General features: G+C 44.7%; 3 protein-coding genes across 4 annotated transcripts; 2 read left to right on the top strand and 1 right to left on the bottom strand.

Annotated features, from left to right (window-relative positions):
* Positions 1 to 35,234: 35,234 nt before the first annotated feature.
* LOC130118187 (Krueppel-like factor 10) lies at positions 35,235 to 39,677 on the top strand. Its single transcript, XM_056286571.1, has 4 exons — positions 35,235 to 35,360; positions 36,513 to 36,743; positions 37,138 to 38,149; positions 38,278 to 39,677. Exons 2-4 carry the CDS (start codon positions 36,522 to 36,524, stop codon positions 38,517 to 38,519), a joined length of 1,476 nt encoding a protein of 491 aa, XP_056142546.1. The 5' UTR covers positions 35,235 to 35,360; positions 36,513 to 36,521; the 3' UTR covers positions 38,520 to 39,677.
* A 959-nt stretch (positions 39,678 to 40,636) lies between these two features.
* On the bottom strand, positions 40,637 to 54,129 carry LOC130117707 (antizyme inhibitor 1-like). Of its 2 annotated transcripts, none has more exons than XM_056285871.1 (12): positions 53,864 to 54,129; positions 52,223 to 52,345; positions 50,384 to 50,594; positions 49,419 to 49,592; positions 48,819 to 48,991; positions 48,415 to 48,549; positions 48,002 to 48,083; positions 47,766 to 47,840; positions 47,389 to 47,554; positions 44,619 to 44,734; positions 42,857 to 43,074; positions 40,637 to 41,978 (listed from the first exon to the last, which is right to left on the bottom strand). In XM_056285871.1, exons 3-12 carry the CDS (start codon positions 50,483 to 50,485, stop codon positions 41,864 to 41,866), a joined length of 1,356 nt encoding a protein of 451 aa, XP_056141846.1. In that variant the 5' UTR covers positions 50,486 to 50,594; positions 52,223 to 52,345; positions 53,864 to 54,129; the 3' UTR covers positions 40,637 to 41,863. The 2 variants fall into 2 exon arrangements, with proteins under 2 accessions (XP_056141846.1, XP_056141847.1); XM_056285872.1 differs by lacking the exon at positions 53,864 to 54,129 and adding an exon at positions 52,998 to 53,159.
* Positions 54,130 to 59,614: 5,485 nt separating this feature from the next.
* atp6v1c1a (ATPase H+ transporting V1 subunit C1a) lies at positions 59,615 to 69,790 on the top strand. The gene is made up of 13 exons (XM_056286238.1): positions 59,615 to 59,743; positions 60,861 to 61,023; positions 61,994 to 62,061; positions 63,262 to 63,347; positions 63,610 to 63,704; positions 63,962 to 64,053; positions 64,591 to 64,689; positions 64,868 to 64,936; positions 67,046 to 67,138; positions 67,430 to 67,523; positions 67,658 to 67,755; positions 68,342 to 68,468; positions 68,925 to 69,790. The coding sequence occupies exons 2-13, from the start codon at positions 60,892 to 60,894 to the stop codon at positions 69,021 to 69,023; spliced, it is 1,152 nt and encodes a 383-aa protein (XP_056142213.1). The 5' UTR covers positions 59,615 to 59,743; positions 60,861 to 60,891; the 3' UTR covers positions 69,024 to 69,790.
* The last annotated feature ends 1,723 nt before the right edge of the window (positions 69,791 to 71,513 follow it).

Genomic DNA, 71,513 nt, shown 5'->3' with positions numbered 1-71,513 from the left:
GCTGCCAGGGAAGAGGAAAAGAGAAAGGCCAAAGAGGAGGTTTATGGATGTGGTGAGGGAGGACATGCAGGTGGCTAATGTGACAGAGGAAGATGCAGAGGACAGGAAGAGATGAAAATGGGTGATCCGCTTTGGCAACCCCTAATGGGAGCAGCCAAAAGTGGTAGTAGTAGTAGTAGTAGTAGTAATGGTGGTAATAGATTAGACTGAAATTTATGTAACAGGTATTTTTTTCATTTTATTTGGATTTTGATATACTTTAATGATCCCCATAGGGAAATCACGCTCTGCATTTAACCCGTCCTAGCTATGTAGGAACCACTAGATCCTCCTCTCTACCCTTGAGGGGCTGGGTGTCACAGGCTCTGCACTCTCAGTGTTTGCATCCTACCTGAACGGTCGCTCCTACCAGGTGACATGGAGGGGATCTGTGTCGGCGCCTCGCAGACTGACTACAGGCATTTCACAGGGTTCGGTTCTGGGTCCTCTCCTTTTCTCCATGTACACGACATCCCTGGGTTCTGTTATTCGCTCGCATGACTTCTCTTACCATTGTTATGCCGATGACACCCAGCTGATCTTGTCCTTTCCTCCCTCTGACACACAAGTAGAGACACTTATTGCTGCGTGCTTGACTGACATCTCGGAGTGGATGGTGACACACCACCTGAAGCTCAATCTGGACAAGACAGAGCTGATGTTCCTCCCGGGGAAAGGTTGCCTGCACCGAGACCTGGCCATCACCATTGACAACACCGTGGTGATGTCAACTCAAACTCCGAGGAATCTGAGTGTGATCCTGGACGACCAACTGTTGTTTGCTGAAAACGTTGCATCAGTTGCTCGCTCCTGCAGATTTTTCCTCTATAACATCAGGAGGATTCACCCATTCCTCACCAACGAGGCGGCACAAGTACTCATCCAGGCTCTGGTCATCTCCCGGCTGGACTACGGCAACTCCCTCCTTGCTGCATCTTGTCTGGTGTTCAACTGCCCTAAGTTCTCCCACACAACTCCCCTTCTCATGTCCCTACACTGGCTCCGTATAGCTGCTCGCATCCAGCTTAAGACTCTGGTGCTATACAGGGCAGTGAAAGGAACAGCTCCTTCCTATCTCCAGGCCATGGTAAAGCCCTACACCTCCGCCCGACCACTTCGCTCTGCCTCCTCGGGACGCCTGATTGCCCCGTCGCTCAGAGGCCCCTGCTGCCGATCTACCCGGTCACGGCTCTTTTCTGCCCTGGCCCCACAGTGGTGGAATGAACTCCCCACTGATGTCAGGACAGCGGAGTTGCTGCCCATCTTTCGGCGCAAGTTGAAAACTCACCTCTTCAAGAACTATTACCCTGTTACATGTTCTTAGCACTTATTGTATCCACTCATTTAAAAAACAAACAAAAAACTCTTTCTTGCGCTTTTACTTTAGCACTGGTTTTGCTCTTAGATGCTTGTTTAGATGCACTTATGACCTCTGATGACTAGTAGTTCTCCTGATTTCCTACATTAAATGCACTTATTGTAAATCGCTTTGGATAAAAGCGTCGGCTAAATGACTGTAATGTAATGTTGCTAGGAGCAGTGGGCAGACACCATGCAGCGCCCAGGGGACCAACTCCAGTTTGTCTTGCCATGCCTCGGTCAAGGGCACAGACAGGAGTATTAATCCTAATGTGGTGGATACGTATTGGGGACAGAATTCAACCCAGGAACTAAGGGTTAAGTCATGGTTGCCCTGGCAGGTTAACGCAGGGTTAAGTTATGGTTGTCCAGCCAGTTTTCTGGGATTCTTGCCACCGCCGCTCAGTCGAGCTGTGGTTTGGTTGTCTCTCTGATTTACCGTGGATTAAAGAAAGTTGCCTACACGGCTAAAGTGTGAACCTACGGTCTTCTCCGTTCCTTCGGCTCTACACTGGTGACCCCGACGTCGGTTTTCGGATAAGTTTTCTGAAACCACACACATTATGGCTACGAACGCCGTTGCAATGAAACTGCCGGAGTTTTGGGAGTCTTCCGCGGCTACATGGTTCGCGCAGGCTGAGGCACAGTTCGCGCTCAGAGACATAACAGCAGACGAGACCAGGTACTACTACGTAGTGGCAGCGCTGGGGTGCGCTACGGCTTCCAGGATAAGCGGTTTCATAACCGACCCACCGGCCGATGGTAAATACGCCGCACTTAAACATATCCTCCTTGAAACTTTTGAACTGTCAACAACGGAGAGAGCACGTCGCCTCTTCGCAATTCAGGGCTTGGGAGATGGCAAACCATCGGAGCTAATGAGCAGGATGTTAAACCTACTGGGTCAAGAAAAGCCATGTTTCCTGTTTATGGAGCTGTTTCTGCGCAACATGCCGCCCCACGTCCAGACTGCGCTCGCTAACTCCACCATCACTGATCCCCGTGAGCTGGCAAAGGAGGCTGACCGATTCTTCGTCGCTACACAACGTTCCTCCCATGCCGGGGTGCTGGCTCCTACCTTCACTGGCCCCCCGCCGACATCGCGGGCGTGGCCCGACGGTGGCGCCACAGCGTCAGACCGCTACAAGCCCTCTGGACTCTGTATGTACCACGCTCGATTTGGTGCGAAAGCTAAACGGTGCCCTTCCCCCTGCAACTACAGGCCGACGGGAAACGAGAGGGCCAACACTCAGTAGTGGCCATGAGTGTTGGCGATATTAGCAGGCTACTCTTCATCCTCGACACCATCTCCGGTCGGCGATTTCTTTGTGACACGGGCGCACAGAGAAGCGTGCTCCCTGCTACTGACGTCGACATCATGGGCGGGGAGCGGGGCCCCCAGTTGGCGACGGCTGACGGCAGCCCTATCCACACCTACGGCGTGCGGTCTGTAGAACTGTGTTTTGGTGGACAACGTTTCACGTGGGAGTTCGTCATGGCCAATGTAACGCTTCCCCTCCTCGGAGCTGATTTTTTGTGCGCTTACGGTTTGCTAGTGGACATTCAGAACAGCCGTCTGGTCGATGCCTTAACCTTCTCCTCCTTCGCATGTACGCGGAGGGAAGCGGCCTATGCAGGTCTAGCCAACTCTCTCTCAGAGGCAGACAAGTTCAACCGCCTCCTCGCTGAGTTCCCTGACCTCACCCAGCCTACCTTCTCTGCACCTACCGCTAAGCATGGGGTGGAGCATCACATTGCTACGAAGGGGCCCCCGGTCTACGCCAGAGCCAGGCGTCTCGACCCCGCCAAACTCGCCATTGCCAAGTCTGAGTTTGAGCACCTGGAACGCATGGGGATCATCCGCCGCTCTGACAGCCCGTGGGCGTCCCCACTCCACATCGTCGCTAAGCCTGATGGAGGTTGGCGCCCATGCGGGGACTACCGCCGACTAAATGACGCCACCACGCCCGACCGCTATCCTGTCCCGCATATCCAGGACTTTTCTGCAAACCTGTCTGGCAAATGCATCTTCTCAAAAGTCGACCTGGTCCGTGGTTATCATCAAGTTCCCGTGCACCCCTCAGACATCCCCAAGACAGCGGTGACTACCCCATTTGGCCTATTTGAATTCCTACGAATGCCATTTGGACTCAAAAACGCGGCCCAGTCCTTTCAGCGGCTGATGGATTCAGTGCTCCGTGGCCTTCCTTTCATCTTTGTCTATTTGGACGACATACTCATCGCCAGCGCCTCCGAGGAAGAACACCTGTCCCATCTTCAGGCCCTCTTCACACGCCTCAGCCAGCATGGGCTGATCGTCAACCCGGCGAAGTGCCGGTTCGGGCTGACAGCCATTGATTTCCTCGGGCACCGCATCACTGGGGACGGGGCAGTCCCCCTGCCCTCAAAGGTGGAAGCGGTGGCGGCCTTTCCGCGCCCCCAAACAGCTCGTGCGCTCAGGGAGTTCATCGGGATGGTGACATTCTACCACCGCTTCATTCCCCGAGCCGCCTTTATCATCCGGCCACTGTACGAGGCGCTGAAAGGCATGTCCCCCAACCAGGCGGTCGACTGGACAGCAGAGCGGGACCGTGCGTTCACCGAGACTAAAGCTGCGCTCTCCCAGGCTACCCTGCTAGCGCATCCTTCACCTACAGCGCCTATTTCCATAACCACGGATGCATCGGACTATGCTGTTGGTGCGGTTCACGAACAGTGGGTGGGGGGGGGCTTGGCAGCCTTTGGCCTTTTTCAGTCGCCAGCTTACACCCCGAGAGCGCAAGTATAGTACTTTTGACAGGGAACTCCTCGGTCTCTGGCTCGCCGTCCGGCATTTCCGTTTCCTGCTAGAGGGCCGCGAGTTTACTGCGTACGTGGACCACAAGCCCCTCACGTTTGCCATGTCCAAGACGGCCGAGCCATGGTCCGCTCGCCAGCAGCGACAACTCTCCTACATTTCGGAATTCACTACCGACATCCAGCACGTCGCTGGTAAGTCTAACCAGGTAGCTGACTGCCTCTCTAGGGCAGTGATTGGAGCGGTCCACCTAGGCCTTGACTATGCACAGATGGCCGCTGACCAGGCCACGGACCCGAGCATCCTCCGTCTCCGGGCCTCCGACACAGGGCTCCGCCTGCAGGACGTTCCTTTCAGCGACACAGGTGTCACCCTCCTGTGTGACGTCTCCACAGGACAGCCCAGGCCCATCGTCCCGCACAGCTGGAGACGCCCCGTATTTGAAGCTGTGCACGGCCTCTCTCATCCAGGCGGTAAGCCATCCGTGCGCCTGACCTCTGCTAAGTTTGTGTGGGAGGGACTTAAGAGAGACGTGAAAGCGTGGGCCGACTCGTGTGTTGCCTGTCAGCGGGCTAAGATACACCGCCACATTAAGGCGCCCCTGGAACGCTTCGCAGTGCCGGAGAGACGATTTGACCATGTCCACGTCGACCTGGTTGGTCCCCTACCCCCCTCCCAGGGGTTCACCTACCTCTTCACTGTGGTGGACAGGACTACGCGCTGGCCTGAAGCTGTTCCCCTGGCATCCACGACGTCTGCTGATGTGGCCCGGGCTTTTATTGGGTCGTGGGTCTCACGTTTCGGTACGCCTTCCGACCTTTCATCTGACCGCGGGCCACAGTTTACCTCAGAGCTATGGAATGCTGTGGGTGAGGCTCTGGGCGTCAAGCTTCATCGCACTACCGCCTACCACCCTCAGGCGAACGGCCTATGTGAGCGCTTCCACCGGTCCATGAAGGCTGCGCTTCGGGCTACTCTCAAGGACTGCAACTGGGTCGACAAGCTCCCATGGGTCATGCTGGGCCTGCGGACCGCCCCGAAGGAAGACCTATAAGCCTCCTCTGCGGAGCTGGTGTACGGCACGCCGCTGCGAGTCCCAGGCGATTTCATGCCCAATGCAACGCGTCCCTGGTCAGCTGTGGACCAACGAGCCTCCTTGCTGGACGGGGTCAGAGCTTTCACACCCGTCCCTACCGCCCAACACGGCGCGCCGGTGTCCCAGGTGCCCCCAGGTCTGCAGTCAGCGGACTACGTGTTCATCCGTCACGACGCACACCGCCCCCCTCTGCAACCCCCTTATGACGGCCCCTTCCGCGTCCTGGAACGGGGAACTAAGCACCTGGTGGTGGATTTTGGGGGCACGGCCGAGCATGTTTCAGTGGACCGAGTTAAACCCGCACACCTGGACTTGACGCAGCCGTTGGAGTTAGCCCAACCTCCTCGTCGCGGTCGTCCCCCGGCTCCGCCTCCTCCCCCCGTGGAGGCCCGAGCTGCCTCTTCTGCTCCTCAGGCCGACCTCCACAGGCCCGCGTCAATGCCTCCCGGAGACACTCCGGCCCCTGTTATCCGGAGCCGCCGCGGACGGCCTGTCGTCCCCCCGCGCCTGCCTGACTTCGATTACTAGGGCGAATTCTGGGGGGGCTCATGTGGTGGATACGTTGGGGACAGAATTCAACCCAGGAACTAAGGGTTAAGTCATGGTTGCCCTGGCAGGTTAACGCAGGGTTAAGTTATGGTTGTCCAGCCAGTTTTCTGGGATTCTTGCCACCGCCGCTCAGTCGAGCTGTGGTTTGGTTGTCTCTCTGATTTACCGTGGATTAAAGAAAGTTGCCTACACGGCTAAAGTGTGAACCTACGGTCTTCTCCGTTCCCTCGGCTCTACACTAACATGCATGTCTTTTTGATGGTGGGGGAAACCGGAGCACCCAGAGAAAACCCACTGCAGACACGGGATGAACATGTAAGCTCCACACCAAGGACGACCTGGAGACCGTCGCCACAGCCGGGACGCGAACCCGTGTCTCCCATACCGCAAGCGACCACGTTAACCAGTCAACTAAAGAGTCCGTCCGACCCGTTAGTCAATGACCAACGTGTCTATTTATCCATGCACGTTACACTACCCTACTCCTTCGGGTAGTGCGTCCCCGCGCTTAAGCATATCAGCTCCTTCACGCCTCTGGGCGCATGCGCTTCCAATGACCTCACGGTCTCACCATCCCAATGTAGCGAATTCTGGGGGCAGTCCGGGAACCGCTACATTCGGGACGCGAACCCGTATCTTCCACTCCACAAGCAACAACGTTAACCAGTCGACTAAAGCAGTGGTTCTCAACCTTTTTGGGGTCCTGGACCCCCTGCGTATTTTTGATCTACCCTGAGGACCCCTCCACCTGATCTTGGGGGAGGGGGGTTGCAATTTGATAGAAACAGTAGAAACTGCATTTTAAATTGCATTATAGCATTTATTCACTCTTTGGGGCAAAAATAAGAGCTTTCAGTTGTAACTTAGATATAGTTAACAAAACAGAATTCTTATGCAGTAACTTTCAGATATATGTAACAAAACAGAATACGTATTCAGTAACTTTCAGATATATGTAACAACAGAATTTTTATGCAGTAACTTTTAACAATGCAAACGGGAGCGAGATCTCTTATTAAAATACAATAAATTACACTTGTGAAACAGATGAATTAGAGAAAAAAGTCCTGTTACCCTTTATAGCTTAGGTAGATAAAGGTCTCAGTCACATTTGAGTAAAATAATCCTATTTCTATAAATGTCATAGGATCTTTTTTTTAAAGATATTTTATTTTCACGGACCCCTTGCAATTGCACCACGGACCACTAGGGGTCCGCGGACCCCCGGTTGAGAAACACTGGACTAAAGGATCCGACCCCGTTTGTGGAAGTCACAACACCGTTAATCAAGGACCAACGTGTCTACTTATCCATGCACGTTACAGTACACTCCAGCGGTGTCCCGATGAAGGCGGCCGACCTCGGGCCCTAGTGATCCGTCTGCTTCGCTTTACAGACATAACGAAAATCCTCGACCAGGCACGAACGAAAAAATCATTCATGTATGGTAACTCCGATATTATGATATTCTGAGATATGTCCACTGTTCTCTACAAGAAAAGGAAGGCCTTCATACCGATAAAGAAAAAACTACACGACAAGAACATTTCCTTCAGACTTCTTCATCCTACTAACCTGGTCGTGGATCTACCGGAGGGCAGACGCACCTTTTCCTCTCCGGTGTCGGCAAAGCATTACTTGGAGAAACACCAGCCGAAAGTGCAGACTTTGTACCACGATTGTCACGGACTCCTTGTGATCAGGAAAATGAACGTCCACATACGTCCTTTGGGCATCATGGACGCATTTGTAAATGTTTCTTAACTGGCTGTTCCTTTGTTGTAGTTTGCTTGTTAAGTTATCCCTACTTGGTTAATAAATACTCCGATTTAGTTTCGGCAGCTTGGTTTCACCTGCTAGGGTAGTGTATGTTGTTACTACACATGACATTGGGAAGAAATATAGGCCAGTTTCCGTTCTTATGGGGTGGGGGGTAGCAGACTGGGCAATTCTTTTATTTGAACTTGACTCGCCAATATTTTTGTACTTATTTGTTTTTTTTTTAAAATTTATTGTCATTCCTCCTTTTTTTTACTCAAGCTACCCCTCATGGTACAGCCAAACCATGTTTTCAGTTATGCTATAATTCAAGTTGCTGTGCTCTACCAACTGTATCCATAACAACCAAATGTGCGCAGCCATAACATATACGTTTTTAAGCTGGAACACTAACGGACTTAATCAACCAACCAAGCAACCTAAAATCCTCTGCTTCCTCAGAAGGCATAACATTGATGTGGTTTATCTAGAGTCTCACGAGTCTCACCTAAATGACATAGAGCATTGCAAACTGGGGAAACAATGGCAAGGCCATTTATTTTATTCCTCTGTTACCTCTCTTGCAAGGGGGGTGGCTATGCTGATAAGGAAAGGGGTTCCCTTCCAAGCAGAACAGGTTGAGAAAGATAGGGAGGGCAGATATATTTTAGTCAGGGAGCATATTGGAGATCAATTGATCGCTATGCTTAACATGTATGGCCCAAACCAAGACGACCCCAAGCTCTATGTGAATCTCTTCCTTAAAGTTAAAGGATCATGCACCCCCTCGGAGTTTATAATTAGTGGCAATCTCAATCTGGTAATAGACCCCATTATGGACAGGTCCTCCTCCACTCCTAGACCTTTAACTTCAGTAGCTAAAGCCCTTAAAAAAGAAATTTTAGACTATCTTTACTTGATATTTGGCGGGAAGGACATAAATCTCAGTGTAAATATACGTAGCTTCTACTCGCATATGCACAACAGCTACTCTAGGATTGATACTTTCTTTATTCACACAGCAAAAATCCACCTTGTGTCATCCTGTGAATATTTAACCAAGACACACTCAGACCATGCACCCCTTTTGCTTCAAATGGCTATTAAGGACCCCCATACAAATTCCAAACGCTGAAGATTCCCCAACCACCTATTCAATGACAGGGCCTTTATCAAAATAATTAATGAACACCTAGACTGGTACTTAACATCAAACAAAAATTCTGCTTCTCCATCTATCATTTGGGAGGCCCTCAAAGCTTAAGAGGTACCATAATTAGTTACTGTTCCTGGAAAAAACCCAATATCAATCCAATCTGAACTCTTTAGAGAGGGACATCAAATAACTTGAAAAGCAGCACTTTCGGTCACAATCAAAGGCAATTTTAGATCAGTTGATTACCAAAAAGGCAGAATACAATGCTATTACTACACGGGAGGTGGAGAACGCGATGGCTCGGTTGAAACAACACTATTATAAACAAGGCGATAAAGCAGGGGAATTGTTAGCATGGCAGATAAGAAGGGATGAATCAGCTAGATATATCCCTGCCATTAAGCGGTGTGATGGCAAGGCTTTGGTCCAAAACCCAATGCTCGTAAATCAAATCTTCTTAGACTTCTACAAATCTCTTTACTCCTCGCAGGGTGAGAAGACAGGACATGTCTGAATTTCTAGACAATCTAGATATCCCTAAACTATTAGAAACAATGAAAGGAGATCTCGATCATGAGATAACAAAACAAGAGGTATTAGACGCTATGGCGCAATTGCCCTCGGGTAAAGCTCCAGGGCCTGATGGATTCTCAATAGATTTCTTCAAAACACTTGCCAATAAATTTATAGACCCTCTTTTAGACAAGTTTAATCATTCCATAGTAAATAACTGGCCCTTATTATGGTTTTACAAAAATCAGGGAAGGACCCTAATCTGTGCAAATCATATAGGCCGGTCTCACTTTCGTCATCTGAATATAAAATATTAACCAAAATTATAGCCACTCGGTTTGTGAGAGTAATTCCTGCACTCGTCAGTACAGACCAGACTGGATTCATACAGAATTGTTCCTTAATAGACAACGTAAGGAGATTCCATAACATACTGCACTGCACCAAATCCATGGAAAAACCGATCATAGCTATCTCACTAGATACGGAGAAGGCTTTTGACCTTGTAGCGTGGCACTGTCTCTTTGCGGTCCTTCGCAGAATGAATTTCGGCCCATATATACTAAGGTTGATACACATGCTATACACATGCTATATTCTGCCATAATATAGACCAATGCTGTTATATCGCCACCTTTCCCCCTATCACATTGCACCAGACAGGGTTGCCACCTCTCCCCCCTACTCTTTGCGCTAGCAATTGAACCTCTTGCTATTGCAGTGAGGTCGCACAACTCTATCCCTGGGGTTGTAGTGGGGAGGGAAAAACATGTCATCTCTCTGTACGCGGATGACATAATTTCGTTTCTTTCCAACTTAGATTCATCCGTACCTGCCCTCACAGATCTCTTGCTTAATTATGGTGTGATTTCCGGACATAAGATTAATGCACAAAAACGTGTGTTCATGCCCCTTAATTCTTTAGCTGAAAAGATCTCTGGGACCAACTTTCCCTTTCAGTGGAACACTCACTTCATAACATATTTGGGCTTAAAGATCCCTAACCAATTAGATGTAATTTTCTCCCTAAGCCATGACTTACTGCTTAAAAAGGTGGAGAACAACCTGGACAGATGGATGCAGTTGCCAATTTATTGCTCAGGTGTAGCGAATTAGGGGGACAGTCTGGAAGACCGTCGCCACATCCGGGACGCGAACCCATGTTTCCCACTCGGCAAGCGACAACGTTAACCAGTCGGACCTGTTAGTCAAGGACCAACGTGTCTACTTATCCATGCACGTTACACTACCCCCCTCCTTCGTGAAGCGCGTCCCCGCGCTTAAGCATATCAGCTCCTTCACGCCTCCGATGGCCTTACGGTCTCACCATCCCACTTTTGACACCAATGTAACGAATTCGGGGGGCAGTCTGGGAGACCGTCGCGACAGCCGGGAAGCGAACCCATGTCTCCCACTCCGGAAGCAACAACGTTAACCACTCGACTAAAGGGCCCGACCCCCAGAAAGTTGAGGCCCTAAAAACCTGGCCAAGTCCAAGAAACCTCAAAGAGCTGCGTTCATTCTTAGGGTTTGCTGGTTACTACCGGCGCTTCATTGAAGGGTACTCCAAGATAGTGAAGCCACTGACCGACCTCACTGCTGGATACCCGCCCCTCAGGAAGAGCGCCAGTGGACCGAAAGAGAACAGTGGGCAGTACTTTCAACCCAAAGAGCCTTTTGGAGGAAGGTGGACAGACAGCTGTCAACAGGCTTTTGAAGCGATCATCGACAACCTCACCACAGCTCCGGTGTTAGTGTTTGCCAACCCAAAGTTGCCATATGTATTACATACAGATGCCAGTACGACTGGTTAGGAGCAGCCCTCTATCAAGAACAGGAAGGGGAAATGCGTATCATCGCATTCGCCAGCCGTGGATTGTCGAAGAGCGAATCTCGCTATCCAGCTCACAAACTTGAGTTTCTGGCGCTCAAGTGGGCTGTGACAGAGAAGTTTTGTGACTATTTGTATGGAGGCTCTTTTACAGTAGTCACAGACAGCAACCCCCTAACTTACCTTCTGACCACAGCTAAGTTAGATGCAACAAGCTACCGCTGGTTGTCTGACCTTTCTACCTTCAAGTTTCAGCTTCAGTATCGAGCAGGAAGACGTAACCTCGACGCTGATGGACTTTCACGACGTCCCCATGCCGAACCTGTCAACGATCTAGTTTCCCAGAAAGAGGAGGAGAGAATTCATCAATTCATTCATCATCACCTTCCTGAGTCTGACGATTTCACTCACATCTCTCGTAACACTGTTAGTGCAGTCTGTGACAAACATCTAGTCTACTCACCTGTGAACACCTACGAGAAGGGTCCCGACATTCCGCTTGTAACATCTCTTGCTATGTCAGCTAACGCTATACCAGATAGCTTTGAGCAATATGACGGGTTCTCTGTGATTCCTAACATATCAGAGGAGGAGTTGAAACAAAAGCAGAGAGCCGATCCTGCCATCTGTGAAGTAATCTGTCAGTTAGTAACTGAGAACACCCCTCCTCCATCCCTGAGGAGAGAACTGTCAGAACTTCCCATCCTTCTGCGAGACCTAAACAGAATGGTATTCTCTACATGAAGAGGCAAGTGGGTGAGGAAACTCACTATCAACTAGTCCTGCCAGAAGAGTTGAGAGACATGGTCATGCGAAGCCTTCACGATGACATGGGTCATTTAGGTATTGAGTGGACACTTGACCTCACATGAGCCAGATTCTTCTCGCCTAGAATAGCTACTGATATAGAGAAAAAGATCAAGAGTTGTAGCCATTGTGTTCGTAGAAAGGCACTGCCAGAGAAGGCAACCCCTCTAGTAAACATACAGGTTACTAGACCTCTAGAGTTAGTCTGTATAGACTTCTTGTCAATAGAGCCAGACCGAAGTAATACAAAGATGTCCTTGTGATCACTGACTTCTTTACTAAGTATGCAGTCGCAATTCCTACTCCTAATCAGAAAGCTAGGACAGTAGCCAAATGCCTCTGGGAAAACTTTCTAGTACATTATGGCTTTCCTGAAAAACTTCATAGTGATCAAGGGGCAGATTTTGAGTCCAAGACGATCAACGAGCTATGTGATTTTGCAGATATCCACAAAGTGAGAACGACTCCGTACCATCCAAGGGGAAACCCTGTGGAAAGGTTCAACAGTACTCTCCTTAGTGTACTCTCGAAAACAAAGACAAAAATCACTGGCGAGATTATGTGAAGCCGTTGGTACACGCATATAACTGTACAAAACACGAGACAACAGGTTTCACACCGTACGAGCTGATGTTTGGGCGCCAGCCCCGGTTGCCTATTGATCTTGCTTTCAATGTTCCACGAAACACAGTCATCAAAAGATCTCATTCCCAGTATGTTCAAGCTCTAAAAACCCGTCTTCAAGAGAGCTACTCCCTAGCTACTGCAAAGGCTGCCAAAGCCAGTGAACAGAACAAAAAGAGGTTTGACAGACATATCACTGAATCCACCTTAGAGGTTGGTGACCGCATATTACTGAGAAACGTGCGTCTAAGAGGAAAACATAAACCGGCTGACAAATGGGAAGCAGTTGTGCATGTTGTTGTCAGTCGGAAAGGTGTTCTTCCAGTTTAAACAGTCAGGCCAGAAAACACAGACGGTCCCCTCAGAACTCTGCACAGAGACCTTGTGTTGCCATGTGGATTCCTACCAACTCTTGAAGAGGAACCTCCTGCTGTGTCAAACAAACCTCAAAGGCTGAGTATGCGTCAACATCCAGACCCTGATCCTGAGGAGCAAGAGCCAGAGTGTAACTCTGATGAAGAGGATGACTATCCGTCATACCCCTGTCCACTCAGGAATCTGAGATAAGGATGTCTCCAAGGGAGCAGTCCAATTCTGATAGCGCTCCAGAGAAATCTGGGGAAAACTCACCTGAGAATGCAATAACTGTGTGTAACCTGCACGACAGGGGAATGGGCCTATGCTTGCGCAGGGACAGTTTACAGTCTAATGTCTAAGTTCAGTGGAGATTGGTGTAGGTTTTTTTCTAGACCAGATTCTAGTACACACACACTCACACAACACACACACACAACCCAACACAAAACACACACACACACACACACACACACACACACACACACACACACACACACACACACACACACACACACACACACACACACACACACACACACATACATGAACGACGGCTACGATGACCGCTGCGTGCAGGGATGGACGCTAGACCGGAGGATCCCCGGTAAGGCTCGCGGACACGGCCGGCTTGTGATCCGACGCCGGCAGGCGGACGGAGACGGCGCCGGCGGGCGGCGGGTGGCATGTGCGCACGTATCGAATAATCGAAGACTGCCGGCAGAGTGGTGACACCATGGCAGATAGAAGACAACTCTTTGTCGAAATGAGGGCTCAAGAGTTGGACTCCATAAGACTTTCAACATACAGAACAGCTTGCAAACTCAGATTTGTGCAGAAGAAATGCAACTTACATTTGGTAGACATTTGGAATGTCATCGAGGCTTTCCGTGAGAACAGCCTCAACGCCATGGACCTCAGCACTGAGTTCACTGTGGCCCGCCTGGAGGCGATACTCTCCACCATCTTCTACCAGCTGAACAAGCGCATGCCCACCACTCACCAGATCAACGTAGAGCACTCCATCAGCCTGCTGCTCAACCTCCTGGCTGGCTCGCCAACTTTCTGTAACCTGCACGACAGGGGAATGGGCCTATGCTTGCGCAGGGACAGTTTACAGTCTAATGTCTAAGTTCAGTGGAGATTGGTGTAGGTTTTTTTCTAGACCAGATTCTAGTACTCACCCCAAAGACAACACACACACTCGTGGGTATAGTTTACAATAAAAAAACAATTTATTTCAACAGTTCAAAGTAAAGTTATTTCAATATCAATACTAAATGAGATGTGTGTAACCCTGTGGTTAAATTATAGGCCTTAGATATATTACATTGCACTATTCGATAAGTGTTTGGCCTATGTTTGTTATTTTGTATACCTTTTGAATATGAATATATTATATTGTTGATATTGTTCTGCAAAACAGCTGTTTACCAATGTGAAATGCATTTGCTTTAGTGTTGAAACTTACCATTGTTGTGGTTGGTTGGCTGTGGAGAGAATATCTTACCTTGAATGTGATTGGTTGAGAGGGCAGCGAAAAAACGTCAGCACGAGCAGACTGGACGGGGAGAAGGAGGTCTCTCGTCCCTGGTGTGAGCAAACGGAGCAGTTTGATGTCGAGTTGTTATATGCTATTTTGCGGTGAGAGAAATGTAATTGAAGTTTAGTGAACAGTGATGTGTGCGGGTGTCTGACCGAGACCCATCCCGGGAACTGTTTGTGTGGATTTGGGAGACAAACTCACTACTCGTCAGTCCCATATGTGGACCCAGCGACGTTACGGAGCGAGCTAGCCAGTCGGTGTCCGTTGTTAGCACAGCAAGACGGGCGAATGGACTGGATGCGGTAAGGGGCTCTCCCCACAGTGAGTCGGGCCGTCTTCTAGTTTAGCGGAGTAACGTTATCAGTTACAGTGTAGTGGTGTGTTCATGCGACCATCGAGGAACGCAGAAGGAGTCGTCTGTTGCCGTGTTGTGCTGCCGAGGCGAGCGCCCGGTTCGACCGTGAGATGGTGCTAACGGCTAACTAGCCAGTTAGCTAGGAGGGCTGCCGGCCTGACGTTCGCTGCTGCGCTGCGGCGGGAAGCGCGAGGCGAAGAGGAGCACTCATTCTTTGTGAGTACAAGCTGGATGTGCGGGCTCCCAAGGGGAGCGAAGAGGGCTGGTTAGGGCCCCAACGTACCCGATAAAGAAACAGGCCTGCAACTGGGGGTTGACTTTGTTTTATTTTATTGCCGGCTTAGTTATAGGGTTATTGAGCTGTATATGCTAATGTGTTAGTCTGATTAAGTTGTGTATATCTGAATGCAGACGCTTGTTAGCCATTGAGGCTTATCACTTTCATTCATTCTAAGAATTATTACTCATAATACATTTGTATATATAATTCTATGTACCTGTGTGAGTGTGGATTATTCATGTGTGTTTATTCCTGTGGTGTCTAGGCTATGGTAAGTGACATGTTGAGACAACCTTAAAGGGCTAGTCCACCATTTTAATATAAGTTACTCGGTGACACATTGAGGTGTCTAGACCATGTTAGATTGCCTTAAAGGAGTCATATGCCATATTTGAGCGCCTTAAAGGGGTAGTCAACCTTTTTAGTTGGAATTACCAGATGACACTGTAAGACATTTAGAGCCTTTAGAACATACTTTAAACACATAAGAAGCGAAGTTAACATACTTCAATAGTTTATTGGATACCGAGTTGTATAGAGAACTCAGGAGCGTTGTCCTTTACAGTTAAAAGGGATAGATAGCGCTACATAAATGGAGGCACCGCTGGGATCTTTTTATGTGTTTAGCTGTATGTAAGACCAGTACATTTAAGTCCAAGTCATTAAATTAGTCATTAGTCAGTTACCTGACTAAGTTACGTGGGCGGGCCACGGCGCGGGGTGCGCGAGCCATAACATTACCCCCCCCCCCTCCACGGGAGCCACCAGGCGAGGATGAGCTGGCGGGAGACCCAGCTACGTTCCTCCGGACCATAGCCCTCCCAGTCCACCAAATACTGGAACCCCCGTCCTCAGCGCCGGACGTCCAGCAGCCGGCGGACCTTCCACTGGGGGTGACCATCCACGATCTCAGGGGGAGGCGGAGCCGGGGCCGGAGGCATTAGAGGACTGTGGGAGGCAGGCTTAACCCGAGACACATGAAACACGGGATGGGTCTTCAAGGAAGCTGGAAGCTTAAGACTCACCGCTGCGGGGCTGAGAACCTTCCTGATCTCAAAGGGCCCGACAAACCGGGGGTTCAGCTTCTTCGCGGTGGACTGAAGCAGGAGATCCTTCGAGGACAGCCACACCCTTTGGCCTGGTTGGTACGTAGGTGCTGGGGACCGGCGTCGGTTGGCTCCCCGACTGGCGCGCTCAGCTGCCTGGAGCAGAGCAGCTCTGGTCACCTCCCAGACGCGACGACACCGGTTCAGATGGGCCTGCACGGAGGGAACCGCCACTTCCGACTCCTGCGCAGCAAAGAGAGGCGGCTGGTAGCCCAGGGACACCTCAAAAGGTGAGAGGCCGGTGGCAGAGCTGACCAGGGAGTTGATGGCATACTCGACCCAGGGGAGGAACCGGCTCCAGGAGCTGGGCTTCTTGGCGGCCACGCACCGGAGGGCAGACTCCACGCTCTGGTTCATCCTCTCTGTCTGTCCGTTAGTCTGTGGGTGATAGCCAGAGGAGAGACTAACAGAGGCACCCAACCCCTTACAAAAGGCCCGCCATACCCGGGAGACGAACTGGGGCCCTCGGTCCGAGACGACGTCCAGGGGAAGGCTGTGAAGACGGAACACGTGGCTCGTCAGGAGGTCCGCCATCTCAGAAGCCAATGGGAGTCTGGGGAAGGCCACCAGGTGCACTCCCTTACTGAAGCGGTCCACCACTGTCAGGATCACAGTGTTACCCTGGGAGGGAGGCAGTCCGGAGACAAAATCCAACGCCACATGGGACCAGGGCCGGCTTGGAGTTGGGAGGGGCTGCAGCAGACCCGCGGGTGCCTGGTGAGAGTCCTTGCTGCGAGCACAGACGGAGCAGGCCCCTACGAAGTCCCTGACGTCGTTCCTCATGGTGGGCCACCAGAAACACCGAGCCAGAAAGGTGAAGGTGCGGTGGACACCCGGGTGGCAAGCAAACTGACTGGCATGGCCCCACTGGAGAACCCGGGGCCGGACTGCGTCCGGGACGAATAGGCGGCGTGGAGGGACGTGGCTCAGGGCGGGATGGGAGCGCAACGCCTGCCTGACCACGGTCTCGATGCCCCAGGTAACCACGCCAACCACCCTGGCCTCAGGAAGGATGGGAGTCGGCTCCTCTGTAGCTGGCTCCCTCCTCGGGTGTTGTCGGGACAGGGAGTCTGCCTTCGTGTTGCGGGACCCGGGGCGATAAGTCAGTGTGAAGTCAAACCGACTGAGGAAGCTGGCCCACCGTGCCTGCCGACCATTGAGGCGCTTGGTTGCCCGGATGAACGTCAAGTTCTTATGATCCGTCCAGATGGTGAACGGCTGTTCCGCCCCCTCCAGCCAATGGCGCCACTCCCCTAGAGCAGCCACCACTGCCAGCAGCTCCCGGTTCCCGACATCGTAGTTCTCCTCGGCGGGGAGGAACCGGCGAGAGAAGAAGGCGCATGGGTGGACCTTCTGGTCAGACGCTGACCGCTGGGAGAGGACAGCCCCCAACCCGGTGCCCGAAGCCTCCACCTCTACGATGAACTGCCTCTTGGGGTCGGGGTGGAGCAGGACCGGGGCGCTGGTGAACCTCTTCTTGAGGGACTGGAACGCAGAGCGGGCAGCCGGGGACCAGATGAACGGGTGGGAGGGGGAGGTCAGCCTGGTGAGAGGTTCTGCCACGCAGCTGTAGTTCCGGATGAACCTCCGATAGAAGTTCGCAAACCCGAGGAAGCTCTGTAATTCCTTCCGTGATGTGGGATCGGGCCAGTCCACCACAGCCTGGATCTTGCGGGGGTCGGCCCGAGTCTGTCCCCTCTCAACGACGAAGCCCAGGTAGTCAACGGAAGGGGAATGGAACTGGCACTTATCTGCCTTGACGAAGAGCCGGTTCCGGAGGAGACGTTCGAGTACCCGGCGGACATGCTGGACATGTTCCTCGAGGGTCCTGGAGAAGATGAGGATGTCATCGAGGTACACCACCACAAACTCGTCGAGCATGTCGCGGAGAATGTCATTCATGAGAGCCTGGAATACCGCCGGGGCATTGGTGAGGCCGAACGGCATGACCAGGTACTCATAATGACCCCGGGGCGTCTTAAAGGCTGTCTTCCACTCGTCCCCCTTCCGGATCCGGACCAAATGATAGGCACACCGGAGGTCCAGCTTAGTGAAGACTGTAGCCTGGGTGAGGGGCTCAAGGGCGGAACTCATGAGAGGAAGGGGGTACTTGTTTTTGACGGTTATCTCATTGAGTTGGCGATAGTCAATGCAGGGTCGGAGGCCCCCGTCCTTCTTCTTCACAAAAAAGAATCCAGCTGCCACCTGAGAGGACGAGGGCCGAATGAGCCCCGCTGCCAAGGACTCGGAGATGTACTCGTCCATCGCAGCTTTCTCGGGGATGGTCAGACTGTACAGACGACTGCTGGGGAGGGGTGCCCCAGAGTGGAGGTCGATAGCACAGTCATAAGTACTCAGGGGTAACAGAGGAGAGGTCGGGAGGCGGGGTACTAGGGGCACGTCGGGGGGATGGGGCGGGAGCCACCTGGAGACATTGGGCATGACAGGAGGAGCTCCACTCCATGATGGTACCGTAGGCCCAGGCGATGTGTGGCTCATGCTGCACGAACCAGGGGCGCCCTGGGATCACAGGGACTAACAGGGACTGGATGATGTAGAAGCGAAGTCTCTCCACATGTTTACCTGCTATGGTGAGAGAGACAGGGTGGGTGCATTGGGTGACGCTGGCCAGGCAGCGCTCGTCCAGTGCGAAGGCCTCCATGGGCTTCTCCAGCGTCTCTAGCGGGATGTTAGCCTGGGCAGCAAACTCCGAGTCCAGGAAACACTCATCAGCCCCCGAGTCGAGGAGTGCACCCACCGTGAGCCGCTGGTCAGCCCAGGCCAGGGTAACGCTAACTAGATGGTTCTGTGGGGCAGGACGGCGGGAACAGGAAAGTCGGCTCACTAGGATCTCCCGGGGCCCCAGTGAGCCTAGTCTTTTGGCCGAGTGGGGCAGCCGCTGATCAGATGTCCCTTCTGGCCACAGTAGAGGCATTGACCCGCCTTGAACCAGGCCTCCTGTTCGGCCGGACTAAGGCGCGTGCGCCCCAGCTGCACAGGTTCCTCCCCCGTCGTGGTCTCGGGCGCGGGGGGAGAAACGGCCACAGGGAAAGTGGGGCAAACAGGAGTAGGGATCCTGTTAGGAGTGCTGGACGACTGGGGAATGGACGGGGATCCACGCAGGGCTCGCTCGCGCCTCCTCTCCCGGAGGCGTCCGACGATGCGGATGGCGAGCTTGATCAGGTCCTCGAGGGAGGTGGGCTCCTCCCGGGTGGCTAGCTGGTCCTTCACAGCCTCGCTGAGACCTCTCCGGAAGGTGACCCGAAGTGACCGGTCGTTCCAGCCGCTCTCAGCTGCGGCCAGCCTGAACCCCACCGAGTAGTCTGTGACACTGCCACTGCCCTGCTGGATACTGCTCAGCCGAGCACCAGGGTCCTGGCCACCGACTGGATGGTGGAAAACCTTCCGTAGTTCCGCCTCAAAGGCCTCGCAGGTGAGGCAGAAACTGGCCTTCATGGACCAGGAAGCAGTGGCCCACTGAGCTGCTCGGCCTGTGAGCAGGTTGGTCACATAAGCGACCCGGGCAGCATCAGACGTGAACATGCTGGGTTGGTGCAGGAAGACCAGCTCACACTGCATGATGAACGTGGCACAGGTCTCAAAGTCGCCATCAAACGGTCGTGGGCTGGAGAGGCAGGGCCCAGGGGGCGGGTTACCCACGACTCCAGGGGCAGGCTGGCCCGGCGGCTGGATGGTGAGAGCCGCCGTGATGGTTTGCAACTGCCGCAGGATCTCTGCTTGTTAGCTCGCCAACGCCACCTGCTGCCTCGTTAGCTTACCTACACAGGCCTGGAGGGGCGGGACCCAAGTCTGAAGATCTCTCACCGCGGCGGAGGCCGCCTCTAGCTGCTGGGTGTGGGAGTTAGTCAGTTGGATCTGTTCGATGAGAGCCGCTCGACGCGGGCTGGCCGGTACGCTTTCTGTGTCGGCTGGGGTCGTCATGGTCAGTTCGTACTGTTAGGGTTTGTGGAAGACCCCAAGCGCACGACACCAGACAGAGATGGGGTTAGCCGAAAACTGGCGTACTTTATTCCTTACGCGTACAAATAGTCAAACATAGGAAGGCAATGAGCGACAAGGAAAAAAACGGAAAGTCCAAGGGGAAAAAGGCTCGCGGGTAATCCAAACGGGAACACGGCAGTATACTTCCACGGGGAAACTTTGCAAGGGAAAAACATGAAGCAAGGGCTGAGATGAGTTCGTAGAGAAAAGGACCGTGAGATGAGAGTGGCCGCTATGGCGGGTGCGGGGAGGTTACAACACGAACTGACAACGGGCACGTGGGAGGCCACCAAACTTAAGCCCAGCCCTGATGACTAAGCCCGGCCCTGACGAGCCGATTGGCTGCCGGCGCGGGTGGGCGGGCCACGGCGCGGGGTGAGCGAGCCATAACAGTGTTATATTATATATATATATAAATATTTTACTCTATTATACTTTTTAAAAGTTCTGCCTAATATTCTATTTATTGTCTATATCTATCTATATTCTATTTTATACCCTTCTAATATATTACTTATGCAGCCATATTCTACACTAACAAATTAAACAAAATAATCCAAAATAAAGTATGAGTGCACTCAAAGAAAATAATAAAGAACAGAAAAGGGGGAATGATTCAGTCTTCCAATCTGTGCAAGGTGCAATGTCCAGATCCTACCACAATCACAGGGGCAAGTTAATGTAGAGGGCTATGATGATGAATCCAAATCCAGGGCGATGATGTGGGCAATCCAAAGGGGGGTATCCAAGGGTTCCAAAAGGTGTAGCAAGGGGGGGTTGTTCGGGGTACTAAAAAAAACCAGTCAGCAGCGTACAAAACACAAGAGACAAGAGTCTTCCTTCTTCTTTCAACAGGAGATCATCTATCAAGGAAGCTTCGTGGGAGGGATCTTTATGTCGTAGTTCAAATGTCCTGTAGTTCAAATATCCGTAGTTCAATTATCAATAATTCAAGTATCTATAGTCAAAGTTGTCCGTATTTCAAAATATCAGTATTTCTCTTCTCTTCCAGTCTTCCTCTCGTCAGATTCATTCTCTCTTTATTGTTGACGGTTGTTTTTATGGTTTAAACTCTGTAGCTCGTGTGCCTCCTAGAGGCTACTAGTGGAACTTACATACGTCACAGGGTACATGTAATCATGTGGGTTACATGTGGAAAGCGAGTACTCACCCGAGGAAGAATCGACACCTACAGGTGACACACCTGAAGAGGAAGACCTACCTGAAAGGGAGAACTTACCGGAACATCTATCGGACGAACCTGTGGAAGAAACAGAAACTGAAACACTTACAACCAATGCTGAAGATGTACCTGCAATTCAGAATGAAAACGCCACAGAGGGATGTAGTGATTATGTGCCTGTGGAAATGGATGACACACACATGGTGAAAGTGAAACCCAATGTGCAGTGAGGAAATCCTCAAGACAAAGAGAAAGGACAAAAGGTTGACCTATCCTGAGCTAGGAAACCCCTTAGTACCTGTCATCCAATCCCTACTGCAAAGCTTGAGTACAGCTATTACTGATTCACTTCTAGAGCCAAGACTTACACCCCTACCTGAACCCGAGATAGTATAGTCTATGTACACTATGCATAGGGACTTGCATAGAGTTAAGAGGGGAGGGTGTAACCCAGGTCAAGATAACACAGGTTGAAATAACCTACATATAATTACAGTTGAATCATAATAAATAAATAAATAAATAATCATAGTCATTCATTTTGCAAATAAATAGTAAACAGTGGATAAGTAAATTATGGTATCAATAAATTAATATTCATATTGTTGGTTCAGATTTCTATTTCTTAAAACGCAGCGCGTGCCGTGCTGATTAGCCAATCAGCTGCCTTGCTCGAGAGGGAGAAGGTTCGAGAACCAGCTAGGATTCAGAACGTCAGGAAAATACTTGAGAGAAGCCACCAGAACGGGAGCTGAAGATAAAAGATTCTACTTTGAAATAGCAGTGAGCTACAATTGTTTCTTTCTTTATCCAAATTGAGTATTTTGTTTGGTTTAATCATCCTCCGGACCCTGGGTTATGTATTGTGTCCGAGCATCATCCAGGACTTGGTGAGTCAATTGCTAACTAGCCAAACTTTTCCGTTTTCAATGTCTGTGTGCATAGGCTAGTTAAAGCTATAAGTAGCTCCTTTTTATGTTGTAGATCATATTTTGTGTAAAGATTATTGAGGAACTACGTTTTTCTTTTGTAAACCGAATTCAGAATGTATTTCTTTTGTGCAAACCGAATTGATAAGCTAGCTACTTCCAGTTAGGCTAGAGCAGCATGGTGTATTAGCACAGAAAATTGACCTGCGTCACAGCTAGCTACATGCAGCCAGGCTGTAGTAGCATCATGCACTAGCATAGGAGATTAAACTGCGTCACGTTTCAGCGGTTGGTAGATTGTGTAGCGGTCTCAGGGCTGTTTTTTTATTTTATTTTATTGATCAATACGTTTTTGCATAAACTAAATAAAATGTTTAAAAATAATATGTTGTTTAACATAACATGTGAACTTTTAATTTGTTGAGTTGGGGTCATGTGACCGGGAATGACAGCTGAGCTTAGAAACGCAGAGGGCAGAGTAACTGGCGCTGTGCAGAGGAAAGGTTGTAAAGAAAATAACTGCAATATTTTGATGAAAAGAAGGTCGTGGCTGCTGCCAGGTTCTTGGACAGAGGGCGAAACGGTATGGGAAAGTTTTGATTATTGTGTATTTACGTTCTAGGGTCTATAATACTGTATATTTTAAGAGTAAATAAATGTTGTACCGTAGCTAGCATGGTCAGTTCATGGCTTATACAGAAAACATGGCTGCCGAGGGAGTTGTTTCATGTTTGATTGTGATTTTGTATGTGAAGTTGAGAATAAGATCAATATCATTTCTATTGCAGTTTTTCACAGTGTCAATAAGTGTTTGGAGTAAGAAGAAGTGAATGAATAAATTGCTAAACATCAGTTGAAGCATCAAGACTAGAAGAAACAACAGGGAGCAGTTACAGTGAAAAACGTTGCCATCGTGGGAGTGACATCACGAGGTTGAAGAACGACGCCATTACGAGAGTGGAAAAGAGAGAAACCTCGCGATAAGTGCCCCGTATGGAAAAAGAAGAAAGCGTCGTCGTCATTCATGCAAGTGAATCAGCGCTTCTGTGAAGATGTTGGCATAAAGAACTGTTGATTACAGACTCCATTAAACATTCTACAGATCAACCTGCATATCCCAACGTTTGCTGCAAGCAAGCTTCAGTCAAGTTCAGTCGGAACTGAAGAGTGATAACCTACTACGGGACAGTACCGCAGTTTCAAGAATAGCCAAGGTGGCAATGTTATGCCGTTTTGGACAATTGAGTAAGAGGTCACCTTTGTGATAACAGGTCAGAGATATCTTTTAAGTTTGAGAATGTATTCTTCTTTCTTGGATGACACGTTTCAGAAGAAAAAAAACGAATTTGAATAATTTGTATGTTTATGGGAAATTTATAACTTGGTTTGATAATTGATGTGTATTTCCGTGGTGATTCTATAGTTTGCCTTTCATTGTACACTGCTCAAAAAAATAAAGGGAACACCTAAAAACACAATATAGACCTCGATGAATGAAATATTTCAGCTGAAAATCTTTATTTATCAGACAGAGGAATGTGTTTAGAGCAAAATAACCTAAGAATGATCAATGGAAATCAAAATCATTAGCCCATTAAGGTCTGGATTCAGAATCATACTCAAAATCAAAGTGGAAAATGAGAACATAGGCTGATCCAACTTCTGTGGAAATTCTTCAAGACGATTCAAAATGAGGCTCAGTAGTGTGTGTGGCCTCCACATGCCTGTATGCACTCCCTACAACGTCTGGGCATGTTCCTGAGGAGACGACGGATGGTCTCCTGAGGGATCTCCTCCCAGACCTGGATCAGGGCATCGGTCAACTCCTGGACAGTCTGTGGTGCGACATCGCGTTGGCGGATGGTACGAGACATGATGTCCCAGAGGTGCTCGATTGGATTCAGGTCTGGGGAACGTGCAGGCCAGTCCATAGCATCAATGCCCTCGACATACAGGAACTGCTGACACACTCTGGCCACATGAGGACGAGCATTGTCATGCATGAGCAGGAACCCAGGGCCCACTGCACCAGCATATGGTCTGACAATGGGTCTGAGGATCTCATCCCGGTACCTAATGGCAGTCATGGTACCTCTGGCTAGCACGTAGAGGTCTGTGCAGCCCTCCAAGGATATGCCTCCCCAGACCATCACTGACCCACCGCCAAACCGGTCATGCTGGAGGATGTTGCAGGCAGCAGAACGTTCTCCACAGCGTCTCCAGACTCTCTCACGTCTGTCACATGTGTTCAGTGTGAACCTGCTCTCATCTGTGAAGAGCACAGGGCGCCAATGGCGAATCTGCCAACCAAGATGTTCTCTGGCAAAGGTCAATCGGGCTGCACGGTGTTGGGCTGTGAGCACAGGCCCCAATTGTGGACGTCGGGCCCTCATACCATCCTCATGTATTCTGTTTCTCACTGTTTGAGCAGAAACCTGCACATTAGTGGCCTGTTGAAGGTCGTTTTGTAGGGCTCCGGCAGTGCTCCTCCTGTTCCTCCTTGCACAAAGGACCAGATAGCGGTCCTGCTGCAGGGTTGTTGTCCTCCTGCGGCCCCCTCCACGTCTCCTGGTGTACTGGCCTGTCTGCTGGTACCTCCTCCATGCTCTGGACACTGTGCTGGGAGACACATCAAATCTTCTTGCCACAGCACGCATTGATGTGCCATCCTGGATGAGCTGCACTACCTGAGCAACTTCTGTAGGTTGCAGATACCGCCTCATGCCACCTCTAGTGGTGAGGGCACTAGCAAAATGAAAAACTAACCAAAGATCGGCCAGAAAAGATGAGGACAGGCAAATGGTCTGTGGCCACCACCTGCAAGTCCATTCCTTTTATAGGGGTTGTCTTGCAAATTGTCTAATTTCCACCTGGTGGAAATTAGACAATTTACCAACAGGTGACATTGATTCACAAATCAGTGTTGCTTCCTAACTGGACAGGTTGATATCTAAAAAGTGTGATTGACTTGGAGCTACATTGCATTGCTTATGTGTTCCCTTTATTTTTTTGAGCAGTGTATATTGCTTCAATAGTGTGGTTTCAAATAGCAGTTGAGCAAATATGGAACAAAATACATCGGAGAGTTGTACACTAGAAGAAGTAATTAAGTGTTAGAAGACGAGAAGGCACAATTAGAAGAAAAGTTAAAAACTGAAATGGAAGATACTGAAATAGAAAAAAATAGAAGACCGCTTAGGTGAGATTCACGCAGAACTTGAGATGCAAGGAATAGGGCTCTCAGAGCCAGCAGCTAAAGTTGAACAAGAGCTGAGACGAGGTGAAAGGGTTAGACGCCCAACAGAAAAGATGCTTGAATTCCAAAAGCAAGAGATAACAAAAATGGAAAGAAAGTTTATGTCTATATATGTAAACTTTAAGGCAGAGGTTCAGTTCTGCAGATCTAAACTTAAGGAAGAATGCTCTAAATCTGAGTTAAGTGACATGATCACAGATGTAGATAAATGTGAGTCAGAGCTAAAACAAATATATGAGAGTCTACGTGTAAAGACCATTCCATCTCAAGATATTAGAAGGAAAATGGATAGCTACACTTCAGTTACTGGTGATATAACTGCAGTCTTGAATAGGCGTTATTCTGAAGCTGGTACTCAGGATTTTGATGCAGTAGCTGAGAAGGCAAAGCTCCTTCAGTTACTCGAAAGCGAGGACGCCAGGTCAATCTATGGATCAACTGTGTCAAGAGCTGGACAGAGTAGTGCAGATGGAAGTCACGTGTCCGTAAGGAAGGCAGAGGCAGTGGCGCGTTTGGCATCAAAACTTGCTGAAATAGAAAGAAAGAGAGAGAAGTTGCAGAGCAGAGGAAGGAGGTGCTAGCCCAGCAAGAGAGGTTAAAAATGCTGGAAAATCAGAAGGACCTCGAAGCCATGGAGGCTGAATACAAAGTGTATGCTGAAGAAGAATCCAAATGGAATGCTGAAATAAGAAATACTGGAGCAATAAGCGCTCTGCCTCCAAGTCAGTTTCCAGAGCAACACGACAGTACTCCTTGCACCCAAGTTCCCCAGAGCACTTCAGTTTCTCCTCGCGCTGAAAGTAAACTAGAGCCAAGAGTGGAAGAAGCCTCATTAGTTCAAGCGTTAATAGGATACTTGGCAATGACTAGACTTCCAGCACCAGAGCCCTTCATGTTCACAGGAGACCCACTTAAGTTCACCGAATGGAGCAACTGCTTCAAGGCCTTGATCGAAACGAGCTGTACAAACCCAGCACATAGGCTTTTCTATTTGAAAAAAATACATAGGTGGGGAGGCACTCTGTGTATTAGAGGGAACATTTTACAGGAGTGATGAGGATGCATACACACAGGCGTGGGGTGCCCTGAACAAACGCTATGGACACTCCTTCATAGTCTAAAGAGCTTTCAGAGGAAAGTTGAAGCAGCTGGCCAAATATTGGTCCGAGAGAATCTCTCAAACTAAGGGAGTTTAGTGATTTCCTCATCTCCTGCAAGAATGCAATGCCCCATGTGCAAGGTCTGAAGGTTCTAGATGACTGTGAAGAAAATCAGAAGTTATTACAGAAACTTCCTGACTGGGCAACGACTCGCTGGAATCGATATGTCACTAAAAAAATGGATAAAGATGAGCCATATCCATGTTTCTTGGAGTTCTCAGAGTTCATAGTAGAGGAGGCGCGTATAGCCTGCAATCCGATTTCCTCCCTGCATGCACTGAAGCGTGGAGATGAGAAACCTGGAAAGGATCAAAGGCGCCTCAAGGCAAACACCCTGGTGACGTCCACGAAGGGGTCTCAAAAAACAAAGCGCACTGAAGACAAAGACAGAAGTGCATCAGAGGAAGACAAAGGTTCCAAAGTCAGCCCATCTGCTGAAGAGAATAAAAGGCAAATAGAGTGTAGCTGCTGTCGACAAAGGCACTTCATCTACAAATGAAAGACATTTGCAGCAATGTCTCTGGAAGAGAAGAAAAAATGTGTTTCGGACAACAAGATGTGCTTTGGTTGCCTCAGAGTCGGTCATTTCTCCAAGGACTGTAGGAAAAGGGCCACTTGCAACATCTGCAAGCGGAGCCACCCCACTCCACTCCATGAAGAACGTCCTCCGAGAGAGAGACCAGAAGCCCCACCACCAGAGGAAAGTGCTTCATCTCACAGCGTGAGAGTGGACAGCAGTAATCGCACTTCAATGATTGTTCCAGTGTGGCTCTCTTGTGCGGCAAAAAACAGCCCAGAAATCTTGGTGTATGCACTATTGGACACACAGAGCAGTAATACATTCGTTGACCAAGACGTTTGTGAGAAACTTCAAGCCGACACTGAACCGGTGAAATTAAAGTTGTCAACAATGACTGACAGGGGTTCAATAGTTAACTGTCAAAGAGCGATTGGACTAAGAGTGAGAGGGTACCGGTCAGAAGAGTGCGTCGAGCTACCACCCGCCTACAAGTGAGAATACATCCCATTTGAGCAAAGCAGTATTCCTACATGTGAAACAGCGAAAAGGTGGAACCACCTTCTCAGTGTAGCAGAAAAGCTTCCAGGTCTACTGGACTGTCCAGTTGGACTCCTCATTGGCTATGACTGTGCAAGAGCCCTGAAACCAAAACAAGTGATATCAGGGGAAGATATTGATCCTTACACAGTCGAGACCGAGTTAGGATGGAGTATAGTGGGATCCATAACACCTCAAGACTAGTGCAAGGGATGTGACAGGATTCTGCCATCTTGTCGCGGTGAAAGAACTTCCACCTGTCACGCCTGTGTCTGCAATTAAGGTGTTGGAAACAGATTTTCTGGACAAAAACCCCAGAGAGAAGAACATGTCCCAAGAAGATATTCAGTTTCTACAACACCTAAATGGGAAAATACATAAAAATGAGGAAGGACATCTGGAGACGCCTCTACCCTTCAGACAGCGTCCTCAGCTTCCAAACAACAAGCAGCTCGCTATAATCAGAGTAAAGCATCTCAAAAGAAAATTGGAGAAAAATCCGAAGTACAAGGAGGATTACGTGAAATTCTTGGACGGTGTGTTCAAGGATGGTGATGCAGAAGAAGCAAATGTCTCACCAAGGGAGGGCAATACATGGTACATCCCACACCCCGGGGTGTACCACCCAAGGAAGCCCGAAAAGATTAGAGTCGTATTTGACTGCTCAGCCAAATTCGCAGGCACCTCTCTCAGTGATCACCTGCTCACAGGACCGGATCTAACTAACACTCTGACTGGGGTGCTGTGTCGATTTCGCGAGCATCAAATTGCAATCAACTTGTGATGTGGAGAAAATGTTTCACCGCTTCCATGTCCACCCAGAAGATCGGGACTTCATGAGGTTTCTGTGGTGGAACAAGGGAGACACTGAAGAGGAGCCCAAGGTATATCGCATGCGAGTACATATCTTCGGAGCAGCATCGTCTCCGGGATGTGCTAATTACGGCATGAAACATCTCGCTTGTGACAATGAAAAGGACTACCCCTTGGCAGCAAGTTTCATCCGGAAACATTTCTACGTGGATGACGGACTTATCAGTGTTGACTCAGTCGGAGAAGCCATCCAGCTGATAAAGGAAGCACAAGAAATCTGTGCAAAGGGGAAACTGCGTTTACACAAATTTGTATCTAACAGCAGAGAAGTCCTGGATGTGATCCCAGAGAGTGAATGTGGCAGCGTAGTGAAGGATGTAGATCTGAACTACAGTGAACTTCCAATGCAGAGTGTACTAGGAGTCAAGTGGAATGTAGAGAAGGATGTGTTCTCCTACAATGTTGTCCTTAATGAAAAGGCAGCCACATGACGAGGAATCCTATCCACAGTCGCAAGTGTCTATGACCCTCTAGGATTTCTCTCCCCCTACATCTTGACTGGGAAGAAGGTGCTGCAAGAGATGTGCAAGCAAGGGGTTTGGATGGGATGACCCTGTCCCCCTGAACTAGAGCCAAGTTGGGAAGCATGGCTCCGTGACTTGGAAAATCTCCAAAATAATCAGATACCAAGATGCTACATCCCTGAGAACCTTGGCACAATCCAAAAAATCGAGCTGTATCATTTCTCAGACGCGAGCAACACCGGTTATGGGCAATGTTCATATATCAGGATTGTTGCTGACAAACAAGTGCATAGTGCACTGGTCATGGGTAAGGCCAGAGTGGGACCCACCAATGTTGTGACCATACCACGTCTCGAGCTCACTGCAGCTACAGTCTCAGCAGCAGTAAGCAACCTTCTTAGAGAAGAGCTCGATCTGAAAATAGATCAGAAATTCTACTGGACAGATTCACAGGTAGTGCTTGGGTATATCAAGAACGAAGCCCGGCGCTTCCATGTGTTTGTCTCCAATCGAGCCCAGAGAATAAGAGAAACTACAGACCTAAGTCAATGGTTTACATCGAGACAGGTCAAAATCCAGCAGACCATGCGTCTAGGGGTCTCAAGGTGGCAGAGCTGATCGAGTCTAATTGGCTCACAGTCCTCAATTCCTATGGGAACGAGAGATAGTCACAAACCACGGATCCCCAGAGCTTCTTGTAGGTGATCCAGAGGTCAGGGTCCTGAAAACGGACGCCTTAGAAAAAGAAAACTTCCTTGAAAGGTTGTCAAGATTCTCAGACTGGAATACAGCCCTGAACACTGTTGCTCGAATTCAAAGACTGTCGAGCAGGAAGAAGTCAGGGCCCATTCGTGTGGAGGAGAGAAGAGTAGCTGCTCTTGCTCTCATAAAAGGAGCACAAAGAGAAGCCTTTGAAGAAGAGCTGAAATGGTTGGAGAAATCTCCTGAATTACCAAAAACATGCAAGTTATACCAACTTGATCCAATCCTTGAAGATGGACTGCTCACGGTCGGAGAGCAGTTGAGAAAGTCTTCCGCATCCCTTGAGCTGAGGAATCCAGTGATCCTTCCGAGGGAAGGTATTGTCACCAAACTGATCCTGGATCACTGCCACAAGAGAACTCAGCACCAAGGACGAGGCCAAACGCTGAACGAGCTCAGGACCAGTGGATATTGGATAATGGGTGCTAGCAAGTTAGTGGCCAAGCATATCAAACATTGTCACTTGCAGAAGGGTGCGTGGACCTATTGAAGAGCAACGTATGGCAGACCTGCCTGTTGATCGAGTAGATCCCTCGCCACCATTCTCATACATCGGAATAGACTGTTTCGGCCCCTTCTACGCAAAACAAGGTCGAAAGGAACATAAGAGATATGGTCTGTTCACATGTTTAAGCTCCAGAGCGATCCACTTTGAGATGTTGGAGGATCTCACGACTGATGCATTCTTGAATGCTTTAAGATGCTTCATAGCAATAAGAGGAGCGGTGAGACAGATCAGATGTGACCGAGGTACGAACTTCGTCGGGGCGAAGAATGAATTAGAGAAAGCTCTAAAGGAATTAGACGAATAGAGGATTGCAACCTATCTTGCAAGGAAACAATGTGACTTCCTTATGAACGTTCCCGAAGCAAGCCACATGGGAGGCATTTGGGAGCGCCAAATACGGACAGTCCGGAGTGTGATGAGCTCTGTCCTGGCACAAGCTATAAGAAGACTAGATGACACCTCACTGAGGACATTTTTCTATGAGGCCATGTCGATCGTGAACAATCGTCCTCTCACGACAGATACAATCAACGACCCCATGAGTGTTGAGGCGTTGACCCCTAACCACTCTCTCACTATGAAGACCTCTGTTCCCCTCCCGCCTCCTGGCAATTTTGTTAGAGAAGATTTGTATGCCAAGAAGAGATGGCGGAGAGTGCAATACCCGTCAGAAAATTTCTGGAGTAGGTGGCGCAAAGAACACCTGGCCAACGTAAGCCTCAGACAACCATGGCATGTGCCCAGACGTAATGTACAAGTAGGGGATATAGTGATTGTCAAGGAGGGCAATATTCCCAGAAATTAGTGAAAGCTAGCCAGAATCATTGAGACAAGCGATGATGATGATGGTCTAGTGAGGAAGGTCAAACTTCAAATAGGACAAAGTAATCTAGGCAGGAAAGGTTAGCGTGTGACACAACCATCTTTTCTTGAGCGTCCAGTTCCAAAATTAGTGGTATTAGTTGAGAGTGAATCACAACTGTCATTGAAATAGTACCATAATGGAAAAGTCTAAACATTTAGAATAAGGTTGATGGAGGTGAAGGTTAATTGAGATGGTTAGATGGGAAAATTACATGATTGATACATTATTTTCAATAATATAGTTGACATAAATCATTTTAATTTTGGTGGCAGTGTAGCAGTCTCAGGACTGTTTTTTTTATTTTATTTTATTGATTAATACGTTTTTGCATAAAACTAAATAAAATGTTTAAAAATAATATGTTGTTTAACATAACATGTGAACTTTTAATTTATTTTTGATTGTTTCCAATTTGTGTGAATTTAATTTGTTGAGTTGGAGTCATGTGACCGGGAATGGCCGCTGAGCTTAGAAACGTAGACGCCAGAGGGCAGAGTAACTGGCGCTGTGCATAGGAAAGGTTGTAAAGAAAATAACTGCAATATTTTGATGAAAAGAAGGTCGTGGCTGCTGCCAGGTTCTTGGACAGAGGGCGAAACGGTATGGGAAAGTTTTGATTATTGTGTATTTACGTTCTAGGGTATATAATACTGTATATTTTAAGAGTAAATAAACGTTGTACCGTAGCTAACATGGTCAGTTCATGGCTTATACAGGAAACATGGCTGCCGAGAGAGTTTCATGTTTGATTGTGATTTTGTATGTGGAGTTGAGAATAAGATCAATATCATTTCTATTGCAGTTTTTCACAGTGTCAATAAGTGTTTGGAGTAAGAAGAAGTGAATGAATAAATTGCTAAACATCAGTTGAAGCGTCAAGACTATCTGTCCAGAAGAAACAGCAGGGAGCAGTTACAAACACATCTACTGATGTCTCCATCATTTTCAAAGCAGCCAAAATCCCCCGGCAAGAGTATCTCCCCATGAAGCATGCTTTTGCAGGTTCCTTCTCAACTATCTGTGAAGCTGATTCTATCCCTCCCCTGCTGAGATCGTTCCTCCACATGCTTCTTGATGGATCAGGTATTGATCAGCCACCTCCTGGACCTGAGAAGTCCCAGGCAGCAACATACAATGGGCAGCAAATCATTTTCAACTCTGTAAGACGCAGATCCAAGAATACTGGCAGTGTTCACTTAAAAGAGAGGGAAACACCAGCTTCGCTATATCTGGCAATGACACTACACCATCAAACTGGTAGTAGGTATCTGGTGGAAACCATTTATAAACAAGGAATATGTGTGTCATATGACCGCTTGAAAACATTCAGCATAGACATAGCAAATTCAGTGATCAATCACTGGGAGCAGATTGGTGTGGAGGTCCCACATCAGGCAGTCAAGGGTGTCTTTTTTTTGTAAATGTTTTTACTGGGTTTTTAAAGACAAAATATAACAAACAAGAACAGAGCGATCCAAGCGATCAAATTCGGGTGGAGACTCCAGCAACTCCAAGCCCAGGACTTCAACCATCAGGTCGGAGAAAAAGGTCGTTGGACGGGGGCCCTTGATTGACTCAGGTAGGCCGATAATTCTAATGTTATTTCTGCGGTTGCGACCCTCCAGGTCCGCAGCCTTAGCCCTTAGCTTAGCGTAGTCCTCGGCTAAAGTAGCACAAGACGTCTCGAGAGCGTGAATGCGCTGGCTAGTCGTCTCGGCATGGGATTCGAGAGATAGCAACCTCTGCCCATGGTCCGATACAGTGACCTGGATATTGTCCAACTTGGTGTCCACGCGGTAGGTTTCTGTAGCTGCAGCACCACTACTGCCCTCTGCTGGGTTAAAATAATATGCAGGTGAAACATATTAAAATATACATAGAAATGAGAAATTAGACTGTAAATAATCTAACCCTGCTTGTAGATTATTTTTGAGTGGGTTACACAAATTCTAATTTTTTTTTCAGACTGATGTACTGGCACTGGTGGATGCCTTTGAGGACCTGGGAAATCCCTTCATGGATGATAGTGGGAATCTGCTGGACTTAGATGAATCAGTCATCATGCCCCCAGATGTGGTACTCAGTGTAAGGGAGGTGAAGGACATTGGAATGAAAATATACACAGCATTTGTTGACAAGTGAGTTGGGTCACAGGAAGAAGCATTCATAGCTCCAATAGCACTCACAGGCTGAAGTTGTTCAAGGCCCCGCTTTCCCAACCACACAACAAATCAGAGGTTTGCATCGATAATACTCATATTGAACATTTTAAGTTGTTATTTCAGTGAGTGGACTTTGAAATTATGCATTTTTAATAAAATTTGCAAATTTTACCCCCAATTGTCACGGTAAGGAGAAAACTATTGGTTTTTTAGCCTTGAAATCTATTTAGTTGGGTTCATTGACCCCAAAAATGTACACTTTGACACCAACTTTGCCATTATAGCTATAACAGAAGCAAAGATGTAGACTCTAGTGTATTGTCAGTGGCCATTTAAAAAAAACGCGTGCATTTCAGATACAAAATGTGATCTCACTTGTGTCTTTGGATAAATTTATTTATATGGCCCTAAGGTACTTCCATACCAAAGGGGACCTTTGCATCATGACTTGAAGTCAAAAGTCGCTTAACCTCCCTACTATTTCCCTCCCTAAATGTTCCCTGGATCTGTGACTACTGAGCATGTGCTTTTTATTTTGCTTGTGTGAACAAGTGAAGCGGCCGCTACAGTTTCTAGGTCTCTACGCTCCCAAACCATGACTCAGGCCTGCAACGGGGGTTTGGTTTACAAGTGTGTTTACCATAGGTTGCAGAGTGTGTGTGTGTGTGTGTGTGTGTGTGTGTGTGTGTGTGTGTGTGTGTGTGTGTGTGTGTGTGTGTGTGTGTGTGTGTGTGTGTAAGCGCACGCGCCTATGATTCAATCAATCAATCAAGTTGCATTTTATATAGCGCTTTTATAGCTGCAACAGCCATGATTGAGGTTATTTGATATTATTTTGTGTTTATTCATATTTGGGATTTAGTCCTATTTGTCTTTATTCGTGATGTGATTGTGAGAAATCCTGTTGTCTATAAATAAATAGCCTACCATAATTTGGCGTTACATTTAAAGAAACTTTGTTGAGTCATAGCTCATAGGTAATTCATGTTTAATAACTGTTGAAATGATAGATAAAAATTAGGACAAGAGACAAAACCAAAATCTAAGTGATATATCTTTGTTATATATCCTAAATTTATTTGAAGGCACCGCCAGTTATTTTAGTTTAAAATAGAGTAGCATTAAAATAGTTTAAAAGCATACAGGTAATAGCGCCATTTGGTTTGAAATCGTACCCAGGCCCCTTCCACAGCACTACTACACACAGCAGATTTTTATATAGCTACATGGGACGGGTGTTCCACAAGTATACAATTAAGTATAATCAGAGAGAAAAAAATGTCAAGGGAATTTCATTCAGGGCCACCTAAAGGCATAAGGGGTCAAAGCAGTCGCTTAAGGGCCCCCAGCCACAAGCAGTCACCTAATTAACAAAGTAGGGGCGGTGGTAGTGTGTGTGTGTGCGCGCGCGTGCGTGCGCGCGCGTGCGTGTGTGTGCGGGCCTGTCAAATCCACTTCTGCTTAGGACCCCAAAAGGTTTGGGCTGGCCCCGATTTCTCTGAAACAACTGTCTTGCTGCGTTATCAGTGGAGTAACGGAGAAATGCAGTGCATACAACTGTAAGGGAAGTGCGGTATATATAATTGATCAGTTGTTGAAGTTGTGCGGCTTGCAGACCTGACGGATTTTGGGATGACTCAAACAGGGCGGGTGTGGGTGTGTGTGGGGGATATCTGTAATCAAGGATGTTTTCGCATGTTGTGTACCACGCTGTCTCCACGTTCACATCAGCTTGTGATCACGCACCAATTCCTCTCTCATTGGTCCGTGTCTAAACACACCTTTACGCCCTATTGGCCAAATGATGAGCCATGCCCATCCTTTCCTACCACATTTCAAACGACTCTGGAGGGATTTGGTGTAAGGCAGAGAGAAAACTTTTCCTGCAGGCGTAGTTTACCTGAAAATTCACAAGGCTGTGCACCCACTCGGTGAACCCTGTCCAACCACCTTCCGTTCACCCACGGAGGCAAGTAAACAGTTTTAGTGAGTTTATTAATAGTTTGAATCGTTCGGAATAACGTGTTTGATGTGTTCAGCCCCGTTGCGTCATGTGGTCTCTTGACGTAAACGTAAATGGGAAGCGCGTTTTGCTGTGCCGGCTCGAAGTCTCTGTGACATGAAATAAGTAATGCCTCGGTACGGAAGCTTAGAATGGTCAAAACTCGTATGAACTCGCAACCCTCGTTCTGCGTTGAGGGACTATTTGTGTAAGCAACATAGTGTATTTGTCCTCGGGGAAGTAGGTCAAAGGGTTCAGTGCCATGAGCAGCAGCTGATCACGCATCGTTCACATGCTTCTATATATATTCTGAGTTGTCAGTCGATATGTTTGAAGGAGTTTTTAGACAGAGATCAGGGAGTAATGGGGGTAATGAAGACTCGTCTTTACGTCGGCTTTAATTTTTTTACGCTGAACCACCAAATGCAGTATAATTGATATAATGTGATTTTACATAGAATTTCGGAAGCAGAGGCATCACGAGGCGGAAACGTTGCGCCTTTAAGCCGCCTCGCCGTCCCGCGTAGAAGGTAGGCGGACGGAAGTGTGGGGGGGGGGGGGGGATCATTGTTGTTCCGGCGTTAAGCCGGCAGTGGAGGTAGTCGCCAAGTCGAATCGACGCCGGCAGGACGGGACAGCTAATGCTGTTGCGTTACACGTCCCGACGCCTCTGTTTGCGCATGTTTTCAAAAATCACACACTGGGGCGTGATGACGCCGCCTTTGTGTAGTTCAGGGTAAAAAAAACAAACAAAAACGAAACAAACAAAAAAAAACAGTCGGTGTAAAGACGAGTGTTCATTACGCCGTTATTACGCAATCTCTGAAAAAGGGCCGTGTACAGCGTCGGCTGTCTTTTTACATAGACGTCGATTCGGCTTGGTGACTACCTCCGCTGCTGGTTTAACGCCGTGATAACGGTGACCCCCCGCGCCCCATTCTGTGAGGCGGGTTAATGGCGCAACGTTCACGCCTTGAAAGGGCTGCGTAAAAAAACCCAATTGAGCAAAAACATCAAAACGGTGTGTATATTTAGTGAAGTCTGTCTTTTTACCCCACAGGTAGAACATATGAAACATCGTTTTAGTTTTGCTATGTGCTCATCTCACTTCATTAACAGAGTGCCACCATGGAGGTCGTAGGGGTGCAATGGCACATCCAGGGTGATTCACAGCCTTGCTCTCTTGGTACGAGAGATGTGGAGGCTGTGGAGGCCTTGATGTCCATGAACAACAATTGGAAGACCAAGAGATTCAGTCAGGACCAGTTCAGACCTATGACTCCCTCCTCTGACATATCTGAGGATGACTGTCTCCCACCAGGCTCCGCAGCGCTCCAAGACTCCCTGATGGTAAATTGCCAACATGACACGAGAGTAGGACTGTTTAATCTTACAATACTGAAAGATTTTTTGTTTTGTTTTGCATAACATCCTTGCCTTAGAATGTAGTATAAAGGATCAGATTCTATGTCCATGTGTATATATTTTCAGTTAGTGTAAGAGTTTTGACCAGCCCAGTATTTAAGATTGCCATTAGCCTCCATCTTAATGTTATACACCACTCTTGTACTTTTTATGAGAATATGCGAAGAATCAGTGTAAGTTATTGATGTATAACAGCTCATTGAGCATACATAAAGACATTATAACAGCTATTTCTTATATTGCATGTCAGTGTCTCGCCTTATTACTTAAATGTTTTGTATTTGATCTATTTTTTTAAATTCTTTTTATCGTATTTCAGTGTATGACACCACCACACAGCCCACCTAACCTTGAGGCCACGCACCCAAGCTCTGGAGATATATTGCAGGAACCTGCACCATCTAGAAACAGATGTCAGCAGAGCTCACTGTCAGAAGAAGACAGTGTTCTGCCTGCACAGACAGATACTTCGAGTCATAGGGCCCTGTCCACCAGTGTGATCCGCCACACTTCAGATGGCCAGCACTGCTTCTGTAACATCTACCCCAGCTCCGAAGAACTAAACACAAAAGACTTAAAAATGACTTTGAGCTCTGCAGATAGGCAGAATAGTGGAGATTTCATGGGGAATAATGGTATGCAGTCTGAGTCTAGGTCTTCCTCTGCAACTCCACAGAGACCTGCATCGATGAATCTACCACCCTTGACTGAAGCCAGTAAGACACAGCTGAAATTTTCAGCCTCAAGTGAGAAACCAGACACACCCAAACAGCTGTCTTCCGTCCCGGCTGGCACTGCAAGGGTTTTTTCTGCACCACTCTGCCACCAGACACTTCCAGTTTCACTCATTCCAGTCAACACACTGGTCAGCTCTACTGTAGTACATAATCCTGACATAGCCACCACTGCTAATCAGAGAGAGTTACTACCACTCTCACTTCCTGGTACTACTAACTCCTTGGTCACCAGTGTATACAAACCAGCCATTGCTATTAAACAACTAAAACAACAGCCGCATCCACCACCACCACAAAACACAGTTTCTCCCATGGTGTTCCTGTTGGAAGGTCAGGGGGCAAAGGGCCCCATTATGTTCCTGGTCTCTCAGCCGGCTGTCCCCACGGTCTATATGCAGCCATCACTAGTGACTTCCGGTGACAGCAGGTTTCAAGCAATTGCACCTGCACCTGGGTTTACCTCAGTGGTTCAGAGAAACCGTACCTCCCAGCCAAAGATATCACGTGTACGCAGTCATATTTGTCCCCACGAGGAGTGTTGCAAGACCTACTTCAAGAGTTCCCACCTTAAGGCTCATATGAGGACTCACACAGGTGAGAGAGGAATAGTATGACCTTTAAAGTTTTCAGTGGGTTTATTAGATTGTATCTGGTCCTTTTTTTCTCTCATTTTGTTATCTTTTTTTATTTTCACTTAACACTATTCATTGGTCTCCCAACAGGGGAGAAACCTTTCAGGTGCAGGTGGGAGGGTTGTGAGAGACGATTCTCTCGCTCTGATGAGCTGTCTCGCCATCGCCGGACCCACACCGGGGAGAAGCAGTTTGCCTGTCCCATGTGTCTTAGCCGTTTCATGCGTAGCGACCACCTTGCCAAGCATGTACGGCGACATCTAGCGGCCAAGAGGTCACTGTGTCCTGAAGAAACAAACTTCCTCACCAGAGTGACCAGAAAAAGAGACTAAGAGAAATACTGTGAAACAATGATGCCTTTTAAGTTCACATTTGAAGACTGCAATGCTGAAATGAGGATGGGCCTCATACAGTTTACAGAGGCTGTTGGGATGGGTAAATTGAAACAACAGTAGTAGTAAAATGTGTAACAATTTAATGTTCATATTGCAGGGAAGAGTGTCAGGAGTGATTTGCGACAGAAGGGTACCAGCAAGAATTAAAGGGAAGGTTTACAAGATGGTAGTGAGACCAGCTATGTTTTATGGTTTGGAGACTGACACTGACGAAAAGACAGGAGGCAGAGCTGGAGGTGGCATAGTTGAAGATGCTAAGATTTTCATTGGGAGTGATGAAGAAGGACAAGATTAGGAACAAGTATATTAGAGGGACAGCTCAGGTTGGACAGTTTAGAGACAAAGCAAGAGAGGCAAAATTGAGACGGTTTGGACGTGTGGAGGAGAGACGCTGGTTATATTGGGAGAAGGATGCTGAAGATTGAGCTGCCAGGCAAGAGCAAAAGAGGAAGGCCAAAGAGGAGGTCTGTGGATGTGGCGAGGGAGGACATGCAGGTGGCTGGCGTGACAGAGGAAGATGCACAGGACAGGAAGAGATTGAAACGGATGATCCGCTGTAGCGACCCCCAACGGGAGCAGCCAAAAGAAGATTATTACAGGGAACCATTATGTCAATTATTTTGTGATGCCTTGAACAAGTCCCAGTTACAGAATAATGCTGAAATATGGAATTTCTTATGAAAATGAACTGGAGCCTTTTTGGATTTTCTTTTTTTAATTATCCCTATTTGATTAGGCTCCTGGTGGTAAAGGAATTGTTTTACAATGCACTATTAGTCTGTGGTTAATGTTTACATTCGTGTCCAAACTACTGAGTCAACCTAAACCTCAAAAAGCAGGGACAAACTAGGGAATTGTAATGATGAATGGTAATTGCAAATGATGAAATTACACTGAAATAGTTTAGATGTTCTGTGAAGATATTTTTATGTATTGCTTTTCAAATATACTAAACTGTTTACAAAAGAATGTAGAAAACACAATGTATTTGTGACAAAGTTTTGCACAGCTCTTTTCAGGGAGCATAAGATTTTCTTTTCATTAAACAGGAGCATTGTGTTGATCTCCCAAGCACTATTTGCCCTGATAAAATCAGTCATGCCACGTGTGCAGTCTTGCATTTGTCTAATTTCAAAGATGCATTGTCACAGAATGGTAGCTTAATGGTTGGTATAGACTCTCCTTCACTCAAGCCAACTGGAGAATGTTTGACGAGTTATTGGACATGCAAAAGTAGATTACTTCTATAAAGGACTAGAATTAGACAGGAAATTACCCCCCGCCCCCCCACACACACACACATTGTAAATTCATGACATAACTAAAGGGAATCTCCCCGTTTGTTTGAACTGCAGCTCAGCCAGTTCAGTACATGGCAGTATTTCCCCAAGAACTGGACAAGTGAACCTCTTAACACGCAGTTACACCGACAACATAAACTCAACTTGTTCAGTGATATGAACATACAGAGAAGAAAGAAAGCCACTTTATCTTGTCATTTGTACAGGTTACAATGAAATTTGTTCTCTGCATTTAACCCATCCTATTGTATAGGAGCAGTGGGCAGCTGCAGCTGCAGCGCCCAGGGACCAACTCCAGTTCTTCTTTCCATTGCCTGGGTTAGGGGCACAGACAGGAATATTAACCTTAACATACATGTCTTTTTGATGGTGGGAGGAAACCCACGCAGACATGGGGAGAACATGAGAACTCCACACAGAAAGGACCTGGGATGGCCTGGGGTACGAACCTTCTCGCTGTGACACAACAATGCTAACCACTGTGCTGCCATATATAGATATATGTTGACCCCTGTGAGGGATTTAACTAACTGAACTAAATCCCCTGTGGCCTATGTGACTGTAATCCAGGATGAGAACCAGCTGAAGTCCCCATGTTATGAAACATTGATTTATAGGAGCAGGATGGTGAAACGGGTATAAATAATTTCATCAAGTGTGTGTAATAATGGCAGAGCTCCATTTAGTACCGCAGTTTTGAGGATACATTAATCTAGAGCAATAAAACAAACCCAGTCATTGACAATCCAGTCAGGTGTTTATTACATTTCATAACCTTGACAAGCACATTTAAAAGTTAATAACAGGTAAAATCCTGTTATCCGTCATGCCTTGGACAAAGATTGGAGAACAAATTTACAGATATAGTGTACACTTTCCAAGTATACTAGTTAAAAGCAGAAATATGTTTCAACATTATCATAAACATTGGGGGAGGGGGAAATTGTCAAAAGTACAATATAAATATCAGTCATCATGGCAACAAGCAATTAAGTGTTCAAGCAACAAAAACAATTGCCATTTCAAAAAGCAGCCCCTCTTTCAATAAGTTGCCTTCTTACCCCTTTAACACTTTCTCTCTGCCATCGTGAGCACATTCAGTCTAAAAGCTTGTTTTGCCATCAAAAGGCATAGCAAATTCCTGCCGGTCTTTTGCTAGTATCCGAGCTAGCTAAGGCAGCACTCAGCACTTTGGAGGAAAAACGCACTGAAACACCAGTCAACTGGTGGACGCAGAAACGTGAGCTTTCTATTGCCTCTAAACCAGATGAAACTGGACCAGAGTGCAGTATAGCAGTGAACTCCTTCAGGAGGTTTCACTGTTATGCTGCCCTTAAGAAACATGGCTTTATTTACTGCATCAGGTGGATGAGTAAATGCACCTTCATTTCTACAGCAGTACAGTGCTGCAAGGCTTCATGTAAAAAAAAATTTTTTTTTTTAAATTGAGTAGGCTAGACACACAGATGATACAAGCCTTTGTCAAACATCTATACAGCTGATACAATCATAAATATACATAAATATTCTTTTCATCCGACGAAGCATCGAAAAAATATAGTTTCAAAACAAAATTTTCATTTCAATACTTCACTTGACTCTGGGATAGACATTTACAAAACTGGCAACAGTAACGGAGGTATATGCAACATGTTTCAATAGCAATAAAATTAATCATGTTTGCTGTATGTAGGTGTAAACTATAATGCCACTGAATACCCAAGACAAAGGTAGGATCTTTTTTTCTTGAGTCGTCCATTTTGTTGCATATTAATCAATTGTTCATTTAACTCGGTCTACTAAGGGCTAGTGTCTTTCTGTACTGTACATTGGGTTTGCTAACATTAACTCATTCTGGTCCCAGTAATAGAAGCTCACTGTGCACTGTCTGTTCAGTTCATCCTAGTGGAATGTAGACCAGAGGATGCTGGCTGCAGAAACCAGAATGTAAAAATGAAAGCCTTCCTGGTCTTCCTATCACTAAGCTGGAACAGAGATGGCTGCTTCTGATTGGCAGGAGTTTAAAAAATAAGGGACCAGTGAGAAGTTCTTGAAGGTGATCTCTTGGGTGACACCCGTGTCCTGCATATCAAGCCTGAGAGAGAAAAAGAAAAAGCACCTAAGTGTACAGTTTGCCTTTGCAGCGTTGAAAAACAATTCATTGGCTTCTCTCGCATCTTTCTTTGAAGCTGTCAATTCTGAAAACAATAAAACCTCTCGAAAACTGGTTTCAAAAAGCACAAATGCAATTTTCAAATATACTACAGCCTATGTTTCTGGCTGATCAGACAGCTCCCAAAAAAAAAGACAGAGCAAAATCAGATATTTGATAGACATCTCCCTGTCAAGACCTGCTTGCTGTATCATGCTAACAATCTTATGTTGCTACTACCAAGACTGCAGAGATGGCACAAGCAGAGAAAACTAATTGTTTGGCGTTATTCTTGCAAATAAACAAGTTTCAAGAGAAGTACTATGGCAAAGGTTCCTTCCTCCATCCATGTTCCTATCCTCATTGTGGTCAGATGGTTATCAAATGGTGAGTTTACACAATACATAGTTCCAGTCATGCTTACTGGAAACACACGCGCAGTTTGTAATTAAGCCTTTCATTACAAACGTTATTGATTTTTAAAAACACTATGACTCAGAAAAAGAATATTATATAGGTACTGTAAGGAAGAGACATCTGGCAACTTGCTCCTTAACATTTTTTGGTGGATGAGTCCCATTATTTACTTGTTTATTACATAGCTCTGCCCAATTCATATCCAATGCTGTGAAGAGGAAAATTTATAGATTTCAAAAGTTAAATGAAATTTGATTATCATACTCTTTAGATGCTTTCGACATAAATTAGTTAAGACCACAAATCAAAATATTTACAACGATATCGCATAATTTTAGGATTAGGGTCTAGAAGTATCAATAAACCAATGTACTGTGAAACTGCCCGGTCACCAATTCCCTTACCAGTCACCGGAAGAAATGATGTAGTGGATGGGCGGAGTAGCCATGTCTGTGGAAGTGGAGATGGGTTGACCCAGACTATAAGCCCCGGCATTTGCGAAGGTGAGCCAGTCTCCAACACTGAGCTCCGGCAGTAGACACTGCTCCACTACCTTGTCCATGTCATCTCCGGATGGACCCCACAGGCTGCTGCTGAACAGTGGATCCTCCAGGCCTGTGTTCTGGGGGCACATGGAGAGGATCTGACTTTTTATAGATAGAAAACTTGTTAAAATATGGTAATTAACAACCATGGCTGTACATAGGAGTCTAATCAGGAACACTCAAAGAGGAAAAATCTTTTCGGCAGAGAATGGGGGGCGATGTTCAAAGATTAAGAAATCCTCAAAGAAAAGAAAATGAATGCATAAACAAACAAGCAAGACTGAGTGTATGTTCGATAAGATGGCTGAATATAAAGTATTCTGTACATTTCCATTTAAAAACATAAAAGATATTTGTTAACGCTTTCTATGAGGTCCATGTTTATACACCATTGAGTGTATTTACATTTCACTGCATTTATAATACCTGAATGTGTGCCTAGCAAAAGATTCAGCAAAGTGATACGTTTCTCAATACTGAGCAGTCACTGAAGTTTTGCTCTGTACATGATTCTCAATGATGCCAGGCAACATTTTAATGAGGTCTGGTTTTCAACAAAAAAAAAAAGAAAGACAAAAAAGAGAAAAGAAAAAAGTGAACCTATCCATCCATCCAAGCCACTTATCCCAACTGGGGTTGCAGGATGCTGGAGCCTATCCCAGCAGTCATTTGGGCGGCAGGCAGGGAGACACCCTGGACAGGCTATCAGGCCATCACAGGGCAACTTAATAAGTCATGTATATCCAAAGGAGTTGAATCAAGTGCAACTGGACTTAGTATATATCCGTGAATACGTTTCGCCTCTCATCCAAGAGGCTCCCTCAGTTCGTGCCTTTCTCACTAGACGAAGCTAGTCTGACTGGCTGGTGATGAGACTCAGAATTTATCCTCTTGGAGTCTATCTATCTATGGCTCTGTAAGCGACAGGCGTTGGTAAACATCGGATCACAAAGAGCCATGCATATCAATAGCTCTGACAACGACTCCTAGAGGATAAATTCTGAGTCTCATCACCAGCCAGTCAGACTAGCTTGGTCTAGTCAGAAAGGCACGAACTGAGGAAGCCTCTTGGATGAGAGGCAAAATGTCTTCACGGATATATACCAAGTCCAGTTGCACTTGATTGAACTCCTTTGGATTATCAAGGCTGTGCACATCCTCATCCTTGAAAGACTGGCCACTGGTCTGTAGATGGGTGTAGACTGCGGAGTCCTGGCCTGACGCATTAGTGCTTCTTCAGTCCTGGCCTGTCTACACTCATCTACAGGCCGGTCCTGGCCTGAGTGGACTGTGGAGTCCGCAGCCTACACCCATCTACAGGCCGGTGGCCACACTTTCTCAAGGATGAGGATGTGGACATCCTCCATTGAGGGGAACACTGGTTTGAATGGTGGTTTGAACAGGGAGTCAAAGAGGGCACTATAAGTACATTCATACTGATTTATAAATGGGCTCCACAGAACGTGTTACTAGCTTTTTTTGATTAAATTTTTTAACGACCTCTACCAGAACGCATTGGCAGAGCTGGCTAAAGCAGAATTTAGGATTAAATTATCACTGATTCTAACTAGAGATGGTGGAGAATATCTTAATTGACAGAAAAATTATGGCACCAACTCACCTTGTGAACAGATGGCACAGGAACCACAGTTTCTGTGAGCTTGCAGGCAAAAGATCCATACACACCCTCATTCATGTAGTACTGCATCTCTGGCTCATCGTTGAGCGATGGCTCTCCTGTGCAAAGATAGCGACAGAGGACAATACTTAAATAATATTCTCTTGAATCAGATATAAAATATTCTCATTTTAGGAGGTCTTCGCTTTTGTTTTTCATGGATCACACATGAATGCACTTCCCTTACTCTAAAGCAGCGGTCGGGAACCCATGGCTCGCGAGCCATATATGGCTCTTCCGGTGACGGCATATGGCTCCCAGACAATTTTGAGTTGAAAATTATTTTTTTTTCAAAAAAAATCAGTTTGGAACTGATTTTAAAATACTTGTGATATTTCTTAATAATACTGTGTCATTTTAAAGTAAACAGAAATTAGTTTTGAAGATAAATTTCACGGGTCACGGGTCACCCGTGGGTCGGGTCGGGAACCAATGGCTCGCGAGCATGTCCGGGTCATTGTAAAGGTGAAGAAATCAATTTTATCAGATAGCCAACTAGTTTATCCGCTTCAACCCTTGTAACGGAAAAGATGGCGAAAAGAAAAAAAAGACGAGGATTACCGTGCATTCCAGGCTGCGTGCACAGAGGAATTTGCATTTGTGGAGAGAGCAGGATCTGCGGTATGTCTAATATGCAATGATAAAATTGCATCGATGAAACGGTCAAATATAAAGCGGCACTTCGATACGCACCATGCTTCATTTGCATCGAAATATCCAGCGGGGGACAGCAGGAAAAGGGCATGCGAGGAGCTACAGCGGAGAGTGCAGACGAGTCAGCAGCAACTACGTGTGTGGACCAAGCAAGGGGACGGGAATTCCGCTAGCTTTGCGGGGGCTTTGGCAATAGTAAGGAATGGAAAGTCATTCACAGATGGCGAGTATGCCAAAACATTCATGCTTGATGTGGCCAATGAACTGTTTGATGACTTCCCAAATAAAGACAAGATAATCAAACGAATAAAAGACATGCCCCTGTCAGCAAGAACTGTGCACGATCGTAGCATCATGATGGCAAATCAAGCCGAGGAAACACAACTTAAGGACATAAACGCCGGGACATACTTTTCTCTCGCGTTAGATGAGTCAACAGACGTTAGCCATCTATCTCAGTGCAGTATCATTGCCAGGTATGCTGCAGGTGACACACTGCGTGAGGAAAGCTTGGCTGTTTTGCCAATGAAAGGGACAACAAGAGGAGAGGATTTATTCATGTCTTTCATGGAGTTTGCTAAAGAAAAAAAACTACCGATGGATAAACTTATTTCTGTCTGTACTGATGGTGCACCCTGTATGTTGGGGAAGAACAAAGGATTTGTAGCGCTTCTCCGTGAACATGAAAAGAGAGCCATCCTAAGTTTTCATTGCATCCTGCACCAGGAGGCGCTTTGCGCTCAGACGTGTGGCCAGGAGCTTGGCGAGGTGATGTCTCTGGTCATTCGAGTGGTCAACTTTATTGTTGCCCGAGCTTTAAATGATCGCCAGTTTAAAGCTCTGTTAGAAGAAGTTGGGAATCATTATCCCGGTCTGCTTTTACACAGCAACGTGCGTTGGTTGTCAAGGGGGAAGGTGCTCAGCCGTTTTGCAGCTTGCCTGAGTGAAATCCGGACTTTTCTTGAAATGAAAGGCGTCAAGCATCCTGAGCTAGACAACACTGACTGGCTCCTGCAGTTTCACTATCTCGTGGACATAACTGGCCATCTGAACCAGCTCAATGTGAAAATGCAAGGTATTGGAAATACAATCTCATCCCTTCAACAAGCAGTGTTTGCATTTGAAAGCAAGCTGGAAGTCTTTCTCAGGGACATTGAAACAGGTCGTCTTCTGCACTTTGAAAGACTGCAACAATTTAGAGATGCATGCTTAGCAAGTGACTCCACTCAACATCTGGATCTCCAGCAGCTAGCTGGCTTTACGTTCAATCTCCTGCAGTCATTCAAAGCACGTTTTGGAGAATTTCGTGCGCGCACTGGTCTTTTCAAGTTCATCACTCATCCACATGTGTGTGCAGTGGACAAAATCGACCTGACATGCATCCCCGGGGTCTCTATCGGAGACTTTGAGCTGGAAGTTGCTGACCTGAAGGCATCAGACATGTGGATGAGTAAGTTCAAGTCACTTAATGGAGAGTTGGAAAGTCTTGCGCGACAGCGAGCAGAGCTGGCGAGGGAACACAAGTGGACAGAAATTAAAAATCTTCAACCTGAAGACCAGCTGATTCTTAAAACTTGGAACGAGCTTCCTGTGACATACCACACAATGCAGCGTGTGAGTATTGCCGTATTGACCATGTTTGGCTCTACATATGCATGTGAACAGTCTTTCTCGCATATGAGGAACATTAAGAGCAACCTACGCTCACGTTTAACTGATGGAAGCCTCAACGCCTGCATGAAGCTCAACCTCACCACGTATGAACCAGACTACAAGGCCATCAGCAAAACCATGCAGCACCAGAAGTCGCATTAAAAGTAAGACATATTTAATTTATTATACGTTAAAAATACTATATGGCTCTCAATGAAATATATTTAGAAATATTTGGCTTTTATGGCTCTCCCAGTCAAAAAGGTTCCCGACCCCTGCTCTAAAGTGTTTTTACCCTCAGGACTAGAAACCCTCATACATAATATTTAATTTCTCTTTGTAGATTCAAAGTGAACAACTTTTGGTATCAGTGAAAAGAAATTTCATGTCAATTTCTGACACTGACTGTGCATCTGGTCCTGGTGATCCCGTGCCACCACTCCCTTGGAGATGATGTTGACAGCCAGAGTAAAAGCAGAGGAAACAAAGTAGCTGCCAGGCTCAGCAATAATGGAGATCCCAGAGGAGGGAGGGAAGTACAGGTCCACCATGGACATGACCACACTGTTGACCTGAAATATAAAGAGGGAAATGTGTATTCAGAAATTGTGTGCTTTTTTTTTTAAATGATTAAAAAAAGCAAGATTCCGTAACATGCATATGTTAATTCATGGAGGGCCAATACATTACTTTGTTTAATCATACTGTCAAGCTAAAGGGTCCACAATATTATGGTGGCTCCTCACCTAGTGTTATTTAAGGAACAGATGGAAATGTACTGACCTGTTTCAGTTGGGTCTCAGAGCCACTGAAACCACCTCCAAGGTCCAGGATTTTCATACTAAAGCCAATATCCTCCTGATATGGAAAGAACTGCTTGTTAATTTATAACTCATTCTGGCAATGACAAAACTGGTGAATATTTATGTATATTAGTATGCGACACCGGTAAAAACAAATGAAGTTCAGTGAACTGTATAATCCTGCAGAAGAAAAAGTATTTAATAAACATTACTCACTGCCATATCAAAGACACAGCGGGCGTCAGAGATGGCATGAACATACACCTGGTCATCCTTACAGGAACTGGGTATGCGGAACCTGAAACCAAAAAGCACTGAGGCTTAATTTTTGAAAAGACTGGGTGCCATATTAACTCCTGAACAAAATTGTGACATCTCAACAACAGATGCCACTTAATTCTGCTATAGTATGGAGAGATGGATGAAATTATTACTTTAAACATGGGAGAATTTCTGAGGGGTAAAAATAATTTCTACGTTAAAAACAATGTGGTCAATAACATCAAATCTACATTGGAGACAAAATCACAGGAGCTTTCGCTAGGTTTGCCTTTTGTTTTTGGTCTCCAACGTACAGGCTACCACCAAATCATCTACCACAAGTGACAGTGCATTTCAACAGGCCTCACCTGACCCCTACTACCTGCACACCCAGCTCCTTAGCACTTTCCAGAAGGTGCCTGCAATCCTTTAGGGAGCAGCCGAATGTCATACTCATCGCCTCTCCCTGACCTGTCATGTCTGTTGACACCTGTATCAGCAGCCTAAATCCAATCAAAAAGAGATAAATTTATGTGGTGCTATTGCAAGAAGGAAACTTTATGGGTTAGGGTGAAAGGCTAATAAACATATCTCTGGAAGACATCAGCCCAGACATCAGCCATTGCATCTGAGACTGTATGTTTTAGCTGCAATTTCCATGGATAATGTGTCATGAGCTATGTCATCATGCTTTGGTTTATGTAAAGCCTTTTTTTTTTAAGTTATATAAGATCACTGGGCGGATGCATGTTTAACATGGAGGAGCACCTACTTGGCACTGGAATGGCAACGAGCAATCTTGCGTAGCTCAGCTTCGTTATCACACACCAGAAGGTCAACACCATTCTTAGCAGCATACTTAATATGGGAGAGCTGTTTGCAAAATCCACTGTAGATGACGTCTTCTGAGGGAACACCATGGCCCTGTACCATGTCTAGTTCAGACTGAACCAAAAAGGAATCAGAGATAGAACATCTAATTAAATGATGTGTGAGTAAAATAATGCTGGCAGTGGCTAGCAGACATTATATCATGACCGTAATTATTGGGCTATACAAATAAAATTGACTTGACTTCACTGCTCTAATGGACACAAAATGTAGCTGTGGATAGAATAATTCCCCAGTAGGTGGTGCCGCTAACCACATTCTAAATTACATTAACATGTTTCTACTGATACCAATGTTGCGTGAAACATATAGGTCAATGTGATTACTAGCGTTTTCAGATCAGTAAAAGATTACTATTGTAAATGACACAAACACTGCGTATGCCCCTATATATAAATAACTTAAAAATATCAGAATAATATGCCAGAAATGTTAACTTATCTAACATCATGGTCTTAGATAAAGACATGCAGTAAGGCACCTTGTTGGTACATACGAATCCAGTGCCAAGGGCAGAGAGAACCTCAATAACAGCTGGGCTGCTGTTGCATCTGACAGCATAATAGGGCCGAATGTGGCCCATATGAGTTCGCCAGCGAACATGCTGCCTCATTATGACTCCCAGGTCTGCTACAAAGAATGCACTCTTTTCAGCCTGAGGAAGAGAAACGTATAAAGTCAGTTGCACAAATGTTTTTGAGGCAGGGCCCTGTGTTTAGGGGGGAAATAGGAATGGCAAAAAATAAGCTTGAAGTGTAACTTCTCCTCCAGGTCACAGCCTAACTCCACCCACTGCATAATTTTGAAAAATGCTAAAAAGAGGGCAAGGGGCTGGGAGGGGGTGGGGGGCATGGATGTGTGAGGCAGAAATTGCTGGGGAGATCTGTGAGAAGGGCCAGGTGCATGTCCAGAGTCGCCACCGCACACTACCGTGGTCCCTTCCACTAGCACCCCTTCCAACATGGGGTTGGATACCGCCCCATGAAGATGCCCCGACCACTGCGATGCGAATGTGCCACAAACGGAAGGGGGAGGTGGGTCGCCCACCTCTGATTAAAGGGCGTTAACATTCTTTTTTTTTTAATTTCATGACGTAGATAAGTCCCAATCAGTCGGGTCTAAGTCAGCATTGCCTTGTAAGGTTCAGGGCTGATTTAAAACAGTAGATGACGTGTTGAGCCATTTTCAACTCATGAAATGCCGATTTTTATAAATTTTGGTAAGAAATGTCGATATTAACACCAGCATTGATGTGTTTCATCACCATATAGTCATAATTTAGTTTACAGCTCAAAAAACATTTAAAGTGTTTAGTACCTCTTTATTTAAAGAAGGTTTACTTAAAGTTACACAAAGTTTGCTGTGTGCAATAACTCACGTGACATTATTTCAAGTGCATTCTTGAGACAGGTGTTTAAAGACTGTACTAAGAGTGATGCTGATTACCTGGGTTTGTTCAAAGATGTGATTGTCAATCACATCGCCGAGGGCTGTCCCTCCCTCCAGCAGCCCAATGGAATACTGTGGCTCATCTGAGATTCCCTTCATTTTCTCAACTGTTCTCTGCTGATCTGACAGGTATAAAGATTACGGCTTGCCTGAGGTGGTCACACTTGCTGCTTCTCGAGCCGCTGGGGTCCTGATCACTTGCAACAAACTGTATGAGAACAACAGAACAGTCAGCATGAGACATTACGTTCCAGTGGGAATAAGTTCTTCAACTAAATTGGAGTAACAGATATTCATTAGTTACCATCAACCTTTTCTAGAAAATTGATTTGCTGTAGTAAGTATTTAGAAAATTTTCTGGCCAGATCCGTAGTGAAACAAGACGTTTATGATGAGCAGGCAGAGTACAGAAGAGATGCAATGTTCTGAGGCTGTTTTGTAGAAAAAGGCTATTCATCTGAACAGTCACTGTGTAAACATGGACTCTGGGGCACAGGGTTCGTTTATTTTACCACCAATTACTCCTAACAATCACCATGAATCCGAGAGGTGGTGACCCGTAAAGGTTCCTTTTGATGGCATTAACCGGGATACAATAGTGATGGCATCTCTACCTTTGATAATGTTACACGGTGCGTCAGTGGGGCACAGTGGTCTGGTCTGGATCAGATGTAAAATGACTGCAGATTTGTGAGGTTCAATGGGGAAACTAACAATGCGTGCAGATGGACTGCATAGACAAGTCAGTGATGTGGTAGACTGCTGTCTGGTGTCAGAGCAGGGGATACAGCTGTGAAAGGGGGTTAGTCTTTGACAGCTGTATCGCCATGGGCCCAGTCTGTGGGAGTCAAATTGCTGGATAATCCAGCTACAGAGACAACTTGGAGCCACAAGTAGAACCAAGTCGAAAGTACTCCAGTCTCTCCCGCTAAAATAACATTATTCAAATCTGAAGGCTTAAATGAAGCACACTGACAAATTATACATTATTTGGATACCAGGGCGAGGTCCAAGCCCTGCTTTTCCTTTTATAACTAACAAAGCTTTTATGCAATGTGGAAAATGCTCAACTATGTTGCACAACATTACAATCCAAAAAAGGCACTTTCTGAGGCACTGCTGGGGGCTATATGTGTATGACAAGTTAAATCCAGAGGAGCGTTACTTTAAAAAACTACATTGGAAATACATGTAATATTTCACAAACTGGGGGAGACTAAATATTTGTAAATAATTAATGTTTTCTAGTACTAGCCAAATATACAATCACAACAATCTTTTGGAATTTCACACAATGTTGATATATATTACGATAGCTGTCTACATATGCAAAAATACCACGTTTAAGAATCCAACTGAGGTTCATCACACTGGACTCTTTGTTAATGTAAAGTATATCAAACCAACACTAGTTTTCAAATAATACTGAAAGATGATAAATGATAATATTGAATTATTGCCTAGTCCTAGTGTCTAAGGTTGCTGCAACAAAGAGCAAGTGACAAATTGATTAGATAAAAGTAGCTGAGAGCGCAGTGTCCTATTATTGAAAAGCAAGTACTGAAAATAGATTGGAAATAACAACTGGCTGTGATTTATCTAGGTCATTCTTATTTATTCACACATTTATTCCTCCCTCCATCTGTTTCTGTAAAATGGTATGTGTAAATGCATTTATATGCAAGCAGTCGTATACATGTTGATACATGCAGCATGTATTAACACGGAAAGCAGGGTTCCACTGACATGGTATCTCTCTCCATTCAGCATACACTCACAGACCTGAAAGTGAGTAGGCATTCTTTTATTTTAATACATTTTATCCAAGCCACTCACATGGACGAGTCCAGGGATGGAGCTCCCCCACTATCAGCTAGGATCCCAAGGCGGCTCGGCGTTGAAGTCAAACGGCTCTCGGAAGAGAGCCGCCCCTCGACCCTCTGGGTGGTTGTTGTACACCTGCACAGAAAAAGATGTAAACAAATCACACTTAAACCAGAGGAAGTCTTTGCTAACTCATATAAAACCAATTGTATTAATACATACATATCTTTTTGGCCATTAGAGAGGTAAATGCAGTAGAATACGCAAAGTGACGACGGTGCAAATGAAAGGTCGAAACAGATTGGCATGGGAGAGATGCAGCGGTGACAAGCAGACCAAGAGGGTAACGTTAACACTGATGAATGAATGGATTAACACCCATTCACAGTTGGTTAAAACAAAGATATAGCCAACAAAGGGATCACTGACCATGAGAAGTCGGTGTCTTCAAAATATTATATAACGGTGATGTTAATCAAAAACTTTACTAGTTCTAATCATTTAACAACAGATTAACATTTCAATAAGTAACCTAGCGTTAACAATTTGGCTAACAGGCTAACCTAGTTGGACATGTCACGTTAGGTCGCGAACCCTTTATTATCATGTAGAAACGTTTTAACGGATGAATATTCAAATTTTTTTTTAATCATGTAGCATTCAACGACGATGCCAGAACACGCCTCATAGTAACGCTGCAAGAAAACAAGCCCGCTATTTAACTACATGCTAACGCAAGCTCGCTAACGTTAGCGAGCTAAGCTAACTAAAAACCTTGGCTACTTACGTGTGCTGAAAACTCAAAACCGGGGGTAAATCGCTTTTTCTTTTTAGGCGGAATTTTTAAAGAGTGACGGGGTTACAAGAAGAGGAAAAAATGACTGCCATGAACGTCGTGGTTAGAGGACGAACTTGTTGGAGAGGGCTTTATCTCTACGATCAATGCAGCGTTTAGAGGCAAAGCGCTGTGTGGAGATGTAGCGCGCTTGACAGAGAAATAGATGGGCGTGGTTACAGCTGTATCCCCGTCTGTCCGCCATTTATTATTATTATTATTATTATTATTATTATTATTATTATTATATTAGCATGGCATATCCTATGGTTAAATCCTTCATTGAAACATTTTACAAATAGGTAGCCCTGCTACCACAGTCCAAAATATAGGGGTCTTAGCAGGTTTCGCTCCTATCTTTGATTGACAAATCTCTTTATACTAGGACCAACGCTAAAAATCAACTAAATCTGAGTTTCTAGTGTTTTCCGATGCTGTAAATGGTTTGTATACATCAGTAATGTTTGTAAACACTGGAGTACAACACGGCCATATTTTCGATCACGATCGGTTGAGAATGAGATAAAAATGCTTATTTTCAATCTATAACGCGGTCTTCAATTATGTATGCAAATATGCCTCAATTTATATGATCAAATAAACCACACATTATGCCTGTAAAGACATAGAATTGATTTTAAGTTAAGGCAATGCTTTGTCAAATAGATGTATATAGTTTTTCTGTTGAATAAGAACAAGACAAGTGCAATCAAAACTTCCACTTGAAGTAGCATAGGCACGGTTGATTCAACACAAAATTTTGCTACAGTAACCTACTAATTACATGTTGGCTCAATATTGAGCTTTTAATCATTTACCTGTGTTATCGCCTCATATTTCCCATGGCGTTGCAGTAAGGACAGTGTACGGTCCAGCAGTGTTCCCTGAAATTTCTTGCAATAACCAGCATTCACTAGGCGTTGACCCCTTAAGGAGAGAGTCGTTCCTATTCATTTGCCTCGAAATTCAAACTCAAACTGGATGTCCCCGTCTTCTGCCCTCGTGTTTTTGAAAAGTTTATCCTGCCCGGATTACGCAGGGTGTCTAGGGAAGGTTTATTTTTTTTCTGTGAGAGAAATTTGCATGTCTCCCTCCTAAACGGAGGGAGACATGCAAGAGGTTGCCAGGGAGGGTTGAGCTACTGTTTTCAAACAGATGGGAAGTAGTTTGTCTCTGTGTTTTTGACCCCATGTCCATGGAGATGTTAATCAGCCTTTTACACCAAAGCCCTGCAGCAGAGACCTCATATTTGTGTTTTAAAGTTTTGAGTCGAAATCTGATCCATAAGATCACGCTAAACACGTTGTCCATAAAAGCTTCTTCTTTAAGCTTGCTCATTCTGCTGATGCAGTTATAATTGTCTTTAGATACTCTGAAGATATTGTCAAATGTGTCCTATTATGTCTGTGAATGTTCTCATTCATCCAGGTCATGGTTATCCAAAGGAGTTGAATCAAGTGCAACTGGACTTGATATATATCCGTGAAGACGTGTCGCCTCTCATCCAAGAGGCTTCCTCAGTTCGTGCCTTTCTGGCTAGACCAAGTTAGTCTGAGTGTCCTATTATGGTAAGCTTCTGCCGCAATTATCCACTTTGTTTTGCTCCCAGAAGCCTAATTACTTGAGTTCAGCAGCGTCTGTCAGTAGTCCTGGACTTCCCATTTTGTGCAACACATATTTTCAGGAAATTGTTACTAGGCTGGAGGCAGGAATACATGCTATTGTAACCGGTTATTTTCTTGCCCGGGGCGGGATTCGATACGGAGTGTACTGCGCCACAAGGCGACGTCACTAACCGCTTGGCTAAAGGGTCAGACCCGTTAGCTAGGGACTAACGTGTCTTATTAGTAGTTTACACTATCTTCAGTTATTACAAGGTCCTGTTATCTATTATAAAGGAGAAAAAGACTGATACTGAGCCACTTTTATTCAAAGACAAAGTTACTGGTACATCTACTCATTTCCGCAATTCAGAATCAGTTGAGAGCAATTCACTGAAATTTGTGGCATTTGTCTTTTGAATACCTCTTCATAAATAACAAAGCAATAGTTTTATTTTTTCAACTACAGTAAATGGCTATTTTAGATAGTTTGTTTTTTCCTCTGCACAAATCCAAGGCTGTAACCAGCGGTCAACATAAGCAATCAAAGTTTACATTTTAAAGATATCCTTGAGAGTGATTAAACTTTTACACGCTTACTGATCCCCACATATTGTCTGACCCACTGCAAAATGATAAATACAAACCATGCAAGCTTTACTTCATGGGTGCTGTCAACCAAGCGGATGCCAATTATACATGAATATTTAGAATGCTCAGACTTGTGTTAAGTCTGATCTATGACTGTTTATCTCAGGCTGTGCATGAAAACGAGTGTTAAACCCTCTGCAGTGCTGGATGTGCTATGAGCAGTACATAATGGATGTTTGTTTAATCCATAAAAGCATCGCCTATGGCCCATTGTACATAAGTGAGAGGGAAAGTCTTTCCTCTGGACCATAACACAAAAGCTGTTCCGAGTTTTGTGCGTGTGCTCCTTGACAGTATATAAGACCATGTATGTTGGTACAATCGCAAATAGCATCTACAGTGGCTTCCAGTTAAGCACAATGTTTGATTTCTATTGTTTAGATCATAATAGCCAGTACAGCCACTGGGTATGTGACGCCCAGACATGTGTACCACCCACTGTTAGGGGAAATATTTCAGTGACTGCATTGTGCAGCAGGAATTCTCATCTGCAAACATTGCCAACCGATTACGTCAACACAAGGCCTCAGTAAGGCCTTCAGTCACAATGTTGGATCAAAACATATATGTGCACATACATACACAAAAACACACTTACTCTCAGATAAGAGCAGTATTTTTAGGTCAACACATGACTCCACTGCAACTGGGTTAATTTGGAGAGGTGTGACCGGTACTCCCACCATTGATCGCTCCCTTTATAATGAAATAGATTTTAATGTTGTGCTCACTGTTAATGCACCATGGTGGTTATGAACCATGGTATTCAAATTCTTTTTGCCAACAGTGTTGCTCAAACAGGTTCCTAAGACTGAGCTGAATCTTAAGCGGGGTTTTGTAAAGTAAATGGACTGCATTTACATCGCGCTTTTCTAGTCTAACGACCACTCAAAGTGCTATACAGTGTATGCCTCCCTTCACCCATACATTCATACACTGATGGAGCAGGCTGCCATGCAAGGTGCCAACCTGCTCATCAGAAGCAGTTAGGAGTTCAGTGTCTTGCTCAAGGACACTTCGTCACACTCTCTGGAGGAGCCGGGGATCAAACCAGCGACCTTATGATTACTAGATGATAAGTTCTACCTCCTGAGCCATGCAAGCCCCAGCTGAATACAACCTGTACAGTATAAAATGTTCTCTTTAAAAAGCCTTCACAGCATGTGGTTTGAAAATGATTTCCTCTGCACACTCCTTTCTTGTGTAATCTTCTTTTTTTTGTGGTCTGGATATAATTTAAAAAATGTAAAGAAAATTTCTTTAACATATTGAAAGATTAATTGAAGTTGATAAACAACTGTACTTTGGCTAAAAAAACAAAACAAAACAAAAATGGGACCACCTAAAATTAATCATTTTTCATTTAGTTGAATTATCTTCTCCAATGTACTGCTGGGCTTTCCCGGAGCACGTCATGGTAACAATTGTATCAAAGTGGTCAAGAGATACAGTAGATCCACTGTTAAGACTGAGACAATAGCACAACCCAAAAATGTTCCACCTTTCACCCTTCATTCCCTTTCTGTCAAGAATTATCTTTGCAAAATTAGTAATGATAAGCTTACAACATTACTCTTTGTCCATAGCTGAGGTTATTGTTAATGGGTTATATAACGAGCGCCTCGTCTGTGAGAAAGTCTGACACTTGGAAGCCTGCAGCAATTTACAGTAATTAGTTGCCAGCTTCTTTTCATTTCCAGCAGTTTTCTTGTGTCTTTTTTTTTCTGAGCAACTTTACAAGTGAACAACGATCTTGAGTTTTGTGTGTCAATTGTGCACATGTCTGTGCACGCTTGCCTGCATGGTAGGAACCAACAAAGTCACTTTGACTCTACTCAACAAAATATAGTTGGGTTAAAGTTCAAACGTGATGTGCACGGTCAGACAGTATTTACAAAACATTTTGAGAGACTTCAAATCCTTGGAATGTGCAGAAGGGATTCAACAATCAACTTCAACTTCTACTTCAGGGTTCTGGTATGTGAAGGAGCGGGTGCTACCATAGCTTTGTAAAGAAATGGAGGAACAAGAAAGGTGACAATAGCACAGCCATTTATACTTATGCAGGATTTGTGAATTTGGAAGTACTATTTGAAGAAAATGTGTCTGGCAATTTCAACAGTATTTAAAAAAAAAAAAATCTAGCCCATTGAAATCTTATCAGGCTGTAGCCACAAGCAGACAATCATAAAGTCATTTACTAAATGGAGTGCTTCTTGTTAATACCTGTTGCAAGAGTCTCGAAATCGAATAGTTTCACAAGCTGGCTATTTTAGGTAAGATGACATCCATCTTGTTAGCACACAATATCAAACCTTGCCCCTTGTCACCCACCGCTATATTTCATACAAAATATGAGTGAAAATAGCAACCAACTTTTCTGATAAATTCAAACAGTTTATTAGATGGTTCAGAAGTAGTTAAATGATAAGCACGCGACCAATCCTGGCCTGTGTGCGTGTCCTGATATTGTCCCTCCAGACTGGCTCATGGCCAGCCATGGGCAAACTCACCCTGCTGTCTGATCTTTAGGATTGGCTCCAGTCAGACCAAGCATTGTGTCCCAAACAATGAACCCCAGACCCACTGAACTATAAACATGTCCCATTGGGGGCGTTTTCCTAGAATTCTGTGCAGGAGACACCCAGAGTCAGGAAACCTGGACCTGGCTTTTCTAAATTTAGAAAATCAAATGCCTCCTGCTGACTGGGCATTCAAGAGTGCTTGCATCCTCCACTTATAGGACAGTAATGCCACTGCTGACAAAACAACAGAATGGTATTCAGCATCTGGGTGGGGGACTCATTGTATCTCTCTAATCTAGGAAATGCACTGATAGTCCAAAAAAAACCAAAACAAAACTGAAAAATTTTGCTTTACTCCAGTTAATATATAACTGAATAAATATGTCAGGCTTAAGTTTCAAAATCAAATTTATGCACTCTTTTTGCTTTGAGGTTGGGCCATATCATCAGCCAGTCACTTTGTATGCATACTTCACTAGTTGTGGCCACAAAGATAATTAAATCTAGAGCCTCCAGTTGGGGGGCAGTGTCACTGTTATTTTTACATGCTCATGACAAGTCTCCAGAACAATCACTAGGTAGATGCACTGTGCATAGTGAAATTATCTTAATGCACTCGACATTTTCACACGTACTGCTTCATGCAAACAGGTTCATTCTTTGTTTTGGTTGATTGATTTTTTTTGTTTTTGTTTCCGCATCCTGCATTTGCAAGATGCCAACCTCTCGTGGGTCAACAAGATGCATATTTCAAGAATACATTAAATACAGTCACACACATACATACATGTGCAATGAGTGCAAAACATGGGCAAATACACAGACAAATACAACAGTAAGTCACATAATTCAAACAAATAAATTAGCTTGCCCTCTATCCCAAGCCACAACTAATCCATTGCCCACTTTGGACATAATATCAGAGGCCCCTGCCCCATACATCACTGGATGGTGAGATTGGGGGGCAAAATTATGCATACCAAGAAAACACTGAATAACTTTATTCAGTGTTTTTGTACTGGAATTTTTTACAAGTTTATTCCTGCATGTTTTGAATATAGACACACGTTATACATATTTCTGAATATGGTTTTTGTGCAATAGTATTTATTACTCATTATTTAGCATTGCTTCTTGTCCTGTTCTGTCTTTTATTTGTCTTTCTTGTCCTGTGCTATTCATTTTCACCCCATATTTTCCCCATATCATATTTTCACCTTGAAAATTGCTCATACTTGCATTGGTACTCATACCATATTCTTATATAACCAGTAAAACTATGACTCTGAAACTGACTGACTCAAAAGAAGATTAACAAATCTAAAGAGGAGGGTATGGAGGATTATATGGGAGATTATGGACCTTATTCCCTCCATTTGATAACTCACATTAAAAACAACCGCAGAACTACAACACAGAAACTGTAGCTTTATCTTCTGAAATAAAAAAACCGAATCAAATGATACGACTACATAACTATTTGCTTCTAATATCTAATTTGCAAACACCTCACAACATGACTCCTGATTCCAGTGACTCTCCCGATGGTCTACCAAGGTGAGAGAGGGCTCATGAATTGATGGAAACAGAGAGGAATGATACAGTAGGAGAAAAGAGACGGGACACTAAAATCCAACCCAATCTCGGGTTAGAGTTAAACTGGGTAATTCTGAAGGGTTACTGGATCGTGAGCAGGTTTGTTTAAACACGCTGCAGTACACACTCCCACCAGGCTTGGGCGCTGGTGAAATGTCTCAGCGGAGCGAAGTGGGAGAGGCCTTCCTGTTTCCACCGCACATCAGCTGACTTTGATGCTGCTGTCAGCAGACCCCACTATGAGAATCATTAAGCCATAGAAACTATATGTGACATAGATTTATGCATATATAGTTTGCTGGTAACTGTTGTTTTTTCATATCCGGTAAGTAAAAGTAGCTAACTGATAATAACTGCCTTTATGTTGTTGTGACAAGCTATCTAACCGACGCTAACGTTAGCTAATCCCTGCTGGTATTGACGTTAGGTTAACCATCGTTGAATGATCCGAAATTCACATAGCATACAGTGCCGTTCAAATACGTTAATATATCGAGGATTGGCTGTCAAAGAATCAAAATAATTTCTGAAAACACCAGCCAAGTAACGAAATCTTCCTTACTCTGTATGAGCTAGCGTCGACTGTTATTGCTATTGTTGCGAGCAACATCTTGTCAGCTCGTGTATCCTCTCCATTATCATAGTGTCAGGTTGCTGTATGGATAGCGCTGCTTTAACCAAGACAAGTCTGGAGTCACAAGACAGGCGAAAAAAGTAGTTTTATCGCGGCATTAGTTATTTTGTTCGTATTAGCGCTCAGAATGAATGACATTACTTCATTCATCTTTCTGACCTTTGACGTGACATGTCCTCCTGTGCAGGAGGTCCCGCTTTGCTAAATAAAAGCTTTGTTCCCTCTGCTATTCATCCAGTTAACACCCCCCTCTGTGATAATGACTAACCATCATACCTGGTAACATATGTGTACCATGCTGGAGCATGGTGAACATGTTTATATGTTTATATATTTTGTTCTTATTTCTATTTCTTATTTTATCTTTCATTTCTATTTGTTGCTGTTTTTCTAGTTTCTATTTGTTTCTATTTTGTTGTTATCTTGTTAGTTTTTAGTTTTTCTTTACTAGAGCATGAGTGTCTGTTATAGGACCCAATTTCCCCCCCTGGACAAATAAAGTATTCTGAATCTGATTCTAATTTATGTCTCTGTAATAGCAGTATGTCTCTGTCATAAATGCTGTGTATAATTTCTGATTTACTGTTAGGTCTCTGTGAGCTGACGTGTTAGTTACTACAGTACAGCGTACTGTCTGATCTATTGAGTTATGTGACTGTCAATTTGGATGCAGTAGTGTGGTACTTGTCTGGCACCAGCTGTGAAAAAGAATTTTCTCTCAGAGGACTTAAAACTATATGTATATATATATCTATCAGTCTGTCTGTCTGACTATCCTCATAATGTAATTGCTCCCTGTGTTCTCTAGCTGAGCTGGTGGTCGCAGGCCTGCTGTAACTATGACAGAGTTCTGGTTAATCTCGGCACCCGGGGAGAAAACTTGCCAGCAGACATGGGACAAAATGATGATGGCCACGACACGTACCAACAACCTATCCACCAACCACAAGTTCAACATCCCAGACCTGAAGGTTTGTCTAAATTTGTGTCACCCGTTTCTCTTGCTTGTCGATTGTTTTCATACTTGCTCATGATAAGACATACCTTAAACATAGTGTTTTTCAGATTGTGATGATATAGGGCTGAGTAAAAATTAAATGTTATTGTTTATCATCTTTCAATGCCGTTGTATGGGGATGAAATATAGATATTGTCCTATTGTGAGAGATCTGAAATATTGACAATAGTATTATCTGGCAACTATTTCTGGTTTGATGTTATATTTTACATTACCGAACAGTTTAATGTGATGAACCTGTTGGATTCTTTAAAAAAAAAATATATATATATATAATATGGTCGATATCAATCGTAAAATTTCGTATGATTGTCATGATAGTATATGATAGTAATATTTTCCATATTGCCCAGCACTATGTATTATGCTATAGTAACAGCGTATCCAGCTTTGGGAGAGGATTTTCTCAAGTTTTCACAAACATTCCTACCACCCTTTTTTTTTTTTAAGTAAAATCATATGGTTGTTTTAGGTTTGAAACTAGGCTTCTACCAAGATAAGTTGGACTCACCTTGACCCTTTAACACCGTCAAGAGTAAGCTGATTGTGTCAATGGGAAGCAGCCCATCATGGTATGGTGATAGGTTGATTTACTGAAGGTTTTTTCTGGAGTGTGGCTCAGCCAAGCAACAGCGACGTTTTGCTACCCTGCAAAGATGAAGTAGCCCCTGTGACCTTTTTTTTTGCCACGTGGGGCTGTAATATTCTCCTGGAACCATTAGTAATGCATGAAGGACTACTGACAAAAGAGGCGCCATCCTACACACATAGGGCCCCTGGATGTCATTGCAGGCTGATAAAACCTCAGATGTCACTGTTTAAACACAGCCTCACTGAGTTCAAAGAGGCATAAATCTCAGGACTTATAGCTCCAAAATGATAATGTGCTGATGTGTTGTTCTTGTTTTTGTGTTCACAAACAGGTGGGTACACTAGATGTCTTGGTTGGGCTGTCAGATGAGCTGGCCAAACTAGATTCCTTTGTTGAGAGGTATGCTACCCTCCAGTTTTCCAACTAGGACTGAAAATTGGTTTTCCATTATTATTGTTTTTAATGTTATTGCTTTAGCCATTGCATTGTTTTTAAAAGTCTTTTCCATAAAGTCGCCTTTAACAGCTTCTGCAGTGCTAATGTTGTATAAAGCCTAGGGATAAAAAAAAAATATTTTTTTTTTTTTTTTTTTTATAGAAGTGAATGCTCTAACTTGATTCCCAGATGTAGAGCTTTAACCGTGCCCTCATCCCTTCCCCTTACTTAACTTGTTACAGTGAGGAATTTCACATGGTTCTGAGGCTTCTGGGTTGCTTACTAAAGTTAGCAATTTACAGTTGGGTGACACAGCCGCATCTCTTTTTTGAGTCATATTTAAGTCTCCTGACTAATGTGCAGCAGTGTTGTTTGACAAAGTTAACATATAGTCTTTTGGAAAAAATGACACCCTAAATTCTCAAACAGTCATCGACTGATGAGCCCTGCGTTGGCCTGCTTTCCTTTATGGACATTTTAAACACATGTGAAAGGCCAAATTACAACAAGGTTTCACTTGTTAGACCACATGGTTTCACTTGTTGGATTAGGTTCAAATTCCTATTTTTAAAGGAATCTGTCCAATACACGTGATTACAAGTTGATTACTTAATGATTGGATCCACTCTTTGGTGCTGACCAACATATTTATTTGTGGAGATTATTTTAACTAACACTTTCATTGGTTTAGTTTTTTTTTTCATTATGTTGTAAATTTTTCAACATGTAAAACAAACTATTATTACACCTTATAAGCTGCACTTTTATGATACAACTGGCAAGTAAGCCTCCTTGTAAACAAATTGTTTTTTAGGGATAAAAAGGGGACTAAAACATGAATATGGCTCTCAGGCTCTCCTCTGCTTGGTTACTGTAGACACAGATCTGTTTTGATGTGTGAAACTATGAAAATGTCTATATCATAAGTGGCCTCAACAGGAATGTGTGAATCTATTTGATGTGTGTGTGAATGGTGGGGGGTGTGGCTGGAGGGGTCACATGAGCTGTGCAAATGCCCTTTTATGTGAAGAATTTGCTTGTGGTCTCCTCCTTGGCTGTCCAGTGTGTGTGTGTGTGTGTGTGTGTGTGTGTGTGTGTGTGTGTGTGTGGGCACAGAGTTTATTTTTGCACAGACTGTTTTTGATGTCTCCTCACTGATCACAGTGTGGTGAAGAAGGTGGCTCAGTACATGGCGGATGTGCTGGAAGACAGCCGAGACAAAGTACAGGAGAACCTGCTGGCCAATGGAGGTATAATGATAATGTCTTAGTTTACTCATTACTGAAAAAAGGGGCTTTGGGCATGTGAATTATGAACTTGAGAATTTATATACCATTTTTGTGTCGCAATTTATGTACATTAGAACATTGATGTTATTATACTTGTATATTTTGACACAGCTGACCTTTTAAATGATGGACTGGTGTTATATAATAAACTTATAACTCAGTGTTGTCATAAAAATAATACAGTCCCCTAAACTGATATCAATCTGCATTTTGCCTTTTCCAGTTGATCTTGTCACCTACATCACAAGGTTTCAGTGGGACATGGCAAAATACCCTATAAAACAATCCCTTAAAAACATCTCTGAAATCATCTCCAAGGTATGTCACAGTACTGAAAGAGAAAAAATTGTTAAGTTTAAAATCAGAATCAGAAAAATATATAGATATTTGTACTGATATGAGTCACGGGAGCTGTGCTATAATCCTGTGTAGCTAAATGGGAAGAGTGTGGCAGGTAAGGGTTTTAATGACACTCCTACCCATGGTAAAGATTGTCCACTGAATGTCATGTCATGCTATGCTGTATTTGTAGTGTCATGATGAACATCCACTCCACCTGTCTTTATCTTTGACAGCAAGTAACGCAAATTGACAATGACCTGAAGGCCAGGGCATCAGCCTATAACAACCTGAAGGGCAACCTGCAGAACCTGGAAAGGAAGAACGCGTGAGTAAACCACACACAAAAACAAGTCAGGTCTATATAACATATTGCTGTATTATGCAAGTTTGGAGTTGCAGCAGCCAGCCAGCTCCAGTTCCCAGGAAGAGTAGGGAAAATCTTCATTTGCAAATAGATTAGAGTCCTTCCCACTTTTAACAACAACCATTAAAGCACAGTTTAGTAAGGTATGCAATCTTTAGTCAGCCCCAATAGTTTCTCAGACTATTGTTGTAATTAAGGCTATCCTTATAGTCAACATGCTTTCTTCAATAAGAGTGGACTCCTTGCTGTGTCGTAATTTAATTTGAAGACATGGGTTCATATTTTAAATCTTTACAGTTCAAGATTTGTCAGCTCAGTTGTTTTGTTCATCTGTGTCCCTTGTTTATATATTTGAGTACCTAGAATCACTGACTAGGTTGCCATGACAGTCTCATTATGGTGTGAAATCCTGGACCAACTACAACTTCGAGATGCTTTGTAAATACTGGCCAGCATCAACATGTCGTGGTTGTTTTTGACACTGTTCTCTGCCACTAGGGGGAGCCTGCTGACTAGGAGCCTTGCAGACATTGTCAAGAAGGAAGACTTTGTTCTTGACTCGGAGTACCTCATCACTCTGCTGGTAGTTGTGCCAAAGTGAGCATTGTCCTGTTATTTGCACCGTTTGACTGTCACAGCAAAAGCTCAACAGGGATAGGTCTTGATGCAAATTATCATTGTATAGACTAATGTATGTGGCTAGAAAAATCATTATCATGAAAAATAAGAATTTGTATTTGAATTGGGATTCCTCTGGTCCTTTGTCTTTTTACAGGACAGCATATGGTGACTGGCAAAAAACATATGAAACCCTCGCTGAGATGGTGGTGCCTCGATCTACAAAGTGAGTTCAATATTAGGGTAGATTTTGGCCCAATAATAGGTTTAGTAGGACTGCATTATTAGAAAATGTTAGTTGGCGTTAGTTGCTGCAGTTTTCTCGTCAGTTTCTTTTTACACAACAACATTAGGCTTTTAGATCTTTTGGACTTTTCAATTCCCTCTTGCATGCATCAAAATGAACATTGCAAAAAAATAAAAAGGAGAAAATAACATTGGACATCTTTTGGGCTGATATCTTAGGAAGCTAATTAAATCTCCTGCTGATGCTTAGAGTAGAGTGCAAGGAGATGGGCTTTGAAAAACCCTTTTAAAGGGAAGTTTCAGAGATGTTTTTGTGTATGTGCAATCAGTACTGATGAGTTATGTAGTGGATTGAAGCAATAAAGTCCTCACTGCATACTATATTGATGGAGAAATCGGTGTTCTCCTGCCCAGAGTCTTTCCCACATTGCCTACATGTACCAGAATGCATAGCTGCATGCTAGCTTCTGTATCGTCGTTATCCATAAACTCGTCTGTGCTAGGTTGGGGAAATCACCAATGGAAACATTGCTTAGGACAGAGAATGAAGATGTGTATTTGAGCAGCATGTTTAGAGTAGATTAGAGTATTAGAAACCGTGCTAGACTATAGTTTGTCTGGCTGCCCAATGACGTCAAAATATGTCACTTGGCGGTCAGAAAAAAAAATTCCGTCTACAGGTATTTTCATGTGCTATTCCCTTCGCAGATAGACAGAAATAGGGTTGAACATTGGCGAATTTTCCCTTTAACACACAAGACCAGATCTGCTGAACCTGGCCCATTCTGTGTAGAGAGCATTTCATACCAAGTCTAATACACAGGGCTGTCATTCTATAATGTCATCAACTCATTTGTACTTACACATCCTTCTCTCCACAAACACTGCGGTTGTAAGGAAGGAAGCAATATGTGAGGAACACTACGTGCGGCATGGTTGGCTCAGTCGGCATAACACAAGCCTTGTGTTGCCCTTACGATGATTGCAAATAACTTTTTCAAAAAACACGAGCATAATCTTTTACATACGCAGCACCATTTACATATTTAACGTTGCATGGGAATAGGAAAACCCGAGCATATATCTGATCAAAGACATCGCATTTTACTCTCAAGTGTGGACGCACCAAATTGTGTTCCTACAAGGGCATTCTGAAGTCAGAGGCTACATAGATATAACAAGTATAACTGGCCAAAGAAATGCAAATGCTGTAAATACATATATAATATATATATTTTTATAGCATATATATAGTCTGCCTTATCATAGTAACTTTGCTGCTTCTCCAAACTCACCACTACCTCCCTGAGTCTCTATAATTTGGCTGCTAAGGTGAAGGTGTAAAGTTCTGTTTGCTCCATCACTTGTTCCCAGGTGAGTCCTGCCTAACAGCAGACATTCAAATTGCATATTTGTGGATTAGCTATTGTGCTAAATATGCCAGGGAAAGTGTCAGGTGTCAAGTATATTGTTTTCATGTGAATCCTCTGGATTGTTGTTTTAAGGTTATTCAGCAAATTCTCTCAGAATCAGGTAGCAGGTAGGCTCATGTGGTGTCCAGCCAAATGAGCGTCATAGCAGAATGCACAAGATGCTTGCTATCAATCACAGAAAGTTGAATCAGTTCATCTGGACACAACGTTTATAGAGATCTCTTCATAAACATTGTGTCCAGATGAACTGAGTCGATTACATGTGACGTCCTCACCTGGATTATTGAGCATGCATCAAGACTGCTTGCTGTCAAATTGTTGCCCTTAACACTAGAACGACCAGGATTTCACTCCTACCTAAAACGACCATGGGAGGTCAAAATGGCCGCTGGTTTTTATATATATATATTGAGCTATAAAAAATATATCTTTGCTCCTGAATTGTTGAGCTCTTTTTTCTACATTGAAGGTTTCATTGGAACATCCTGTGGACATATATAATATATAATAATGCAATTTATTTGCTTGTAAGTCTTAAGAATTGTAGCTTTAACTTGTAAGTAACGTATTTTTTGAAGTGTTTGAACATTCACTAATGATGCTGTGCACATTAATGGGAATACAGCAGTATGACAGATACACCTCTTTTCATCTAGTCTTCTGTTTGAGGACAATGATAGTGGGCTGTTCAGTGTGACTCTCTTCAGGAAAGCCATCGATGACTTCAGACACAAGGCCCGAGAGAACAAGTAAGTGCCATTATTCTGCTCCTAACATCACATGAAATATAAGATTTTTAAAGATTTTGGGGCGGTGTCTTTTTTGGGTATACCTGTATCATTTCAAAATAAGATGGCCTACTAGTTTAGTTGGGATGGCACAGTTATGTTTAATCACTTAATAGTTTCCTTAGCATTAGAGGTTTACATTAGTGATGTAATTGGGAAATATCTTGTCGATATTTAATGTTTTGTTTTGAGTAGGGAATGTACTATCAAGCCTCCTCCCATTTGCCCCCCTCCCCTCAATCTTATTTCTAGGTTCACAGTGAGGGACTTCCAGTACAATGAAGAGGAGATGAAGGCAGACAAGGAGGAGATGACACGTCTCTCCACAGATAAGAAAAAGCAGTTTGTAAGTGGTGGTAAAGGGTAGGAGTTTGGTTGACCATGATGATGATGGCGACCATGATGATTAGATTCATCGTGAATGGATGGATGGATTCAGGGAATAACATTTCCAACCCTTGACCTACCCCTCCTTTGTAGGGCCCACTTGTCCGATGGCTGAAAGTGAACTTCAGTGAAGCCTTCATCGCATGGATCCACATCAAAGCACTAAGGGTTTTTGTGGAGTCTGTTTTAAGGTAATGTGACCATTGTGCTCATTTGCAGGCTCTGTTAAAAACTGCAGTATCATTTATAACTACATGTTGGACAACAATATTGGTCCTGGTGGTTCTAAGTGCTTTTACACTATATAGTGTTTTTCCTAGAAATGTTCTATTAGTGGGTGGGGGTGTTGAGGTGTAGGCATGTTGTTGACTAGGTGGAATGTTGTTGAAATTTTTGCCTGGCTCACTTCCTTTTCTCTATTTTCTCTATGTTCATACCTGGCCTACCATTAAATTTTCCACAGCCTTCCGTTTTATCACGCTGTAGTCAGTTTCACCGTGCTTCCACAGTGAAACTGACTACAGCGTAGTTGCTGAAAAACACAAATCTGTAAAGGCGATAACTTTACAGGAAGTGAAAAAAAATCATTACTATTTCACCATTTTGTTTTGTAAAACATTTGGTGTCTAGGGCCACTGAGGTGTTTGCAAGCCGTAAAGGGAAACATATACATTCAAGTGTTTTCCTCTAGCATAGCCATTAGAGGGCGGCTGATTGTGTTTCTCACTCAGGATATGGTTGTGCTAAGTGTGTTTATGTCATTTGGTATTCCTCCAGGTATGGTTTGCCAGTGAATTTCCAGGCCATGCTCCTACAGCCCAACAAGAAGACAATGAAGAAGCTGAGGGAAGTGTTAAATGAGCTTTACAAACATCTGGACAGCAGTGCGGCTGCCATCATTGATGTGAGTGCTTTTGTATGGTGTTTTTTTTCCATTTGTTTCAATGTTGTATCATCAAGAAAATTGCATTTTACAGCTGTATGCTGTGTAGAAGTTGAGGTGAGAAGCAGGAAAATATATAATTTATTGCTATTTGCAAAAAAGCAAAAGATTAATCAAAAAATGTGTTTATTAGATAGAATATTTAACAGTCGGCCATCTGTCAAGATGTAGAAAGCTTTACTGCAACCGACTGATTCTTGAATAGACGTGTGGGTTGAATTCAGTTAAGAGTCTTCCATGTTGCTGATGTCACTTTTTATCATGACTGTTCAAGAGTATTAAGGAAATCTCAACTAGCCTCTCATTAAGCAGATGGTTACAATAAAACCTTTTGCATGTGAGACTTGTTCCATTCCTTTAAATGCTACTTAAATACACTGATGGACTGCGATGTGTTATCTTGTCTGTCTTTTCTAGTCGGCAATGGACATTCCAGGCTTAAACCTGAGCCAGCAAGAGTATTATCCTTACGTCTACTACAAAATTGATTGCAACCTGTTGGACTTCAAAGTTTAACACTCATCTTATCATTATGTTGAGTAAAGATTAAATTGTTTTTTCTTGTTAAAAAGAAATCCTCTCCTCTCCCCAGCCCTGCTCTCCATCTTCTCACTGTCGGCACTTGCCTCCATTTGATTGGCTGGTAAAAGTGTTATCTGAGGTTCCTCAGATTTGTATGCTTATATCTTGTCTTTTAAAGGCACATATGGACGAGCTTATGCCACTTTGACAAAGAAGGAACAAAGATGACCTTAATTGTTTTTTTGTTTACAGTTGTTTTTAAACAACACCGATCTCAAGTTTTATGATGACATGAGAAGTACAATAAAGTCTCTATGGATGGATTTATTTAAAGAGTTGTGGATTTACAGTCATTCCACATATGTGTTTGTGCATATTGATAGCTGCCTCCTTCATATTTGTCCTCAGAAATTTGCGTTTACATGTGGGCAATATTGCAACTGTAACCATGCTCACCACATCGGGTAAGCGTTTCTGAGATAGTTGTTCACCTTTGCAGATATTGTGGAACAAAGATGCAATATGTGTGTGTGTTGTTGTCTAATGTTGTGTATATTTTGATGTCAGAAGATATATACATATACTACACACACACACACACATATATATATGTGTGTGTGTGTGTATGTATGAGTATTGTGCATTCCGTTGACTGATGAACGTGAATAAATATCAAGATGTATCTGCTTGCCCTCCCTTATATTTTGTGAAGTTGTTTTTTTTTTTGCATTTAGTATGAATGTAATGAGTGGTCCCTCAACTGGTCAATATTAAACGCTTTGTGATGGTAATGTGTGTCAGAGGGAATTAGAGATAGTGGGTTAGAAACAGTGTCTGTGTTTGTGTCTCTACGTATGGCAGAGGGAAATCTGTGACCTCGTGACAAGTCATCGTCATTGGCAGAGCCAGGGGGATTTCAAGGAAAGTTCCTCTTTAAGTAGAAATCATGTGGAAATCACACAGCTGTAAGGAACATACTATGAATGCCTAATGTTACAAAACCTCTAGCATAACAGCAGGGGGCAGAAAACAACCAGAATTTTGTACTAAAAACAAAAAACAAACTTTGTATAACGGGTTGCCACAAAAATATAGGCCTAGAATATCTATCCATCCATTATCCGAAGCACTTATCCTGCTCTCAGGGTCGCGGGGATGCTGGAGCCTATCCCAGCAGTCATTGGGCGGCAGGCGGGGACACACCCTGGACAGGCTGCCAGGCCATCACACAGGTCCAACATACACACATTCATACCTAGGGGCAACTTAGTATGGCCGATTCACCTGATCTGCATGTCTTTGGATTGTGGGAGGAAACCGGAGCACCCAGAGGAAACCCACACAGACATGGGGAGAATGTGCAAAGTCCACACAGAGGACAACCCCCAAGGTTGGACCACCCCGGGCTCGAACCCAGAACCTTCTTGCTGTGAGGCGACCTCGCTAACCACTGTGCCACCCCAACCTAGAGTATGATGATATCAATTTCTACTAGTAATACACCCATGAGTTGTGGGTTTCCAATTTTCAATAAACTTCCCTTCACTCCCTCTTCTTCCTCTGCCATGACAGTCCAGTCTTCTGAAGAGGTGAAAGTCTATACCAGTGGTTCTCAATCAGGTCCTCAGTTACCACAAATGCCGTTAAGCTTTCTGCTCTGCCAGGTGGATTGATTACGTCCATGTGTTGTTCCAGGTATAAAACCTTCCTGACTGGAGGCTGGCATAAATTGATGCCTACGGACAATTTTTGCTAAAATGGTACCATAGGCACTCAAATCTTTCTTAAAATGTGGAGCATAGTCTTTACCATACAACTGCATCTTATGTAGTTTTGCTTTCCTGAGGAGAATGAGACGTACTTTGGAAAACTACAAATAACCATTTTGATATAGAATGTATTGCTATATAAAATGAGAAATCTGTTTGAAGTCAGAGAACTGACATTAATATGCTCAAGCCATATTTGCGGTCTCATTGTTGTACAACAGATACTGTATGTGAATACATCTCTATGGTGGTGATGAATATCTGGACACAAGCTCAGGACCTGTCACTGTAAAAGATGTTGGGATGCTGATTTGAGACCAATGAACTGCTTATTATCAGCCTAATCACCAACACAAAATCAGCATCTATTTTTTATCGTTATTAATATGTTTTTACTTTGGATAGTGGGGTGGCAACAGTGGATGTGGCTCCTCCTGACCACTCTCTAGCTCTGTCCTTGCTGAAACAACTGGCATAGAAGGCATATGTAATTACCTGAAAAAATTAAAGAAAAACAAAACAAAAGCACTGGTGGTATCTGACTACCAGATTGGGAGATCATCTGCTACACAGAATGAAAACGGAACTGTCAGGTTTTCTTTTCAGCCCAGCACTGATGACTCCTCCCATGTCGTTCTGCAGGTGTGAAGTAGTGTTGGGGGTTTAACTAAAACCTGCATGCACATATCTGCACAAACACACATAAGGTTAGGCA

Source organism: Lampris incognitus, chromosome 9, assembly GCF_029633865.1.
Source record: "Lampris incognitus isolate fLamInc1 chromosome 9, fLamInc1.hap2, whole genome shotgun sequence".
NCBI classification, from domain to species: domain Eukaryota; kingdom Metazoa; phylum Chordata; class Actinopteri; order Lampriformes; family Lampridae; genus Lampris; species Lampris incognitus.
The sequence above is the reverse complement of the archived record's forward strand: the minus strand, read 5'-3'. Positions and strand labels throughout refer to the sequence as shown.

What these genes read in the sequence shown, in the direction of transcription:
- LOC130118187 (XM_056286571.1), top strand. Translation starts at nt 36,522, where the DNA reads ATGGAGGTCGTAGGGGTGCAATGGCACATCCAGGGTGATTCACAGCCT. An exon ending in CGCTCCAAGACTCCCTGATG is followed by an intron (nt 36,744 to 37,137) that starts GTAAATTGCCAA and finishes ATCGTATTTCAG; the next exon opens with TGTATGACACCACCACACAG. An exon ending in TCATATGAGGACTCACACAG is followed by an intron (nt 38,150 to 38,277) that starts GTGAGAGAGGAA and finishes GTCTCCCAACAG; the next exon opens with GGGAGAAACCTTTCAGGTGC.
- LOC130117707 (XM_056285871.1), bottom strand. Translation starts at nt 50,485, where the DNA reads ATGAAGGGAATCTCAGATGAGCCACAGTATTCCATTGGGCTGCTGGAG. An exon ending in GTGCAGGTAGTAGGGGTCAG is followed by an intron (nt 48,084 to 48,414) that starts GTGAGGCCTGTT and finishes TTTTGGTTTCAG; the next exon opens with GTTCCGCATACCCAGTTCCT. An exon ending in CTGTGCCATCTGTTCACAAG is followed by an intron (nt 43,075 to 44,618) that starts GTGAGTTGGTGC and finishes ATGTGCCCCCAG; the next exon opens with AACACAGGCCTGGAGGATCC.
- atp6v1c1a (XM_056286238.1), top strand. Translation starts at nt 60,892, where the DNA reads ATGACAGAGTTCTGGTTAATCTCGGCACCCGGGGAGAAAACTTGCCAG. An exon ending in TCAACATCCCAGACCTGAAG is followed by an intron (nt 61,024 to 61,993) that starts GTTTGTCTAAAT and finishes GTTCACAAACAG; the next exon opens with GTGGGTACACTAGATGTCTT. An exon ending in CTGCTGGTAGTTGTGCCAAA is followed by an intron (nt 64,690 to 64,867) that starts GTGAGCATTGTC and finishes GTCTTTTTACAG; the next exon opens with GACAGCATATGGTGACTGGC.